The sequence below is a fragment of the Apium graveolens genome, chromosome 11 (genome assembly GCF_009905375.1).
Source record: "Apium graveolens cultivar Ventura chromosome 11, ASM990537v1, whole genome shotgun sequence".
In the NCBI taxonomy this organism is placed as follows: domain Eukaryota; kingdom Viridiplantae; phylum Streptophyta; class Magnoliopsida; order Apiales; family Apiaceae; genus Apium; species Apium graveolens.
The window spans coordinates 32929052-33001140 of NC_133657.1; the positions used below are offsets into that span (position 1 = coordinate 32929052).

At 35.8% G+C, this 72089-nt stretch overlaps 2 protein-coding genes across 2 annotated transcripts; one reads left to right on the forward strand and one right to left on the reverse strand.

The window, feature by feature from the left end:
- Window positions 1-10383: 10383 nt before the first annotated feature.
- On the forward strand, window positions 10384-19108 carry LOC141697553 (O-fucosyltransferase 16-like). The gene is made up of 10 exons (XM_074501976.1): window positions 10384-10658; window positions 10823-10873; window positions 11003-11084; window positions 11229-11305; window positions 13742-13830; window positions 13968-14151; window positions 15751-15932; window positions 16690-16792; window positions 17478-17809; window positions 17889-19108. The coding sequence occupies exons 1-10, from the start codon at window positions 10491-10493 to the stop codon at window positions 18334-18336; spliced, it is 1716 nt and encodes a 571-aa protein (XP_074358077.1). The 5' UTR covers window positions 10384-10490; the 3' UTR covers window positions 18337-19108.
- Window positions 19109-19616: 508 nt separating this feature from the next.
- LOC141697898 (uncharacterized) lies at window positions 19617-20147 on the reverse strand. Its single transcript, XM_074502454.1, has one exon. The coding sequence runs from the start codon at window positions 20045-20047 to the stop codon at window positions 19700-19702; it is 348 nt and encodes a 115-aa protein (XP_074358555.1). The 5' UTR covers window positions 20048-20147; the 3' UTR covers window positions 19617-19699.
- Window positions 20148-72089: the final 51942 nt, after the last annotated feature.

A 72089-nucleotide genomic window follows, 5' to 3' on the forward strand; every position in this document is an offset into this window, starting at 1 on the left:
TCAATTGGAGGTTCCTCATGTAGGAACAACTCCCCTTAAAACCCTAGCTGAAATTGCCTTGACAATTGAAGCTGGGAGTACAATTGCCAATAATCCTGTCATAGGGGAGGCAAGTATAGCACATTCAGGTGACAGTTTGGTGCAAGAAACGCAAGGGTTTGAGACTGGTGCGCATGACAATAACCCAGTAAAATCCCCTCCAATTCAATTGGAGGTTCCCACAACTAGTGTGGAACAACAACCGGTCATAAACACAGAGCAATCTGTGAGTAAAACTGTGACTTCAGTCACAGGTGGTTCTGATCCCTCACAACAACCTTCCACCTCACAACCTCAACACCTACATCTCCTTTCACAATGGCTACAGGAATCAGAATCTCGACCTACATCAGTAGATAATCTCCTAGTTGAGCAGCTTTCTGGGTTAGCTAACATCACACAACACCTTCTCACTTCAAACATGAGTAATCAAGAATATCAAGCTATCATGCTTACATACAATGAAGAAGTTGAGAAACAAAAATAGAAAATTGTCAATGATGCAGAACAAGATGGTAATGTGGATGCATGGCTATCTCAGGACTTTGTGTCAGAAATGAATCAAGTCTTGGCCAGGTTTAGGGAAGTATACATCATTATTTTGGGAAGCAATGCCAAGGCCTTGACTCCAGAAGATGTATATGATGCAGTCACAGAAGTATACAAAGCTCAACTCAAAGTTTTTCACCTTTTTAGTAAAGCTCTTGAAATCAAGATGACTGGTCAAGAGGATAAAATAAGGAAGCTGGTGCAGGATAAAATGGATGAGATTATACCATCTCAAGTAAAGATCACCTCCAAGTTCAAGCATTTTGCTGATCAAATGTCCAGGATGGATATTGATACCATTGAAAAGGAAGTCAAAGATCTCAAACAATCCTTCATCTCTCTTCATACAGTGCTCCAACAACAAATCACTTATTCAAATGACACAAAGGTCAAACTGGAGCAACTTCATCAAAGCAGATATGAGCCTTCATTTTTACTCATGGATGACATCAAACAGGCTGAAGAAGCAACCTTTGGCTCCTCAACATCTACTAGCTCTTATCAGCCTGGGTCCACTTCTACAAATATGCAAATTCAGTCTCTTCAAAACCAAGTCTTAGAATTATAGACTTCTAATGCCACTCTCACTACACAAGTCCAAGTCTTGACTTCTCTAGTCAAGAGTCAACAAACTGACATCCAGACCCTGGTGGACTCTCATAAGCACCTTCAAATACAGAATTTTGTTGCTTTGGGGGCCATCATGGGGAAGCTCAATATTTCACTGCCTGCCTTACCTGAACAAATTAGACCAGAAATTCCAACTCCCCTGCTCGTACCTGTTTCCAAGACTAAGGGGGAGATTGAGGCTAGGATTGTAAAATCTAGGGATGCTAAGACACAATCTAAAGATCCTGTTCAGGTGGGACAAAGCTCAGGTGCTCAAGTTGATGTTGGGAAAGAAAGATTACTAAGGGTTGTAGAAGGACCCAATAAAGATCAGGAATTCAATGACCTTCTTGCAGCACTGAGGGTATCTCTACAACACAACTATATGACTTGCAAGAAATCTTTGGGCAAGAACATCAATTTTATAAGAGCACTGGTGGTGAAACTTGATAATATCCTAGAAAAAAGAATTGTCATGAACATCAATGATGGTGGTATGGACAGATGTATTCAGGTGACTCTTCCATATCTTCAAACCTTAAGAGCATGTGAATTGGATGTAATGATTGACATAGTGAATCCAGTCATTCAAGAAGACACTCAACTACTCCAAGAGCTCAAAAAGGCACAGATAGCAGCTTTCCCAGAAGCCTATCTACATCCACACAAAGGAGTAATTTATGTATGTCCAACAAAAAATTAAGCAAGACATCTCATTGTTCCTAAAAATTGTGTTAAATCAAACATGAGGTTGATCATGACATTGCAATCTGACTTGAAGCATAAAAAGAACAAGAAGCCTGAGGATGTTCAAATGATAAAAATCTTGGACAAGTATCTCTTGAATCCTGACACCATGTTGCCAAATACTCAGTACAATCTAAGGAAAGATGAGGATGATGATGAGTAGAAGGATAACAAGAAAAATCCTTCTGGATCAAATCCAAGTCAAGCTTCTAAAGCAACTGGCAGTAAGGATGAGCAGAAGAAGGGTGAAGACAAAAAGGATGAGGAGAAGAAGTGAGAGGAGGAGTAAAAAGAATCATGATGGCTCAGAACCACACTAAACCCTAAAAATCCAAACATAATTAGCTCAACCTTTAGCTCAACCTTCAAAATAAACTATCTCAATCATCAAACCATCTCAAACCTCAGAGCCTAAATTTCTATACAAACAAACAGCTAACTCTTTCCTGAAAATTTCAATCACCACTAGCCAAACAAGTCTCAAGAAAATCACAACCTTACCTTTAGCCAAGCCTTCACTAAAAGTCAATCTCAAATCTGTTGGGAGGAAGCCTAAGAAAGCCAAGCCTACAGATAAAGGAGAAGTCACGGAAAGGGCCATCTGGAACTGTTTCAAGCAATCTGACTTTCTACCTTTGAATTGGTGCATCTCAGATGAAGATTATTTTCAACAACTTGCTGAGGAAATAGTCAGAGTTTGGGTTGTATCCCTAAGGGAAGTTAGAATTTTCTATGATGATGGATCCTTCACCTTCCTTGACTGCACTTTAATAGATTCACTCTCTCCCACGGAAATCAAGAGAGTGATAAGCCTGCTAAAGGATAAGGATTCTACTACAAAAGCATGAATATCAATTCTGGCCGAATGGTTGATTGTGAGAGAAGAAAGAAAAAAAAGGAATGAAGCTGAATATGAGGAAAGAAAGAGAAAGTATGATGAGGAAATTGAAATGTTCATGAAAAGGTCAGAAGAACTGAAAGAAAAGGGAAGGAGCAGAATATCTAAAGATGGGAAGTTTCTTAACATCAAAGCTGGCTAATTTGCAAGATTTAGAATTGATTTACTAGACAGTGATTATCCAAAGGAAGACATGATTAAACCAATAGAAGCTCTAAGTGGGACACCTATTGTAGAAGAACTTGAAATTCTTGTTCTATTAAGGGATATCCTTAGAGAAGAAACAAAAGAAAAAATAGTCTTTACCTGATTCTTGTAACTACTTGAACCTTGTAAATCTTCTATTATATAAAAGTTGTAATTGTGTTAATTTTCATGTAATTACTTTGCTTTCCAGTTTAACTTGGGGTTAGTCTTATTAACAGGCATGAATTTGTGTTAAGCAATCTTCTCACAAATTGGGGGAGATTGTTGTGCAAGACATGCCTGTACCTTAACAAGACTAAGTCAAATTGATAACCCTAAGTAAGTTGTATTGTTATCTTAGTTTGCATTTGTACTTGTAACTTTTAAAGTCTGTAAAAATGTAAAAGAGCAGACTGGAGTCTTTTTATTTAAACAGTATCAAGCCTAAGGATTCTATCTGGAAGAAGATCAAGAAGATCATGCCTCAGAAGAATGAAGAAACTTGGAGTTGAATAAATCTGTTTGGATAAAATACTCTAAGTTAAGATCTCTACAAGTCACAAATTTAGTGTTATAGAGAAGTCACTCGAGAACTCCAAATGACTTATCGAGAAGTCAGGAAAGCTACTAGAGAACTCAGACAGATATCGACAAGCCAATTGAAGATATAAAGATTGGAGATATCGACAAGTCATTTCTTTACTAGAGAACTCAGAGTTATCGACAAGTCAACATTCATTAGAGAAATCTGAGTTATCGATAAGTCAAATTCCACTAGAGAACTTGGAGATATCGATAAGTCAAAATTCACTAGAGAACTCTAGGTTATCGACAAGTCAAAGTGAAGATATGAAGCTGAGAGATCTCGACAAGCCAAATTCTCTTATAGAGAACTCAGAGACCTCTATAAGTCAAAGTTACTATGGAGTATTAGAGATCTCGATAAGTCAATATACTTATCGAGATGTCAAGATCTCTATATGCCTAATTGGAGATCTCGAGGTAGTCTCAAAGTACAAATTGCAGACCAGTTTAATATCCAAGATCTACAATCAACAAACAATCCAATCAGCTGGATTGACAAGTCTACAAAAAGCAGCTTGAAGGATATGCAAGATCAATGGTGAAGATTAACTGACAAAGGAAGATCAAAGTAAACACAGGGTGCTAAGATATGCTAAGCCAGAAATAGAAGATACAATTTTCCTAAAATGGAAATGACAAGTGACAGTTTACTAAAGTTAATAGCATGTCTTATTGTACACTGTGTAAACCAGCAGTTAAATGAATTATAAAGTTAATACTGGTCCTTTGTTAGAAGTAACAATCTAGATAGAAAATCTTGTAATTCTCTCAAGAAGAAGCTAAACTCTTTACCAACAAAGAGCCTAGAAATTTTGTAGAAAAACATTCTTAATTTTAATATAAAATTAAGTGAGTTTTGAAAGATCTGTGTTCTTTATTATTGCATGTTTAATTTGTGTAGTAACACACTTCACTACAAGATTTGATTTACTTTATTCACAACCATAAAAAGTTCAAGAAAAGCATAAAAGCATAAAAACACATTCACCCCCCCCCCCTCTGTGTGTAATTCATTATCTAACAATTTTCAAAAGTGAACTTTATATTCGTATAAATGTTTTATTAAACCAAACCACTTGATCCTTTCAGAACCGTGATCTTGAACCCTTAAAACCCTAAACTAGAGATTCAACTTTATTACTCTTATGTTACTGCCAAGTTTGTTAGTTAATTATTATAATAATTACTTGCTGAGCTATTAGCTCACCTTGTTGTTTATCAAACACTGGAAGTTACGCAAAAAATATTGTGAGATTTAGGCACATCGATCTAAGTATGCCTTCCAGCTCAGGTAGATGACCATGATAGATGAGTGATTCCAGATACATATGGGTTGCCTGACAGTTCAAAGTCGGAATTGTAGTTTTATATTTGAAAAAGAGTTCGAATAATTTTATAGACTAGTTGTAGTTTGCTTCATACCTCATCCTATGTAGATTCTTGTAAAGTTTCGGGGCTAGTTGTAAGAACCCTGATTTTTGTAATATTTTAAAACTTCATTGAATAGTAATTGGAACTAATTATATAATACGTATGGAGTTCATCACAAATATGAACGGTGGAATTTTGGAAATCTGAGATCATATTCTTGTTTATCGCGGAAAATAAGTGAATGTAAAAGCCGTCGGAATTCGAAGATTCACGATTATACTACGTGTTTTCGTATCCGTAAGGAATGGTGTAGAACCGGGGATACTACGTGGAATAAACATTATATCAAGGTGTTTCTATGATCAAGAGAAAGGAATAGAATTGGTTAAAGGATTATAAGCAATAAAAGAATTCACTACGAAACGAAATGTTATGCGAGAAAACTATCAGAATAAAACGACAAGTGCATGAGTGTAAATTAAATAAAAAGTGAATGGAATCCATGCAAGGTGGCCATGCAAGATCCTACACCCAACTAGTAGTTAGAAGTGTAGCTAGTAGTTAGTAAATCAAACTAGAATAGTAGCATAAATAGTGTAGGGGAGACAAGAAGTACCATGCGCCATGCTTCTACTTTTCTACTCCACCCCACAAATAATCAAGCCAAACCACCACTTTTCTTTTGTCCAAATAATTATATATCAACCCATACTTCTATTTTACACCACATCACTCAAGTACCCAAGTCAAGAAAAGCTCCCACACTCTTCATTACCAGCAGTTCGGATTTTCATACCAAGGGGGAAAGAAAAATTTATAACTTGAGTTTTAGAGCTTCATAAATCATGAAATTTGGACCATAGCTTCCTCATTACATATAAAAGGTACGTGCAAATTTTTATGTCCATTAATTAAGGATTTCATAGGTAAATCATGGTCCAAAGTTGGGAATGTTTTTGTTGGTTAGAAACTAAGTTATGTTCTTAATGTTTTCTTGTTAGTTTAAGGCTTGTTAAGGATAGATCAAGCTTCTCCAAGGTTAATACACTCTTCCTAGGTGTTCTAAGGATCAAAGAAAGGTATAACTCTTCACCCTTAAAGATTTTATGGTTGAATTTAAGAATTTATGTTATATAGTTTCAAGATTCAACAGATTGTGAGTGCTTGAGGTTTATGTGTCTAAATCTTGTTAAGTTTTAAAGATTATGAGATGTGGTTCTTGGATGTTATACTAGATGATGTAGAGAATGAGTAGATGAGTGAATCTTGAGAAGTAAAAAGTGTTGTTTTGGTCATAAGTAGTGATTGTGTCAAGAACAAGTAGTAGAAATGGAATGTGGAGCCTATTGCACTTGGTCTGCCTTCTGCAGTGTATTCGGCCATGTAAATGTTTGAAACTTGTGAGTCCCTGGCCATGACTAGGTAGATCTTGATTTTTAGTTTCTGTACATGTGTGGATCGTTGCGAAGGGATTTACGGTTTAGGAGTTATGACTGTTTTAGTATAGAGCGTTCATACGAAAAGTCAACTGCACATAAGGCCACTTGTATGATGATTTTGAAAGGCTAAAAATGATTTCGGAATCTTGGGAAAAATCATGATAATTAAATAATGAAGCAAGGAAGACTGTCCAAAAAGAATTTTAAGAAAATATTAATTTTTCAATTTTATAAAAATGTTTTAGTGAAGCGAATCGATAATCGCGTACTAACTAAGATCGTTGGTTATTGATTTTAGATCGCCAACAAAAGCCCCGAGACCATACCACTCCTAGCACTCGAGGCAAGTTTACGAAACTCTATCACAAATTATCCATGCTATATATACTGTTGTGATATTGATGACATGATTTACAGTTCAAAAATATATGCTTGTCTGTGATATCAATACATTCAAATTACGCAATTGTTTACGAAAACAAACTTCGTTTTATACGAGTATGAGAAATTGAAACGAATTTTTTTTAATATAATACAAGATAGTGGGAGTCGGAGATATTTTTAAATCGATTTAATTCCAGAACGAGCCGGACACGAAAGATTTCTATTTCAATAAACAAAGTACTTTCGCGTAACATACATATTAAGCGAACGATTGAGATTTGATTTATAACTATAAGAGATAATCGAATATTCACTCAAGGGATATCCTATTTGATTATTTATTTATAAGTAATACCTAAAGAGTTACTAAAATATCCGAAAAATATTTAAAGAGATATTGAAAAGTTTTTAAATCAATTCACTCTATCTAAAACATATGTAACCATTCGAAGGATAATTATAAGATGTCAAATCCTGTCTTAAGTATTTAATTAAGATGTTTATCAATTCATTGAACCTTATTGAGAAACATTTAGTACTTAAGGTTTTATCAATTCATTGAACCCTTCTTAAAAATATTATGAGACCGTAAATATTTAATATTCCGTACTTCTAAAAATCATTTAAAAATAGATATAGTTCCCAAGTATACTTTCTAAATTATTTAAAATTCTCGGAAGAGATCAATCATCTAAAACCTATCAAAACCTTAGGGAACTTAGTCTAGAAGAATAAGGGTTTTGCTTCCTCGCTCAACGAAAAATAAGTGAACAATATATGTAAAACTCTACTACAGTTAAGGGTTTGAAAATGATTTTAAATTCAAAACTCCGACAACTCCCAAGGATCAATTGAATTAAAAGTGATCAATAAATCATCTTATTTAAAGGTCAACTCAGAACGATCTATTCCTTCGATATAGGATTTTATGTAAATGATATAATTGTTTTGGGACTGGAATGTGGCCTGCCCGGCACGGAGAGGTATCGGGTAGTGACCAAGCGCGGAGTGGCGCAGTATACAGTTATATGGTCTCTGTGGCTATTGACTTTCGGACTTGCACAAAAATGGGCAACCATCGTGTAATGTCTTGATAAGTCCAAAGGCGGCTAGGTTTGTATTTCTTATACTAGTAGAGAAAATTTCGTATTCGGCTGATCACCGGTACCTGGTTTATTCCAGTATAGTCCCTTTCCTCCACATTTGGATAAATTGTTGTGAAACCTACAGCAGAAGGCCGATAAGGCTGAGTTTTAAATAAGGATGTTGATGTATATATATCACATCCATATGAGAATCTTGGTTCAAGCATCATATTGAGATTTTGAGATGAAATGAGTACGAGTATAAGCTGATTAAACTGATAAATTTAAAGTTGAATTTTTCATAAAATTGACAAGCATATAAACTTTTAGAAACCTTGGATATACAATGCTTAATGGTTGTTTTTCCCTAAATGATCATATTTAAATAATGGATATCTATATCTTGTTGAGCGTTAGTGCTCACTCTTACTTTTATAAATATCATATCACAACAGATTACCAGGATGGCCCGAACCAGGATGACTGCCCGCAAGCAGGTAGGGGACGCACGTGAGTACCGTAGACTGTTCGTCCGCCAGCCACCTCAGGTAGACGAGTAGAGATAGTTTCCTTTTGAGTACTTGAACCAAGACTATTTGTGACCCGAGCCAGTCTCATGTAGAGCTGTTCTCGGCGTTCACCCTTTTGGGATAATTTCCTTCGGTCTATTATAACTTAAATACTTTAACGTTAATTTAGTAATGTTTCTGAGCATATAACCTGTGTGTGTGAGTTTGGTTAAAAGGTCGAGTAATGATGTGAAAAGATGATTAATTATTTATTAGACAATATTAAGTGATCGTAACAACCCGAATTCCCGACCTTGAACGAACAAAATCTATATCAGTTATATAATTTTGTTTTTCTTGTTTTTGCCAAAACTTATACTTTAAGGCTTAAGCCGATACGAAAAGAAGTGTGATATATCAATTTTAGAGTAATTTATCCAATATGATCTATAAATTATTTCCCTATTGTTTTGGAGTGGTGATTTTAAACACATATAATTATACAATATAAACCAGTTGTTAATTTAAGAAAGGGTCCCCTTCCCCAACCATGATTGATTAGGCTTCATTTCAGAATCAATCAATCCTTCCGCAATGATTTATTGCGAAAAGTTAAAATTGATAAATTTTACTTTTTGTCATTAACAATTTTATTCGATTAAAACTCAAAAATAAGTATAAACGAGACAATTTCAAGCGATTAACACGATAACATATACAAATTCTTGTTCTTTTTCTTTCGCGAGTAAATTTATATTATTTTCAATTTTTTATAATTAATTAAATTTGAAATCTCAAATTAATTGATAAAAAAGGAGATTTAAAAATATTTTTTATTTTTCCTTTTTGTATTACTTACTCTAAATTTCATATTTAAATTACTTCAAAAAATCATACAAAATCCTACCTTTTGCAATGAATTATTGCGGAAGTGTCCAATTTTTTTTTTAATATATTTTTTTTGTAGTAATTTTTTTTTAAATTTAACCATAAATTTGATAAGACTTGTTACTATTACTAGAATTTTTTTATATATATTTTTTTATTTTCTAAACATAAATATTATTTACTTTACCTTTTATTACGGTAAAATAAGTACACTATTAAAAAAAAATTATTTAACAAATGTAATTTTAATTTTAGAATACTTTGTTTATGATATAAAGTCCAGTTAGAAAAAAATTTTATACAATTCCATATTACAAATATTTTAACACTTGATACCCACAAATGATGTACTTTGGGTATACATTCTATCATTTTTATTTGAAATAGAAAATGTTGTACATTTAAATTTAAAACACAATAATATATTATCAAATATAATAGATAGACTGTTTCAGAAGTAAACTTATTATGTTCACATTTATATCTTTTTAAAAGTATTTATCAAATTTTTAGAAATAATTTTTTTAATAATAAAATTATTTTTTTTATTAAATAATACTCGTTTCAATAATATATTATTAGATAATTTGGAAAAACGTATACCCGAGGCGATTTTTAATTTATAAACTAATCATAAACTCATGGTGTCATGAGATCATGAATCAAAAACCTATCATATGTATGGATCAAAAATCGACCGAGTACGCGTTTTTTGAAATAATCTAAAAAGTCCAAGATATTTATATTATAATTTTATTATTTCATGACACATAATTTTACAAAATTTATAAAAAAATATTTTTTATTAAAATATTCAATATTAACAACATAACTAGAATATAATGTAACAATTTATTTATTTAATAAAAAAATTATATAGAAGACTTCCATAATAATTCATTATGAAAATAATGTGACTTCCACAATGAAATGATTTAGACAATGAATTATTGCCCACTCTCTTGGACGGCCCAAATTTATTAATTTCACAGCGTGGTTAACCCAACCGCTGGAACTTTTGTCTTTAAGAAATTAGTAAAAAATTGTTTGAAGTAATTTTGTCTAACCCGTAAAATGAAGGGGCCAAAACTAATATTACATCCCCGTATCCCTCTTTACTTATTCCCTCCCTTTTGTCTCGCTCAGAATATATTTTGTTATTTGGTACTCAGTGAGGTGAGGTGACTATCACCGCCTTATAATGGCTCATCACCGCCGGCGCTACCGTCATCACCGCCAGCATAACCGTTTTCGTTTTATTATACCAGCTATCTCTATAATTTGTGGCGTCATACTCCTGCTATTCACTTTCATATCTTTTCTCGCTCCTCCACTGGCTACTGATCATCTCCATCACCGCAATTTCTTGGTACTCTCTGATGCGGAGCATGTCGCAACAAATCTGATCTACATAGAAAATATATATCACTCTCTCTCTCTCTCTCTCTCTCTCTCTCTCTCTCTCTCTCTCTCTCTCTCGATACAAGTGTGTATTTGTTATTTGCTATTCTAATTTTGAATTTATTGACGCAGTTGCCAGACGGTGCTAGTGAAGATGATCAATTGCAAAGGCTTAGCATTCCGGTTAGGGCTGACGCTATTTTTGATTAATAATAATAATAAGTTTGAATATTTTTGGATTTGTAATGTTGTAAAATAATGTTTGATTGGATCTGAGTTTATTTAATTTAACTAGTTTCTGTTGAGGTGTAGAACAATGGCGATCGTGATATCTGGAACTCGAAGATGTCTAAATTCTTTTACGGATGCAGTAATGCCACCTATAAATTTGCAAGTGAGCTTTTACATTATTTTTTTGTAATCATATATACTTGATAATGTATTGCAGTACACTAGAAAGCACTCAGTTACATATTAACCTATTAACATTATGATAACTGTTTTCATTAATGGTTCACTTTTGCTTGTTCAATAACAGAAGCTAAAGAGGTTACACAGCCTAATCGGTACTTGTTAATCGTGACCAGTGGTGGTTTAAACCAACAAAGAACTGGGGTAAACTTTCTTTCCATTCAAATTTACGCAATTTAATGGGAAAAAAAATCAAAGGCCATATCACTCCTGTTCCTGTTTTTTTAATTGATTTGCGTGGTATGAGATTATTATAGCTGTCCTTTAAACAAACTGAAATCGAGGCCCTGCTCTCCCCTTGATTTTATATTGTTCCAGTCTGTGGCCATATTAAGGAGGAAATTTATCCTTTTTTTAACTATCAATAAATGCCAGTTGTATCTACAGCTGGTGCCTGGTGATTATAATTGTTTTACTACTTCTAAGAAAACTAGTTGATATTATTCTAATATGCTGATACAGGTTACTATATTAAATAGCTTACTTATTATTAGGGTATTTTGTTACTATAGATGTTTTGCCCCTAAAATTTATGACAGTAGCATTATTATGTGTACTTAACCTATTAAAGGATGCAAGCAGGGTAGATTGGATACATCCCCTAAAGTTACAAATTTGCTATTAAGGCAGAACTTTCCAGCTAACAACACTGTTATTAAACTTACTGGCAGACTCGACCGAACTAGAAAAAACTCACACCAACTAGAAAAAGCCCATCCCTCCACTATATAAACTTCATCACAGGTGGAGGAAAGTGTACTAGCAGTTGCAAACTTGTCTCTCAACGAACCAGAGATTGAGCCTGTTCTTTTTAAACAAGAGGAACATAATATTGACCGAGTATATATTATTTTTCCACTTCTTTTAAAGAATTCAAATTCATTACTTATTATCAATCAACTTATATTTTATGAATGAAAATGTGAATTGCTTCACATATACCAATCTTATCATGAATATAGATCTATATAAATATTTATTTTTATTATTTTATTTGTCAAGTCCTTTATCCAAGACTCTTCGATGATTGGTGAATCCCCGTGTCGCCGTATCCGAGTCCGTGCTTCCTAGTGTAGTATAATACTTCTATCCAAGGCGTCATTTGAAGAAACAAATTTAGCTAAAATTTCTGTACTAAAATTCAATCTATGTATACTACTCCCTCCATCCCAAATTAGTGGTCATGCTTGACTTTTACGCGTATTTTAAGGTGCCTTGACCGCATATCTCCGTTAATTATTTTTAAATTTTTTTTTGGAATAAAAATTTAAATCTTAAACCTTTATTCACAAAAATAAAATTTGAAAAATAATTAACGGAGATATGCGGTCAAGACACCTTAAATTACGTGCAAAAGTCAAGCATGACCACTAATTTTGGATGGAGGGAGTACAAAAGAAAGCCTTTCTTACTGAACACTCTAAAGTCGGTTCCTTTGAAAGTCAAAACAAAGCTTCCGAACTTCTCACTTCGGTAACTATTATTAAAGTCAATCTAATCATATAATTACACATTGACTATTTCATCATGAGGTGAGGTAGCTGCTTTTTCTGATGTGATTCTGTAAAAAAATTTAGGATCTGGGGCGCAAAGTTCAAGTATGGTAGACTTGGATGTATAATCCATGTAAAGACACAAGTTCATACTCCAACAAGCTGATGATATGTAGCTAGTTATTATAAAAATTTTAGGAGGGAATTTGTGATCACGTGGGTTCGTAGTAGGTTGGGCCTATTTTGTGGTTTAATTAGTTGACAATCTTAAATTGCATGGTATCGCTCATGTTTGTGATTTTAAGATCTAACATTAGGTTCCTGGTTCCCTTGACTTTGAATTCTGTTAAGAGTTAATACCATTAAGAGTCAAGACCTAGTCGGTGCTCATATCGCTGATGTATTCATTGGTAAATTTGTCGCTTTTGAGTTTGCCATATATGCATCATTTTAATTGTTCATGACTCATAGTTCCTATATTACTCATAGTTGAAGGTAAATGAAGAACCGCTGTGTGTAAAATTTCAACTGAGCAAGCAGAGTAAAATTTACTCAATTTGGTTCTTAATCATCTTGATTGTTGTTGTTTTTTTCCTCTTGGAATGCTTGTAGCTAGGTAATTGTTTAGTCTGCCCAAAGAAATGAAAAACTATGAACTATGAACTTCGAACCTGTTATTGAGATTAATTTATATCAACGTAGATGAGGTAGAAGATAATGAATGAAGCTTGATCCATAGCTAAAGACAGATCAGTGATGTTTGCATTTTTTTTCCATTATCTGGCCTTAAATGTTTTAAATGCCACAACAAATGATGAAGGATGTATTGCTCTTTATATATGTCTTTGACTTTACTAGGACAAAGTTAGATGTCAGGTCATTTTAGTAGTCCTGTGGTGAGCTAATATGAATTGTGTATTCGAAGGATAATGTACAACTTTTGTGCCTTGACCTGAGCTTGCACATAGTAAATATTTGTGTTGTGTACTTTTTCTGTTATTTGCTTGTTTCAACTATATATGTTATTCAAGAGTTAGTTTTTGGTGCTAAGATATTTAAGTTCTATTTGTTTTTTTCATTTTCCCAGATTACAGATGCTGTTGTTGCTGCTCGCATATTGAATGCTACCCTTGTTGTTCCAAAGCTGGATCAAAATTCATTTTGGAAGGATTCTAGGTCAGTTGTAAAAATTTCTCACTTGCTATGCTACATCTCTTTATATATCCCAATGCAGCTAATAAAGATGATCTTGTTTTTATACAATTTACTCTGGCGATGTTAGACAACAACAAACTTTTTTCTATTCTGTGCAGTAACTTCTCACAGATATTTGATGTTGATTGGTTCATATCTCATCTAGCTAAAGATGTAAAAATCATAAAAGAACTACCACTAAAGGGAGGGAAGCCATGGATACCATACACTATGCGTGTTCCAAGAAAGTGTAGTGACAAATGCTATGTAAATCGTGTTTTACCCAATCTTCTGAAAAAGCACGTAAGTTATCTATCTGGTTCCTTGGATATATCCTTCAGTATTAATTAATAATTCATAGACTTAACACATGTTTAGCATTTATTATGTATATGCTAGAACACATAGTTGCATTATCATTTTCTGTTGTTGGCAAGGTTTACTTTTACTTGCCATGATCTTAGATACCTATTCGTCAGATATTTGTATTAGAAAGAATCCGCTATGTCATTTGTTTCAGTCCATGTGTATATATCAATTAACATATTTTGTGTGATGTATGTATCACCAAAGCACATGTTAGCTTTACTAAAGCATGCACATGAAGTGTATAATTATTGATGAAGCAGTTACTCTCAAACACTACTTTACTATGGTGTTGGAAAATTATATTCTTTATTTAATTTTTCATGTTACATAATGTTATAATGATATATCCAAATTCATTATTTATCCTCTCCCTTGTCTTCTCTTCTATCCCATCACATATTTTTCTTCAATAGCCACATGTGCGTTCAACTTCCTTCGGTTCTATCAGTTGTTTCCATAAGATTGTGAGTGCACAGAGCTCTTGTAGTTCTACTTACAAGCCTTTAACCTAAGTAATGCAAGGATAATTTCATTACTAATAATATAAGTAGTATGTATAAAGTTGTAATTTTAAATCATTATTTGTGTACTGGTAACTGCCAAGTATCTGTCTACAACAACAGTTACTTGGGATGAGCTTGCGAATTTGGGTTGAAGATGATGTTATGCGGCGTTCAGAACCGCGTAAAGGCATAGATTCGAGTCTCAATACCAGTCTTGTTAAAGGCGCGATTAATGGCTCTTCGCGCTTACGCGCAAGATGTGCGATTCGAAATTAAACGATTTATTGCGATTCTGAAATCGTCCAAAAGACGCTCAAAAGGCGCTACAAAATGCAAAAAGGCGCTGATAACATAAAAGACGATAATACCCTTAAAAAGGGTAAAGTGAGAGAACCCTAAAGTGTTTCACAACACCCAGCCTCATCTCAAGCCCATACATCACAGCCTCCATCTAAACTTAAGTCTTCTTCTCTATTCTCAGTATATACATACAGATATATACATATATCTATAGATTTCTCTTCTTAAGTTTCTTTCTCTCTTAATCTCTCTTCATGTCTTTCTCGATAATGACTCGCACTCCTGATATCGGGATGGAAGTATGGAATTCCAGTAGAGAACTCAAGTGCCAGAAATTTGAGGGGCCAGAAATTGAGTTTGATGACATCGAAGCTTTTGAACTAGAAGCGATAGGCGAGCAGCCCGGTTGTTTACTTGCTTACTCGTTAGAGTAAGGGTTAAGATCAGTCTATTGCTACAAATTGTGACCCCGATCTTGCTGATATTTCGATTCCAGTTGATCTCTCATAAGTCTTAATACATGTATCTATCTACCTCTCTCAATATATAGGGGCAGGTTTCACTTAGAGTACTTTAATTTAAGAACCTTAGAACTACTTTGTATATCTTATGCCGACCATATTACTTTAAAATATGTTTTTTTGGGGAATATTACGTAAATGTCTGTAACTGTGCGTTAAGCGGAATGAATTTAATTCCTTTTCCTACTTAAAAATTCGTGTTTTAACAGGCTGTTCAACTCACCAAGTATGACTACAGACTCTCAAATAGGTTGGAGTCAGATTTACAGAAGCTCAGATGTAGAGTGAATTACCATGCCTTAAAGTTTACGGATCCTATAAATAAAATGGGTGAAAATTTGGTATTCCGAATGAGGTCTTTGGGAAAGCAGTATATTGCCCTGCACCTGAGGTAGTTTTAGTCTATCTTTCCCTATTAATATTCTGTATATAGATTGGACCAATAATATTCATGCTCCTTTGTTCCCCTTGTCGGTCTCACTTATTGTTGCTCGAGTTATAATAAAATAATTCAGAATGTAATTAATGAGATAACACTGTATACTTTGTGTAATAATGTCTTCATTGTTTGTTTATTAACTACTGGGGGTATAAGGTAGTCTCACTATTCGACTGACACTCGATTGAAGGCGAACCTGGTATGCTAGGTGTGAATGAATTAATAAAAACACGAATTTCCTTTGTAAATTTGATTTTGGAAAACAGTAATGGTTTATAAAAGCGTTCATCTGCATGGACAAGGTAAATGTTCTAATAAACTAGAACACTACAATACATGGTTAGACAAGGGGAGGTATCATTTATCTCGCTATACTTGTTGCTTAACTATACATACTCTTTCATTCTTTTTCCTGTTTCCTTACAAATTTCTATTAGGAATTTGCACAGATGATTTACCTGCATGTTTTGCTTTTTCATTGGGTTCTAATCGTGCAACAGTCTGTTATTGTTATACAATTAACTGATGAACTATTATTCATATGTAAATATATTTTTTTTCTGTTATTTGCTCTTTTCCCTGTGTGAAGTTGATGGTAGCATTATGATTCACTTGATTTACCCGCACTGCCAGTTTATTGATACTTTTTACTCCAATTATAATTATAATGTGGAGATTTCCTTATGCAACAGTTTGCTTTATGTGTCAGGTTTGAACCTGATATGCTTGCATTCTCAGGATGCTACTATGGTGGAGGAGAGAGGGAGAGAAATGAACTGGGTAAATTACGAAGAAGGTGGAAAACATTGCATGTATGGTAACCCTGTTTTACATAAATGATTAAATTTGGATTTCGGCATGTAAGAATTTTCTTTTCTGGACTTTCAAATCAGCCGTAATTGTAGAGTATACATATTAGCCATGTTCCATAAAGAACACTCTTAAATAGAACTAGGGAGAACAAACATAGAATCTAGAATAAGATCACATTTAGATCTAAATTAATGAGGATTTTTTCATTTAACAATTAGGCACATAACAGATTTTAGCAAAAAATTAACAAAAAATAGGTTTAAACGTAACAGGTATATTACATGTAGAATCTCATTGTGACAAAAACATATATCAGGTTCTATGCTAGAATCCTATAACATTTGAATTTTTTTAAATTTATATGAGATTTCACATCAGATTTTATATGTTAAGCTTGATTATTTTTGTCATTCTAATCCTCACCATCCGTTGTTTAGTAAAGAAAGGATGATGATGGTGCTCTTTTGTGTTCCTTGTATAAGGGCATTTTCTCGGAATGCAACTCTATAAATATATGCTGAAATGTAAAAAAAATTAATGGAAAGCTATTGTCACTTTCAATCAAGAAACATTTTCCTGCCATAAGAAAGACAATTTATGGATCTTCTTTTCGAACCTGTTCTGAGTAGACCAAAGTATGGGTTCATGAGTGTGGGATAAGAATCTCTTATTTGTTTTTTACAGAATAGCAACCCAGATAAAGTAAGAAGGCAGGGGAGATGCCCACTTACTCCTGAAGAAGTAGGTCTGATGTTGAGAGCACTGGGATATGGTAAAGATGTTCATATATATGTGGCTTCAGGTGAAGTATATCGAGGAGAAGAAACATTGGCTCCCTTGAAGGCACTTTTTCCAAATTTTTATTCAAAAGACACAATTGCTAGCAAGGAAGAGATGGAACCATTTTCTGGATTTTCCTCTCGCATGGCTGCACTGGATTACATAGTATGTGACAGAAGCAATGTATTTGTTACCAACAATAATGGAAATATGGCAAAAATTTTAGCTGGAAGGAGGTGCGCTGTAAAGGCAAAAATAATACTATTTTATACCATTGAATGTGTGTTATGTTGATGTTATTTTCGGTGATTGTAGGCGATATTTTGGGCATAAACCTACTATTCGTCCAAATGGCAAAAAACTCTACAGGTTGTTTTTGAACCGTGAGAACATATCTTGGAATGAATTTGCCACTGGAATTCGCAAGCATCAAAAAGGATTTATGGGGGAACCTAAGGAAGTTAGGGCAGGCAGGGGTGAGTTTCATGAAAACCCTTCTGCCTGCATATGTGAAGATTCGAAGGCCAAAGCAGTGGCGGAGTCAAATCCGCGAAAATTTGGCATGGGAAAGAGCACAGCAAAGACAGATATGACTGCCACGGTTGATGACCAAAGTAATGAAAATGAGCCAGAACTCTCTGATGAGGAAGAGGAAGACGATACGAGTGGCTCTCAAGATAATAGTAAGTTCAATGGAACAAGTACTGATTTTGAATCTTCTACATTTGAAGAACCAGAGTTGGAGGAGTTGCTTTCAGATTAATCGCTGAAACCTTTTCTCTAAAAAATTTAACCGTTGCAATGCTACGGTAATTATTTATATTATTTTTTCTGGTACGACTGCTTTGTCCTGCTGTATGAGAGCATGTGAACATGACAAAGTTGTTGAGGATTATCAAGCACTGGTTTACTCGATGAAAATACATTGTGATCTGTGAAGCTATTCCTTCCAATTTCACAGCATGAAGATTCTGATTCATTCCCAGACATTTTGTCTGTGCTGGGACTTGCAGTTTGAGGTGCACTGTAGACAAACTGTACAGAAGTGTGTAAAAGAAATTCACAGAAAGGTAATAGGGGATGAAATACATTAGTGGGTCCTCGAAGATAATATGGGAAATGGTTTTCTGAGGTTGCAGACAGTAAGAAGGAAGCTGCTAACTAAATTGCTAGTGATTGGTTTCGAATCATAACTTTAATGTTTCTTTCCGGTCCTTTCTGTTTTGGTTGGGTGCTGAAAGCTTCTACAGGTAGGCTGTCTTGTCAAGTTGAAGAAAATCACGCAACTCTCAGTTACATCAATCTGATAAGACTACATCTCTGTCCAGCAAAATCAAATTTACAGTAGCTTTTTGGCAAAATCAAATTTACAGTAGGTTTTTGTATTTTTTTTTCTTGTCACATTTTATCGTAAGATTGATGCTGATCATTGTATGTTGAACATGGTAACTGTATACTATTTGTAACCTGTAGAACCTAAAAGCAGGTGGCCTGCTAGTGGTTTGGGGGATATAGGGACAGACTGTTTTTTGCTATTTGCTCATGCATATTTTACACTATTCTTGTTTTTAGTTCGTAGATGATGAATGAATTATTGTGAAGTTACGATAGCTGAACTACTGCCGCAGCTCGCAATTAACATTTAGAAGTGAGGAGATATTTTAGCAAGTCCAACTAGGTGACTGAAACAAATGGGAATATTTGCTCGACTCTAATGTAACTTTGAACCTGAGTTGTCATCGACGACAGACGAGGGACAAGATAATGATTAAACTTTTGTATAGCTTAAGACGTTCACTGTTATTTGAAGGGCACGGATACCCGCTTTTATCGTATTGAATTCATAAACACTACGTGTATCCATAAATCTGTTTGCATTAAGCGAGATGTTGATCGGTAATTATTTTTTAATATAGAACAGTGAATGATCATATGTAATAATATCAAATAGAAGTGTTTGTTTTACGTGAATGAATATGCTACTAATTTGTAAAAGAAATAAGCTGCAAGTATTCACAAAAAAAAAAAAAAAGAAGAGAGAAATTAATAAGCTTAAGGAACAAAAAGCTCTTCTCCACCAATACGTTGAAGTGGTTATTACTGATTGATAATCTAATGATAAAAAGTTACTGTATGTAAGATTGTCCCGTAATATCGACATCTCGATCTCCTGTGGACGGGGGAGGCTTATGCTTAGGCTCCACAACTGGGCCGACCGGCCCATCTGCACTCTGGGTGTCGCTGGCCAGCTTCCTTTCAGGCTGCTCAATTTCTTCTTCTTCTTCTTCTTCATCGTCGTGTCCGTACATTCCACCACCATAAGCTTCCTTAGTTAGAGGCTTCATGTCGGAAATCAAAAGACTAGTATTACCATGCCTTTCTTCTTCTTCTTCTTCCTCTTCCTGTTTGTGTCCCTTTAATTTCTCATCTTCCTCCTCTAATTCTTTGGGCACTACTGCTTTCTCAGCTGACATTTTTAATAGCTTAGCTTCGTGTTCCTTAATTCTTCATGTGATACTCCTATTTCTCCACAAGTGAGTACCTACAAATTCATGATTGACATTACTGCCTTCCTTTTACTATTATTATCACTTATGCCACAGCTGGTGCATTCTCCAGCATGCGACATCTGTACTTTTGACATAAACGTGGCACTCAAATACTGCTTCCACGTACAATTGAATGAACATTTAAACTAGCATTATTATATCCTTATTATAATGTCTCTATACTATATTTATACTATTAAAAACGAAATCATAAAAATTTGTTCGTTGATTCAATTATTAGAAATTAATATGAACACACAAGCAATTATATAAGGAAACAAATCATGAATATATAACAAGATATTATTAATTATTGAATTGATAAAAGAAAAGAGAATCACTTAATTTTCACAAAAATTTTAACAAATTTTGATAGAACATTGAAGCAGCTAAGTCGTTTAACCCTCGAAAAAATTAAACTATTTTTGAATAGATTATCGTCCGACTTATGATGTGTTGGTTTGCAGCAATCGCTTTCAGAATAAAATAATATATAGTACTTCGTCCACAGATACATAATATTCAACATCGACATGTACCTCAGTTCGCTCGAAAAATATATGCAAGAACTGAGTATGTATGCAGGAGAAAAGAGAGAGAATTAGCAGATAGGATTTTTTTTTGACAAATGCAGAAAACTTTCATTACCTTCAATATAATACAGTCGAGACAAACCCCCAACTGTCGATACAACCAGGTGGTAAAACAAATATCATACTAAAAACAATTAGATGATTTGTTTCCTGATCGTTTAACACATAAAATTTAAAAATTCTTGAAATTAAAAACGAAATCAAAGACATCCCGAGGAATCCAAATTATACCAACATCTCTGAAAATAGCAACATCGCAATTGACCATATCCGACACGTGCCAAGCCGTGCCGAATGAGCAGAATTAGGCAAGTTTGTTTTTGTTAAAAAGATGTCCTCAGTGTTGTGACTTATATGTCAAACTGTCAAACTAATTATTACATAATTGTGCAAATTCAAATGAATTTGGAAAACAAAAATTATGACTGTGATTTTCAAAATTATGTTAAAATATTTTTTCGAATTTGAAAAACTAATAATTTTGATAAAAGATTAAAAATTACTTTTAAAATAAAGGGTATATCATTAAATGAATCTAATTTGTAAATTTTAAATAAATAATTGAAATAGTTACACGATTTCTATTTTAAAAGTTAATTTAAAATTATTTATAAGCTACAATTACATGTTTTTAATTCATAAAAAATAGTTAACCTATAACCAGATAATCAAAGAAGCTCTGATTTCTGTGTAAAGGAGCAGGGTGAACTTGTTCGTAAACCAAAAACAAAGTATTATATTTTATATTAATATATTATTTTAATAAACAAAAAAGTTAGGTAGTTGTACAAACTAAAATGAATGAAGATAATATAAGACAATTTTTTTTATGTAATAGAATGTGATAGGCGGTTCATGCTGTTCAAACGGGCCGGTCCGTGCATGTGACGAGTTGGCGTGCCGGTTACGGCCCGGTTCCGGTTCATAAAAACTGGATTCGTGCTCGGCTCGTTTTACTATACGGTTTGTGCCAAATTTTGAACCAACACGTCACGAGCTGATTTATACATATTTTTGGCGAGCCGGTTCACGATCGTGCCGAGTCAAACCGCCCGTTTGGCCACCTCTAGCTGTGATATAATTGTTTTTAATAAGAGAGAGGTAAAAGTGTTAGTCCCTTAACAATGCAACAAGAATTACAGAAGGGGGGTTGAATGGAATTCTTCAAACTTTTTCACAAATAAATTGTTCTAACTTAAATATATATATCAGTGTGAATTGATTTGCAGAGTGCAGAATAATAGCTTGAAATGAATCAAAACACAAGTAATTAAAAATACAAGTCTTTAAAAACTTTTGGTGGATTTGAATGTATCCACCAGAGATATATAATATATCAAGAGAACTCTATGTAGCAATGAGGTCACAGCTGCTTACAAATTATCAACAACTAAGATTGTAGAGAAATGCTAAGAATACAGCTTATAAAAAGTTTCTCTCTTGGTTGCTTAGTTAGTTGTTCTATTTGCTACTTCTTGGTTTACATATCACCAAGATTACAAAGCAATAAGACAAGATAATAAAACAAAACTATCAAGTCTAATATTATGCTACTTCATTACTCTATTCCAGCATCTTTGAATATCTTCATAATAACATGGAAATAGCAATGCTTCTTTGTTCTCTAAAACCCAGTTGAATAGGCTACCACATTCCATTTGCATACACTCAACGCATGTGACTGTGTTGTCACTGTCGACAGATGTTTGAATTCTTTATCCGTCGGGTTCATGATCATCCGTCTAGTTCATGATCATCCGTCGGGTTGTCTTGTTGATCATCCGTCGAATGGCATTGTTGTTTATCCGTCGCGTAGCAATCTGGCACTTTACTTTATTTCATTTATGCAGAATTACAAGACACCATCTATGTACAATTAATCAACCTATTCTGCATATCTAGTTAAAGTCAACATGACTTGAGTACTACTACATAGTCTAAACAATGTGTATGCAGAAATGTGCTACAGACTTATTGTTACATAAGCTGCTCACTCGATGGATAATAAATCATCATCCGTCGGGACTATATTGAGTTATCCGCCGGGACTATAATCCTTATCCGTCGAGTGCTACATTTTTCACCAAGTAAAATCTACCAAGGTGTTTTGTTAATGAAATCATCAAGTACACAACATATACACAACAAAAAGTAATTTTGGAAATTGGATAAAACGAATCAGATATCGGATAATGTTGTGTAAGTGGCTAATTCGGTTGCACACCCTATCTTCACCGATTAGTCGAGCATAGTTAATTAGAGACCTAGCTAGTCTCTGTGGATCCGATTAATTTGTGTGAAAACCCGATCAGCTTTCCTAGACAATTTATGTGATAGCCCAACCAACTATCCTAGATAACTTGTGTGGAGGCCTGATCAACCGTCCCTAGATAACATCCAATATATATCTGATTATGGTTTGTGGTTCCAGTATCGGAACAAATGGTTTTAGGGTCCCCGTAACGGGATATATGGTTTTGTGGTTCCTGTAATGGAACAGTGGTTTTGGAAATGAAAATATTATGCTAAAATTGGACTCTGGTATTTATACACAGCATACGACCGATGATATTGTTTTACAGAGCATGCTAGTATTGATATCCAGTTTTACTTGTTTTTTTAACAAGTTATGAATTCTGTTCCTATAACTGTTTTATTATAAATCGTTTTACTTGTTATTCATATCGTGGTACTGCTGAGCAATTGATTGCTCACCCTTGCAGACTGTTTTGTATATATTCATTGCAGATGTTAAGGAGACCCTTTTTCATCATAATCAAGACAGAGTTCCAGTTCCTCCTGTGCCAAGCTCCTCTGAGGTAGTTGTGTCAGATCAAAGATGGTCTGTTGAGTTGCTGTATTAAGATATTATTGTCAGCATTGTTGTAATAAGTTGGTTTTATAATAATTATAACCTAAGTCATACTTAAACATGTAAAAGATCTTGGTAAAGGGGTCGTATTTATGTTTTAACATTGAAGTGGACTATGTTATGTTTGATATTGTTGCTGTTGATGACCTCAACTCCTGACCCCGGGGTTGAGGTCGTCACAGTTGGTATTAGAGCTACAGGTTTGAGTCCCTGATTTAGCTTAGGAGTAGAGTCAAAAGAGTGTAGAAAGGTTATATAAAGGTGTGAGTCAGCAACTCAATCAGAGGAGCGAGTCTTAGAGTTCAGTCGAGGGTTTCGAACGCATAACCCTAACGCCTATTGAGGATTGGATGGAACTGCCCTAGCTTTTAGTATGTCTACCTCGTGTATATGTATTATTGGTAATGTCTGATAGATATTCTTAGTTCTCCCTCTCGAGAAAGCGAGTCTGATCGTGGAAGCTCAGTTTCTGAGCGAACCCTTGATATGTCGGCTGAAGAGGCACCAATATTATTCCTAATTATCGCATCTTCCATGTTAAGTAATGTTGCTGGACCGAGTGTGTGACCTCGGTGAGTTTAGATAATATGTGATGACAGTAGTCGGAGGCTGCTATGACAGCCAAGTTTTATAGTGTATGGGGATCAATACTGTTGTTTATATCTTGAACCCTTACATGCCTTTCTTGAAATGCATTGTGTTTCCAGAGTAATTGTTTACCATTTAGTAAGTTGCTTGTTTTTCCCGTAAGAAAGTCAAAGATCGAATTAAGCAACTTAAGGTTCTGTTGATTTCATCATAAATCAGATTTCCCTTCCTATTTGTGAATTTTTTATCTAAATATTGTTTCTTTCCTCGGTAATTCTATCAGTTGATTGGGGTAGACAATGCATATGATCTGACTATTTGTTTGTGTGACAAAGGGTCTGGCGGGACGCCACCGAATTATGTGTTGTAAACTGTACGATACTAAGACTGGCCATCTTATGTACTTGTATAGTTGCTCTCAGTCATATCTATACCTTCTTCACTTTTCTTCCCTTTATAATTGATTCCTTGATTTCGAGATTCCATTAGATATTTCATGGCAATGAATTCGTTAGTAACCTTTGTAGTTAGACAGTCCTAGTTATTGAAAGTAAGCAAAAGCTGACTATCAGGAGGAATAGACAATTTATGTTTGGTTGCTACTTTAGAAATAAAGATAGCATAGATGATTCAAGATCCAATGGCGAAGAGTACAGCTTTAGAAAAACTAACTCAGTGGTGGACAAGTCACTTGCAGGTGATAGGAAATCACCTTTAGAAGAATGGTTGGTTGAAACTCGGACGGGCGGGCTCAGCAGAGCCCATAATTCTTTAAGTTTGACTCGGTTTACTAGATGCTCTTGGTAGTTGGTGGCTGAGATAGCCAGCCCCGTTGTAGGGTATATCGGATTAGTTAGTGTTCCACTTAAGTAGTTGTGGGACGTTAATTAGTTGATGTTATATTGAGAAGCTATACTATATTTTTTAGTATCTTTATAATCCAGTTTTCCTGCACTGTTATTGATTCTGCTACTGTCATTGTTGCTATTGTTTTAATTGTTGTTAATCTAGATATCTTTTATAAATGGATCCTGATGATAAGGACATGGGTATTTTGGATCGGGCAGCATTTTCCTGATATAGGTGCACCGTTTAAATGGTGATATTTTTTTATATCCTTGTTATGTTTTTGAATAAATCCACTTCCATATTTCAGGAAAATGCTGCCCAAGAAAACTACCCAGTCCAAAGAAAATAGTAGTAGTTTTGCTGAGGGTCCATCTATAAACAAAATTCTAGATTTATTGCGCCAGCAGCAAAAACAACAGCAGCGGTTAATCTAACAGATTCAGCAGCAACAACATCAGCAAAGAGAGCCAAACCAAACTACTAGTTTTAAGTCCTTTCAGTCTGTTAAGCCCCCGGAGTTTACGGGCAAAGTGGATCCTGTTATTGCCAGTGATTGGCTTAAGGAAATGGAAAAGGCATTTACCCTCACTCAAGTAAGTGACATTCTTAAGACAGATTATGGAATTATTTTCTTAAGGGTGAGGCAAATTATTGGTGAGAATCCACTCATGCGTTGGAAAGAGAAGGTTCGGTTTCTTGAACTAGATTTACAGAATTGTTCTTGGAGAAGTATTTTCCAGATTGTTTACAGAATCAGTCGGAAGTCGAGTTTCTAGAATTGAAACAAGGTGAAAGAAGTGTGTTGGAGTATGATGTCAAGTTTACGGAATTGGCCCGATTAGTTCCTGAATATGCAAGTACAGAGACCCAAAAGGCAAGAAGGTTTCAACAAGAATTGATGCCCGAATTTCGCAGTAGAGTTATGGCGTTGCAACTCAAGACATATCCTTCCATAGTTCAAGCTGCCCTAGTAATTGAAAATGATCTGAAATTGGGCGTCAAGGAAAAGGGTGATAAGAAGAGGAAGTCTAAGGGTGTTATTGACAAAGCGGATCAAGGAGAATCTAGCTAGAAGTTTCAGAAACGGTTTGGCCGAAACAGGAATAAAAGATTCAGGAGACAGAGTTTCTCCCAAGCTAGGCCTAGTGCTACTTCAGTTGTTTCCACTCTAGCCCGGTCAGTCAATTTGGCAGTGGATTGTAAGTCATGTGGCAGGAGACACAGTGGTTCGTGCAAAAAGGATGTTCAATGTTTCAAATGTGGTCATAAGGGTCATATTATGACGAGCTGTGGAACAGCTACTCAAGGTACTACATCCCAAGGACCAACATCCAACATAGTTAGGGCCATAACCTTCAAAACGACCAAGAGATCCAGCGCCTAGGACTCGAACGTAGTCGCATGTACGTTTTCTCTCAACTCCGTACCTGTTAAAGTTTTAATTGATTCAGGAGAGAATAAGTTTTCTATATTAAAGGAATGTGTGAATAAAATGGATTTGATGTTAGAAGACTTGGTCGAGCCTTTAATCATAGAAGTGGGAAATCCAGATAGAATTTTAATGAGTCAACTATGTCTTAACTGTCAATTAGAAATCCACGGGCATTCTTTTAAGGATGATCTAGTACCCTTCAAGCTAGGAGAGTTCGATGTGATTCTAAGAATTTCTCTCCATATTGAAGGTAAAGAAATTGTTTAAACAAGGATGTGAGGCTCACGTAGCCCACATAGTAGATACTGAGAAAGAGGCACCTAATCTGGATGAGATTCCAATAGCCAAGGAATTTCTGGACATCTTTTTAGACGAGTTACCAGGATTTCCAGCAGATCATGAGATTGATTCTTCTTCTGACTCAGTACCTGGAGCCGAACCAGTGTCAAAGACTTCATATTGTATGGGCCAATGGGGATTGGAGGAATTAGTTAAGCAACGGCAGGAGCTATTGGATATGGGGGATAATCAGACCAAATGTACCTCGTAAAGTGCACCAGTGTTGTTTATGTAGAGGAGGGATAAAAGTATGAGACTTATGTATCGATTATCGGAGATTTAATAAGTTGACAATTAATAATAAGCAACCCCTACCTAGAATTGATTACTTATGTGACACAATGAAATGAGCGTATTGTTCCTCTAAGGTTGACTAAAGATCAAGCCTGAGGTCGTACCAAAGACTGAGTTAGAACAAGATATGGACATTGCGAGATTCTGGTGATGTTATGTGGATTAGCAAATGCACCAGTCACCTATAAGGATTTAATGAACATAATGTATAAGGAGTACTTGAATAAGTATAATTGTATTTATTGATAACATCCTCGTCCATTCAAGGACTAAGGAAAACCCAGTCGAACACCTGAAGATTTCTCTATGAAGGGTTGAAAAGCAGCAACTGTATTCTAAGTTTTCAAAGTATGAATTCTGGTCAAAATTGATTAAGGACTGCGATTGTTCTATTAATTACCACCCATGCAAGGTCCACTTAGTGACAGATGCCTTGAGTAGAAAAGAAAGATTGAATATCATTAGGATTGTTGAAGAATCAGCAAGGAAATGGGAGAAGTTATAAATTTATGTTCGAGTGCCTGAAGGTAATAAGGAGCTATTGTATGGGAACACTCCTCAGTCAGAATTGATAAAAGGAATTGAGAAGTACTAAGAGGAGGTCATGAACCAAGAATTAGACGGTTTGACTGAAGAAAAATTGTACATAAAGGGATAACAAAGGTATGTTTAGGTTTTCTCGAGAATATATTCCAAATATAATCGAGCTGAAGAATGAAATTTTGCGAGAATCCTATAATTCCAAGTTTTCTATCCACCCAGTAAACACTAAGATGTACCAGAATTGAAGCAGAACTTTCGGTAACCAAGAATGTTTGGAACTAAGTTGAAAATGAGTACTGCCTATCATCCTTAGACGAATGGTCAAAGTGAGAAGATGATTCAGACGATATAAGATATGTTGAGAGTATGTGCTTTGAATTGTAAAGGAAACTGAAACGATCATTTGCCATTGATTGAGTTTCTTATAATCATTGTTACCATGCCATTATAGGAATGCCATCTTGCGAAGCCTTGTATGGACGTAAGCATAGAACCCCTCTTTATTGATATGAAGTGGGAGAAAAGAAGTTATATAGTCCTGAATTAGTTCAGCAAACCTAGGACTAGGTGATATTGATCCAGATAAGGTTAATAGCAGCTTGTGATAAACAAAGAAAGAGCACAAACTTGTATTGAGTAGATATGGATAGAGAAATAAGGATGTTGATATTGTTGGAAATGTCACCTCGAAAAGAATTGGACAGGTTCAAACATGAAGGCAAATTGAGTCCTAGATATATCGGACTGTTTGAAGTATTGAGAAAAAAATATATCCTTGATTTGAACCAAGACAATGTGTATGAATCAATCTAGATTCTAGATCGTAAAGCGAGACCTTAGGAATAAGTCTATTCCTATAGTGAGTATGCTTTGGAAGAATCCTCGAGTAGAAGGGTCTACTTGGGAGTTAGAGTCAGATATGATTGACAAATGTCCTCACTTGTTTAATTAGTTATGATTCTGAGGGCAGAATCTTTTTAAGGGGGAATGATATAACGACTCGTATTTTCATATTATTTTAAGTGTAATTATAGAATTATTAAATAAATAAAAATGCGTATTGGCTTTGTCAGCTGTGTGTTGCTTTATTATTAATTATGTGAGGTTATTGGTGTACGAGAATTATTCGTATAATTAATTATTGAGCCGAGTTGGTTTGTTTTTACTTTTAAAAGTGATTTTATTGAAGATTTATTTTCATAAATATTTGAATTGTCTCTAAAATTATTTATATGGTTTTATAATTTCAATATTATTTTTCAGAATTATGAAATTTAGAAATCAATATTTCATCAATTATTTGGCTCTAAATGATTTTCTGATTACATATAAGTGTAAATTTAGTATCAAATTCTAGAATACTTTAAAAATTACGAAATTCATATTTTATTAAGTTTGGAATATTTTGAGAATTTTAAAATTATTTCGGAAGTTTATTGGATTAAATTCACCCGCACGTTTATTCGTTAATTCGTTAAATGCGGGTATGTGGTTATTTTAAGAAATACATATTAAATTCTGAATTTTTTTTTTTTAACTTTTTAATATTCTGGAAATTTTGGTGTGTATTTTTTAATATTTTAATGTATTCTCACACGCAGCTGATTCGTTAAATTGAAGGAAAACGAATCAGAAACCGGGAAATGAATCCAGGACATGTGTTTCGCAATGACAATATAATTTGATACGTGTTTTCTTTGTGGACACATGGCTGCATTTCTAAGTATAATTAGTTCTAATTTTTAATTTTCCCTTAATCTAATCCCTCGCAGTTCATCTCTCTCCCTCTAGTCTCTCTTTCGATCGTTCTCTCCATCACTCTCTTCCTTTTTCTCTCAAGCGATCTCTCCCGTTTTTCTCTCCTCCCTTCCCATTCTGTTCCCCTGGTTCTCCGTTTGTTGTTCCTGTACTTTCTGTAGATCACTGGCGTGTGTGTATGGTTATTCCGTGTATGTATATATTCTTATATGTATATGTATACATGTGATTGGTTGGTACGAGTCTGTTTTGTTTTCCCTGTTCCGTGCATGTCGCCGTTTTTGCCTTGCCGTGTATTCCCCTGGTTCTTTCCCTCTCCGGACGCGCGTGTATGTGTGGCCACGGGGTTCGTGTATTTCTGATTTTTTTCAGTTAATTCTTGATGGAAACTATTCGATATTTGTGAAATTAAAAATTTATTTATCGAGGAAATTCGCGTAGGATGCCCGATATAAACGGGAACCCGCGAATTTTACCGTCGTCGATGATGAGCCACGTCGAGTGGACGGTGATGATTTTAACCTGAGTCCTAAAATTTTAAAATAATTAATTAATTTTTAAAAAAAAGTCGTGTCATTAATTGGATTGCGTTTGTAATTGCTAGGTTGCGTAATGATTTAATCGGTGATTGCGAGATTGGTTTGGATTGTATTATTGGATTATGACGTTGATTATGTTTCAACGTGTACGCCGATAAACAGAGGAGATGCTGCCCGATTTTTGGAAATTAAATTTGGGAATACGGGAACATATCCAGTGATTATCGGGATTACTAGTTGAACGTATACAACTATATTATTATAAATATTTCTCGAAAATTACTTGCGTGTTATGACAAAATATTTTGTAAAATATCTGACAACCGTATTTTACGGAACAGCGGGTATAGGTATTTATTGAAAAAGATTATCGAACCGAGTATTGAGTACGCGAATCCTGATTGCTATGTGTATTTCAATAATATGTATAATTACGAGTCGGGTTTTGATATCGTTTGGGTAGAATTGGTAGCGAGGATACGTCAAGCATAACTGTTCGTGTAACATAGAGTATTTTGACTCCTATAGGTTTTAGTCAGAAAACCGAGAGTTGATGTCGGACTAAAGATAATCTAGTGATCAGTCGGCAAGCTTAGCAAGGTTCCAATCAAAGGACCTGAGTATTGAAGTCGGATTCAGGATAGTCTAATAATTGGACAATAAAGCCGAGTGTCCAAATCGGTTCAAGGTTAATCAGGGTTAGTTGTAAAGCTCTACAAGGTAAGTACCCCTGAATATACTCTTATGGTTCAGTGTATATGAATAAACTGTTATTTTATTTTCGTACAGGAACATAAACATTTTAAGTTATGTATCCCCTGTATTTGAAAAATGTTGTTTAAAATATGTTTTGGGGAAAACTAACTTCTGAAAGTACCTATCTCTAAAATGTGATCGAAATGAAAAAGAGGTTTTGAATAGTGTGCTGTGACAAAATTGTTTTTAACAAGAGATAGGTAAAAGTGATTTTGGAAACTGAAAAAAATGAATCAGATATTGGATAATGTTGCGTAAGTGGCTAATTCGGTTGCGCACCCTATCTTCACCCATTAGTCCATCTTAGTTAATCAGAGACCTAGCTAGTCTCTACGGATCCGGTTAATTAATTTGTGTGAATGCCCGATCAGTTTTCCTAGACAATTTGTGTGATAGCCCGACCAACTTGAAAGGAATATGTCCTAAGTCCAATCATGTATTAGGATTTAGGAATAACTTTTATGTAATCTGTTTTGATTTCATTGATATTAATAAAAGACTTGTTTTGTTTTTATTACAGGCTCTATCTATTTAAGTGTTTAAATAAGATATACCATAGTTTAGAGTAAAGCTTTTTATGGATTATGATGAGATCATAATAGTGACACCTAAAAGATGATAACTCTAAACTTAAATAGTTCCTGGTCGTAGAATTACTAACTGGTAATTAATAATCCGCAGAGATCGATACATACTATGCTTGCTTCATTATGAAGGATGTCTGTTCTCATAGACATTTGTGTGGTGACACTATAGCTAGTATGTAGGTGCTTATTATGGAATAAGTTCACTGAACATGACTCGCACAGCTGAACAACTGATGGAGTTCACTCACGTGTCAGCAGTTGTTCACATAGTGATAGTTGTACAAGTATCCTTAGACTTGAGCTCATCATAGTCATCTTGTGTACACTGAACTATGCTTTGGTTTAGTTCTTAGTCTCCAGGGACAATTATCAGGGTTCTTCTGGGTATAGGAATTTGTACACGAAGATAGTGTATGATCAATAAAGGATCTACCCCTTCCAGTGAAGGAAGCGAATGTTCAAGGCTGATCCACTTATGCTAGTTCAGGAATCTCTGGCCAGAGTAAATGAAATTAGAAAGGAGTTTCTAATTTGCATAGAACTACGCATAGTAAATGGTAAGCAAGTGATTGAATTAGATAGGCTTGACACGAGATCCATGCCTTGTATTTAATCGGGACATTGTAGGGTAGAAGGAGTTTATTGTACGGTAACTATTCACTGAATAGGTTCTTGCTATTCTAAGCAGTGAATTCATATTATCCGGATAGTCACAATATGCTGAGAAGTATCCCTCACGATGTAGAATAAATGTGATTAATTAATTAATCATATTTAATAAATTAGAGAATTTATATAAATAATGATAAAATAGTTTTATTATTATTTATTTCTACTACCGGCTTAATATTGAACCTACAGGGTCACACCATAAAAAGAGAATGATTTAATGGTGGAGGAATTAATTAATAATGGCTAATAATTATTTATTTGTGAAATAAATAATTAATTGGCAAATTTAATAATTGATTAAATGAGATTTAATTGATTATAAATTAATTAAGAAAAGTTCTTAATATTATTAATTAAGGATTTAATTTTTGGAAATTAAATCAAGAGAGAGAATTATTTCTAAAGTGTTTAGAAAAAGGATTAATAATTAAAAAGTGTTTTAATTATTAATGAGAATAATAAATGGGATAATAATAATAATATTTATGGGAAAATTTCAGCTGAAAATTTTGCCTATAAATACACTATTATAGACCCTATTTTTATTCGAACCCAAGAACCTAAAAACCCAAAAAAAGTTTGGAAAAACCCAATTCTCTCCACCTCCTTCCTCCTCCTTAACATCGTTTTCTTGGTGAATACCGGTGGAGTGCTTCACACTTGAGGAGCAACTTCTAAGGATCTCTGATCGTTGTCTCCGAATTATTTTAAAGGTTAGATTCGATCCCCTATGTTTTTACCACGATTTATATGCTATTATTTGGATTTTATATGTGTAAAAAGTGTTTTTCCATGCCCGCTGCGATTAAAATCCAACATTGGTATCAGAGCATAGGTTGTATGCATATAGATCTGTGGTAAAAATTTCAGAATTTTATGTGCTTGTATGAATTAATTATGATTTTTACAAGTTATATCATGGATTAATTTTGTCTGATGAGAAATCGTTTCTCAGAATAATTTTGAATGTTGATCTGGGTTCTACAAGTGTTGTAGATCGTCTGGGTATTTTTTTCATAATTTTATGATGTATAGATTTTTTATTATGAATTTTTGAAGTTCTTGTAATTAAAATTCGTAATTAAATAATCACATATGTATATATATAAATTGTAAGTATATATATAAGTGCTTCTGTTGGCTGTCTGTTTGCTGCTGTACGGGGAAGAAGAAGACACAGAACAGGTACGGCTGTCAGAACTGTCACGCACGGAATTCCATGACGGTTGCTGCAGAAAAACAAAAAAATAATAAAAAAATAGGGGTGTCACGCATTCCGGGAATGCGTTACACACCGGTGGCGCAATCACGGAATGCGTTACACCTTTTAATTGGTTAAAAGGGTTGTAACGCATCACCGGAATGCGTTACAGGGCTTGTAACGCGTTCCTGTAATGCGTTACAGCCCGACTGTTTACATTAAAATTGATTTTCTGGGAATTTCGTAACTCCGTTTTAGGCGTGCAATATACCGTTGGATTCGTTTTTCCGAGACGGATCTAATGGAGTGATCAATTTTAGTTTATATAAAAGTTTTGAACTGTTTATATTTCCATGAAGTGTTTTAAAGCTGTTTTTGACTGTTTTAATTGCTTTTAAATGCTTCATGTGATACATAGAGATGTATAATGCTTAGACTAATGTGCTAGATGATGTAACATGCCTACCTTGATGTTTATTCATGTTTATATATGTGATATATGCTTATTTTATCATGTGATGATAGATTTAGGTGAACTTGAATGAACATAAGGCGTTTGTTAGACAACCTAGTATAGTGAAATTGTTTCATAACCTTAATAACAATATTATGAATACAATCATGAGATTCTTGTGTTTATGAAACACATAATTGAATATGAATTTTCGATATGAGAGAAAGGATGATTCTGTCAACAACAGATTTCTATCTGTAAGAAAGGGTTATTAAGTGACGCCTCTTGACAATGCTCCACCCGATCTGGGAATCATCTGATTATTGATTATTGATTTGAAATATTTAATTTAAAAGGAAAAATCTCTTTATAATATGATTATTATTGTAACGTAATATAATCCCTCTAAAATTAAATAATATCAAGTAGTAATTGGCCAATGATACAACGGGCTTGTGTCGGTCATAGCCTTCCAACATGATAGAAGGTAGTTCTTATTTTTGAATCATTGTCGGTTCGTGCTACAGCCGAGGGCTTTGATTTCGAAATAAGAAATACTTGTCTATTACATAGAGATGTGTACATTGAATAAGAATCTAAAGGTCGGTACGTGCTACAGCCGTGGGCCTTTGGGGACTGATTCAACTGTACGGAATGTTGGGTTAGACTTGACTTAGAATATTGAGTTTGTCGTGCTACAGCCGAGACTCAATTATTCAAGAGGCTAAAGTTTGATTAGGGAATAATATAAGATGTAATTGACAAGAGTTGTCTGCCTATTGAACATTACATGGCGGTTCGTGCTACAGCCGGGGTTGTGTAATGGAATGTAGGATCCCTATTCCCACTAGCATTATGAATGCTTAATTTTTCATGTAGGGGGTTGAATAAATTAGGTAAACTAGTGGGAGCCACTTATGAATAAAGACCCGATTCATATAGTGTTTTAAAATGAAATCGAATATTTGCTAAGTGTTGTTATGTGTTTATCATTTACAGATTTACTTTGTACGTTATGTCTTCTGCACTATCACTCAGGAGCATACTAGATGCTCACAAATTGACTCGTCCTAATTATGCTGACTGGCTTCGAAACTTGAGAATTGTTCTCAGGATTGAGAAGCTGGAATACGTGATTGACTCACCTACGCCTACTGAACCTGTAAGTGATGCACATAATGATGAACATGTTGTGTATCGTAAGTGGATAGATGATGCAAATGTTGCTCAATGCATCATGCTAGCTTCCATGAACATTGAGCTACGGAAGCAACATGAGCATATGGATGCTCCCACTATCCTCATACATCAACAAGAGTTGTATGATATGGCAGGGAGGACAACTCGATATGAGATATTGAAGGAGTTGTTCGGTTGTAGGATGTCTGAGGGATCATCTGTGAATGACCATGTACTTAAGATGATCAATTTGATTGAACGTCTTGGACAACTTAGTTTTGCCATGGATGAGGAGCTGAGCCAAGACTTGGTCTTGCAATCGCTTCCGAGTTCGTTCTCGCAGTTTGTTGTGAACTTTTACATGAATAAGTTGGATGTCAGCCTGCCTGAACTCCACAACATGTTGAAAACTGCGGAATTGAATTTTCCCCTAAGAAGAGTTCTGTTCTTCTAATTGGTGAAGGTTCCAATCCTAAGAAAAGGAAGAGGAACTCTTCCAAGAAGAAGAAAGTAGGTGAAGAAAAGCCGGTTCCACCAAAAGCTGAAGACCCCAAGAGCAAAGTTGTTTGCTTTCACTGTAACAAGGTGGGGGCACTGGAAGAGGAACAGCAAGGTTTACCTTGCAGAATTGAAGAAGAAGAAGGGTAGTGAGACTACCGCTTCTGATTCAGGTATGTTCATTATAGAAGTGAATATGTCATTAAATCAAATTTCTACTTGGATATTAGATACCGCCTGTGGTTCTCAAATCTGCAATTTGTTGCAGGGACCAAGGAGAAGTAGGACTCTTGAGGAAGAGGAGGTGATTCTACTGATGGGAAATGGACCAAGAGTTGCTGCTGAAGATGTAGAATCATTTCATTTACATAGGCCTATGGGCAAGACTATTGTTTGAAATAATTGTTATTTTGTTCCCTCGACGGTGAGGAATATTATTTCCATGTTAGACTTGACTGGATTTTCATTTATTATTGAGAATAATGAATGTTCTATTCTTAGAGATAATATTCTTTATGGACGTGGTACTTTAAATAATGGTCTGTATGTATGTGACATAATTTACTTCAGATTGAACAAACTAATAAAAGAAAAGGGATGATGAAAATCTCACTTCATTGTGGCACTGCAGTCTCCATTTAGTAGACATGGAGAGAGGACTGCAAATTTGCTAGGAATGGTACACACAAATGTATGTGGACCAATGTCTACGCAAGCCATGGGTGGATTTTCATACTTCATTACTTTCATGGATAATAGATCTGGATTCGGATATGTGTTTGATGAAACACAAGTCTGAAGCCTTTGAAAAGTTCAAAGAGTATAAGTATGAAGTGGAGAAACAACCAAACATAGTATTATAACTCTTCGATCAGATCGAGGTGGTGAATACTTTAATGGAGTGTTTCTAGATTATCTCAAAGTAAATGGTATAGTCTCCCAGTGGACTCCTCCAGATTGGTATCTGAAAGGAGAAATCGAACTTTGTTAGACATAGTTCGGTCCATGATGAGCTATGCAAATCTTCCAGTATTCCTATGGGGTTATGCATTAGAAACCTCAGCATATTTACTGAATAAGGTGCCTTCCAAAATCTGTTCCTCAAACTTCGTATGAGATATGGAAAGAAAGGAAACCGAGTCTTAAACACGTTAAGATTTGGGGATGTCCAGCTTATGTCAAGTAAGTTGACCCAGATAAGCTGGAATATCGATCCGTAAAATGTAGTTTTGTGGGATATCCTAAAGAGACTTTAGGGTATTACTTTTACACCGATCATCGGGTGTTTGTCTCCAGATATGCTACCTTTTTGGAAAAGGAGTTTATCCTTGAAGGAAACAGTGGGAGCAAAATTGAACTTGATGAAGTTCAAGAAGCACAAACTACTACGGATCCCATTCATAGATCAGGGAGAGTGTCTCGCCAACCTGAGAGGTATTATGGCCTTGTCATTGAGAATGACAATGAGTTGTTGATCATTGATGATGACGACCCTGTGACCTGTAATGAGGCTATGAGTAGTGTTGACTCAGAGAAATGGCAAAGTGCCATAAAATCTGGAATGGAATCTATGTATACGGTATACGTAAGAATGATTAGAGCAGATGGCCAGGTGGAGACCTTTAAGGCCAGGCTTTTGGGAAAAGAATTCAAACAAAGGCAATGGATTGACTTTGATGAAACCTTTTACCTGTAGCCCTGTTATAATCAGTTCGGATTTTGCTTGCGATTGCTGCTTACTACGACTATGAGATCTGGCATATAGCCAGATGGTTTTCTTTCCAAGGGAAATGAAAGCCTAGTGTGTAAGCTACTGCGAACCATATGTGGTTTCAAGCAAGCTTCTCGAAAGATGGAACATTCATTTTGATGAGACAATCAAAGATTTTGATTTTATCAAAAACGTAGATGAACCATGCGTCTACAAAAGGGTTAGTGGGAGCGTGGTAACATTTCTTGTATTGTATTGAATTAGAGTTGACACACATAACAACATAGCAGACCCACTCACAAAGCTACTTTTTGAAAGTCACTTTGATCGCATAAAGATGAGATGGGTATTAGATACCAGAGTGATTGGCTTTAGTACAAGTGGGAGATTGAAAGGAATATGTCCTAAGTCCAATCATGTATTAGGATTTAGGAATAACTTTTATGTAATCTGTTTTGATTTCATTGATATTAATAAAAGACTTGTTTTGTTTTTATTACGGGCTCTATCTATTTAAGTGTTTAAATAAGATATACCATAGTTTAGAGTAAAGCTTTTTATGGATTATGATGAGATCATAATAGTGACACCTAAAAGATGATAACTCTAAACTTAAATAGTTCCTGGTCGTAGGATTACTAACTGGTAATTAATAATCCGCAGAGATCGGTACATACTATGCTTGCTTCATTATGAAGGATGTCTGTTCTCATAGACATTTGTGTGGTGACACTATAGCTAGTAAGTAGGTGCTTATTATCGAATAAGTTCACTGAACATGACTCGCACAGCTGAACAACTGATGGAGTTCACTCACGTGTCAGCAGTTGTTCACATAGTGATAGTTGTACAAGTATCCTTAGACTTGAGGTCATCATAGTCATCTTGTGTACACTGAACTATGCTTTGGTTTAGTTCTTAGTCTCCAGGGACAATTATTAGGGCTCTTCTGGGTATAGGAATTTGTACACGAAGATAGTGTATGCTCAATAAAGGATCTACCCCTTCCAGTGAAGGAAGCGAATGTTCAAGGCTGATCCACTTATGCTAGTTCAGGAATCTCTGGCCAGAGTAAATGAAATTAGAAAGGAGTTTCTAATTTGCATAGAACTACGCATAGTAAATGGTAAGCAAATGATTGAATCAGATAGGCTTGACACGAAATCCATGCCTTGTATTTAATCGGGACATTGTAGGGTAGAAGGAGTTTATTATACGGTAACTATTCACTGAATAGGTTCTTGGTATTCTAAGCAGTGAATTCATATTATCCGGATAGTCGCGATATGCTGAGAAGTATCCCTCACGATGTAGAATAAATGTGATTAATTAATTAATCATATTTAATAAATTAGAGAATTTATATAAATAATGATAAAATAGTTTTATTATTATTTATTTCTACTACCGGCTTAATATTGAACCTACAGGGTCACACCATAAAAAGAGAATGATTTAATGGTGGAGGAATTAATTAATAATGGCTAATAATTATTTATTTGTGAAATAAATAATTAATTGGCAAATTTAATAATTGATTAAATGAGATTTAATTGATTATAAATTAATTAAGAAAAGTTCTTAATATTATTAATTAAGGATTTAATTTTTGGAAATTAAATCAAGAGAGAGAATTATTTCTAAAGTGTTTAGAAAAAGGATTAATAATTAAAAAGTGTTTTAATTATTAATGAGAATAATAAATGGGACAATAATAATAATATTTATGGGAAAATTTCAGCTGAAAATTTTGCCTATAAATACACTATTATAGACTCTATTTTTATTCGAACCCAAGAACCCAAAAACCCAAAAAAAGTTTGGAAAAACCCAATTCTCTCCACCTCCTTCCTCCTCCTTAACATCGTTTTCTTGGTGGATACCGGTGGAGTGCTTCACACTTGAGGAGCAACTGCTAAGGATCTCTGATCTTTGTCTCCGAATTATTTTAAAGGTTAGATTCGATCCCCTATGTTTTTACCACGATTTATATGCTATTATTTGGATTTTATATGTGTAAAAAGTGTTTTGCCAAGCCCGCTGCGATTAAAATCCAACACAACTATCCTAGATAACTTGTGTGAAGGCCTGATCAGCCGTCCCTAGATAACATTCAATATATATCTGATTATGGTTTGTGGTTCCAGTAACAGAATAAATGGTTTTGTGGTCCCCGTAACGGGACATATGGTTTTGTGGCTCCTGTAATGGAACAATGGTTTTGGAAATGAAAATAACATGCTAAAATTGGACTATGGTATTTATACACAACACACAACCGTTGATATTATTTTATAGAGCATGCTAGTATTGATCTCCAGTTATACATGTTTTACTTGTTTTTTTAACAAGTTATGAATTCTGTTCCTATAACTATTTTATTATAAATCGTTTTACTTGTTATTAATATAGTGGTACTGTTTAGCAATTGATTGCTCACCCTTGCAGAATGTTTTGTATACATTCATTGCAGATGTTAAGAAGACCCCTTTTCGTCATAATCAAGGCAGAGTTCCATTTCCTCCTGTGCCAGGCTCCTATGAGGTAGTTGTGTCAGACCAAAGATGGTCTGTTGAGTTGCTGTATTAAGATAGTATTGTCAGGGTTGTTGTAATAAGTTTATTTTGTAATAATAATAACCTAAGTCATACTTAAACATGGAAAAGATATTGGTAAAGGGGTCGTGTTTATATTTTTACATTGAAGTGGACTATGTTATGTTTGATATTATTATTGTTGATGACGTCAACTCCTGACCCCGGAGTTGAGGCCGTCACACTAACTCTAACCTTATTGCGATTAGACATTCTAAATTTTTAGATAGTGAATCTAGTTCAAATATTGAATGTAGTATAAGATTATTTTAAAAATAATAAGCTATCTTTATATATTGTAAGTTAGGTGTGAAAAATATCTATAATTTGCATATAAAGGCCTAAAAGTTTGTCAATTTTTTCTCCGGCATCAATTAACAATAATAGAAGTGGAGAGATGTCAAATTTATAATAATATAAATGATTGAAATATCTTACACACACTTATACTAATATGTAAATATAAATAATCATATAATATTTTTGGGCCCCTGATCCCCGTGGACCTAGTGTGATCGCACACCTTGTACTTGTTCAGGGCCGCCTATGGGATAAACCCAAAAAATTTATTTCAAACTACTAACTTTACATTAATTTAAATATGGAATACACCAAAAAATTGACTTATCTCCAAACATGAAGAATTAAGTCCTCATTACAAGGAAAAACCTCCAAAAATTAGTTTATGATAATTCCATCAGGAACACATTTAAAATGTGTCTTGAACTTACTGTTAGGAATCAAGCCTAAATCCTGATGATAAATACATCACATTGCATAATTATGTTAAGGCAATTTGTAACCTTTAATGGCTAACCATCCTAAGGGATAGTTATTGAAGGAGTAGTCCATCACCTGATGGGCTTGTTGTAACATATCTATGAGAATGTTAGGAGCAATTCATGATATCAAACAGATTCTATCATAAGTTCACTTCAGAACTTATATATCAAAAGATGTTGATGACATCAACGGATGATGAGATATCAACAGATGAAAGGATATCAATGAATGATGATTTCGACGGGTCATGATGTTAACGGATAATGAAATCAGTAGTTGTCACATCAGTTGATCTCCAAGGAGGAAAAGGAAACATGAACTCAAGGTGGTGAAGGACTTTATCTTAGAAGCAATTGTATAGGTTTCCTTGTTGTTAATAGAATATGATTCCTTATACATTGGTAGTTGCGCTCTATATAAAGCACAATTTAGGTTTATGCTATAAGCATTGTGATATTGTTATATCTTTCGCATAACTTAGCAGCTCTCAAGGATAATTGTTCATGTGTTCGAGAGAGTACGTTTGTAATAAGTTTTTATCAGTTAATTTAAAACTATTGATTCTATTGAAGCTTTATCGAATAGATTGTATTAACTGTATTCACCCCCTCTATAGTTGATTAAGGGCCTAACAATTGGTATCAGAGCTTGCTGTTAACGTATAAACAGTTTAAGATCTGAAAATCAATCTACAATGTTAGACAAAGAAGAAGAGACACAGAATCCGAAACCACAACCCCCATCCACATCACAGATAAGCATCAACATGAGTAGGTATGAAGCAATCAAAGTGCCTATCCTGAAGATACATGAATATCCAATCTGGAAAGTCAGGATGGCCGTGTGCTTGGAAGCAACGGATCCTGAATATCTAAACATGATTTATGATGGTCCTCATAAACCAATGAAGGTAGTTGTTTCTGTTGCAGAAGAACCAGAGAAGATGGTTGATAAAGACAGGAAGGACTATACTCCTGAAGATATCTCGTCTATCATGAAGGATTCTAAGGTTAGACATATCACGCACAACAGTCTTGATAATGTTATGTCCAATAGAGTCATTGGATGTAAAACAACAAAAGAGATATGTGATGCTTTAGAAGTAAAGTGTCAAGGTACAACTACTATCAAGAAGAATAGGAGGACAACACTACTCAAGAATATGAGCACTTTGACTCAAACGACAATGAGTCCCTAACTGAGATCTATGACAGATTTCAGAAGTTGCTGAATGACTTATCCCTTGTCAACAAAGAATATGATTTGGAGGACTCAAACTTGAAGTTCCTACTTACTCTCCCTGAAAAGTGGGACTTTAAAGTTACATCAATCAGGGATAACTACAAACTTGATATCACACCTCTAGATGAGATCTATGGAGTTCTGAAAACTCATGAACTAGAGATGGAGCAAAGGAGCAAGAGGAAAGGATCAAAATCTAGACTAGTTGCACTCAAGGTTGAAGAGAAGTCAAAGGAGAAATCTAGAAGGAAAAGCTACTCCAAAGGGAAAGCCATTATTGCAAAGTCAGACACTGAATCATCAAATTCTGATGATGAATTAAGTCCTGATACTGAATCAGATACTGACAATGATCACAATAACAATGAAGATATGGATCAAATGGCCACGCTACTGGTTAAAAGTTTCAAGAAAATGGTCTACATATACTTCAAGAAAGGGAGAAGATTTTCCAGAAAAGGTTCCAGTTCCTCAAACTCTAATAAGAGGAACACATAAGAAATACTTATTGGAAGGAATCAAGATCTGGAAAACTTGACAAGTCAAAAGAGAGGTGTTATAACTGTGATGGACTTGGACACTTTGCAGCTGACTGCAGAAAACCTAGAACTGAGAAGAAACAAGCCTTAATCTCAAAAAAGAGAAACTATAATGATTCGTCAAACTCAGATGCTGGGATCAATTATGCTTTCATGGCAAATGCTAATGCCGAGGCTGACAATGCTGAATTAAAGGTACCTCAGACTACTCTTGCATTTGATACTGATGAGATCTATGAATTGAGATTATTTCTTAAGTCTCTGCATGTTAGTTTTAGGGATCAAACCTTAGAGAATAATAGAATCAAGAGTGAGAACTCTGTGTTAAAGAAAAGGAACGATCACCTAGAAATTGAGTTGCTTTCCATGCTAGAAATTCAAAAAGAAAGAGATAATGTTGTTTTTGTTAAAGAAAAATTGTTAGAAAAACATGCTTCTTTAGAAAAAGAGCTAGCTAAAGAAAGAGAAGTCATTAAACTTTAGACTAACTTAGGAAAGTCAACTCAGGAAATCTTAGAGAATGGATGTTGGGGATCAGGATTAGGATATTCAGCTAGATCTAATTTTGATAAGAAAAGTGGAGAAGGAACTGAGAAAACAGGACCAATAAAAACTGATAGTCAGATCAAATTGAACAAGGTTCAATTAAAGACCATTAAGTTTAATCCAAATGCTAATAATGTTAAATCAATCCATGAGGAAGGTACTATCTCAGCAACTATATCTTACTTAATTACTGAAGAGAGTGAACAAGTTCACACAAATTCAGTAAATATTGGTTCAATGACTCAGAAACAGCTTAAGCAAAAGCTGAAGGACTTACACATAAAAGACAAGAGGAAAAGGTCTAGGAAAAATAGGAATGGCAAGGTAGGTGTTAATAAAAATGGAAATTATGTGACTCCTCCTAATGCACCTAGAAAGACCTGTTCAAACAGTGGTAGCACTAATCATCTTGCCAATTCTTGCAGGAAGAATAAACAGATAAAAGTTGTTCCTTCCAAATCAGAGTTTAGGAATAGAACAGTTAGATATAAACCACAAAACCTTGTTTTCATTGTGGCAGTGTTTGGCACTCTATATATACATGTAAAGAATATCATAGTTTGTATTATGATTTTTATAAACTGAAACCCTCTTTAGCTAAAGCAAAATCTGTTTATACATGGATAAATACTGATAGTAAGAATGTTAACATAAATTCTAATCTGAAGTCTTCTGCTGCATATGTTAACAAACATAAAAAGGCCAAAGGATCCAAGCAAGTCTGGGTCCTTAAAAACAGTAACTGATTCAAATTACTGATTGGAGGGTGAAAGGAGGAATGCTCTATTCTTAGACAGTGGATGCTCATGACATATGACTGGTTATAAATCCCTGCTATCAGAATTTGAGGAGAAGGCTGGACCAAATATTTCTTATGGAGATGGCAACTTAGGAAAAATCTTGGGATATGGAAAAATTAAAATTGGAAATATCATCATTGAAAATGTAGCTCTGGTTGCAGGACTCAAGCATAATCTGATCAGTGTGAGTCAAATCTGTGACAGAGGTTACCATGTCAATTTTTATGAGGAGCATTGTAATATTGTCAGTAAGTCTGATGGCAAGATCACATTGACTGGTGTCAGACATGGTAGTTTATATGAAGTCAAGGTCTCCATAAGAATTGATTATTCAAAAGTTTGTCTACTGAGTTGAGCATCTGTGGAAGATAGCTAGAACTGGCATAAAAGACTTTCTCACCTTAACTTCAACAATATCAATGAACTTGTGAGAAAAGGTCTTGTAAGAGGATTGCCCAATCCAGTGTTTACTCCTGATGGCTTATGTGATTCATGCCAGAAAGCAAAACAAAGGAAGACATCTTTCAAGAGTAAAACTGAATCCTCCATTCTTGAACCATGTCAACTACTTTATGTTGATCTCTTTGGTCCAGTGAATGTTATGTCAATTTCCAAGAAGAGGTATGCACTCGTAATTGTTGATGAATATACAAGATACACATGGGTGTATTTTCTGCACACCAAGGATGAATCTTCATCCATTCTTCTTTATCATGTAAGGGAGCTGGAAAAAGGATCAACATACAAAGTGAAGGTCATCATAAGTGATAATGGAACTGAATTCAAGAGTAGCTCTATGAAAGAGTTCTGCAATTTTAAGGGGATAAAACAAGAGTTTTCTGATCCTGGAACTCCACAAAAAAATGGAGTTGTTGAAAGAAAAAATAGAACTTTGATAAAAGCTGCAAGAACCATGCTAGAGGAAGCAAGATTTCTGACCTACTTCTGGGTTGAGGCTGTGCAAAGTGCTTGCTTTACACAAAATGCAATATTGATCAACAAGCATGGAAAAACACCATTTGAGATGGTGAAAGGAAAGAAGCCAAATTTGAAATACTTTCATATATTTGGTTATAAGTGTATTTTGTTCTCAAAACTCATCCGAAGCAGTTTACCAAGTTTGACTTAAAAGCTGATGAAGGAATTTTTGTGGGATATCCATTGTCTACAAAAGCCTTCAGAGTTTACAATCTGAGAACAAGAACAGTTGTGGAAGGTATACATGTATCTTTTGATGACAAGAAGATAACAGGTCTAGAAGATGTAGATGACCATGACAACTTGTTAGATGTATTTGATAATGTCATGGCTAATATGTTTTATGTTTAGCTTTCAGATCTTACTTGAACAGGATAAAATCAGTACTTAACTGTTGATCAGTACTTATACTGGAAGTCAGGACTTAAGGATATCAGTACGTATGTTATCAGGAGATAATCATCAGAAGATAGATATCAGAACTTAAGTGCTGAAGGACAATCAGATAAGGACAGTAGCTGATTAAAGGAAAGAAGATCAAGATAAACATAAGAAGAGATATGCATGAAGAAGGAATTCCGTAAAGAATGGAATACTTAGAAGAAAAGATATCTGATTGATATATTTTAGGAAGCAGAATTATATTCCATATCAATTAGCGATTATCTTGTAACTGTGTAGTATATAAACACAGACATAGGGTTTACACTATAAGTGTTATCATTATTAGAGAAGATTATTCATTGTAACCCTAGCAGCTCTCGTGATATTTGTTCATCACTGAGAGGTAACAGTTCCATACTGTAACAGAGTTTATTGTTTCAATAAAGTTTGTTTTCTGTTACTTAAGTTCTTAAAGTTCGATTTGAGTGTAATATACACTGTATTCACCCCCTCTACAGTGTGTGTGTGACCTAACAATTGGTATCAGAGCCTATCTGTTAACATACATACAGTTAAAGATCCAAACACAATCATGTCGGACACAGAAACTCCAACTAAGCCTAACAAAACTGAGGAATCACCAAAGACACAAATTCAGAGTCGGTATGAGACCATCAGAGTTCCCATACTGAGACCATCTGAATATCCCATATGAAAGGTAAGGATGACCATGTTCCTGGAAGCAACAGATCCAGAATACCTTGATAGAATCAAGGAAGGCCCTCACAAACCAACCAAGCTTGCTGTTGCAGTTGCAGGTGAAGCAGCAAAGACCGTACCAAAAGAGAAGAGTGATTATACTGCTGAAGATATAGCATCAATTGCTAAGGATGCTAAGGTACGACACTTACTGCATAGCGCCATTGATAATGTAATGTCAAACAGGGTAATCAACTGCAAGACTGCTAAGGAGATATGGGATGCTCTGGAAATAAGGTGTCAGGGAACTGACACAATTAAGAAGAACAGGAAGACAATACTCACTCAAGAGTATGAACACTTTGACTCAAAGACTAATGAGTCATTGAATGATTTATATGATAGATTTGTCAAACTTTTGAATGATTTGTCATTGGTTGATAAAGAGTATTATCTTGAAGATTCAAACCTTAAGTTCCTGTTAACTCTTCCTGAATGCTGGGATTTGAAGGCAACGACAATAAGAGACAACTACAATCTTGATGAAACAACTCTTGACGAAATCTATGGAATGCTCAAGACTCATGAGCTGGAGATGGAACAAAGAAGCAAGAGGAAAGGAGGAAAGTCAAGGACAGTTGCTCTTAAGGCTGAAGAAGAATTCCCCAAAGCAGCTTCCTCAAAGAAAGATAAGGGTAAAGCTCTTTTCATAAAGTCTGATACTGAGTCATCAAGTTCTGAGAGTGATGATGACTCAGATTCTGAAAGCTTGCCTGAGACTGATGCTGATGAGGAGATGATGAAGCTGTGTGCTCTTATGGTGAAAGGAATCACAAAGATTGCATACAGGAAGTTCAGGAAGGGAAAGAAGTTTTCCAGGAAAGGCATAAGTTCTGATAAAAAGAATTTCAAAAGATCTGAAGGCAGAGGAGGAAAGTCTGACAGAGGAGATTACACCAATGTTAAATGCTATAACTGTGGTGAGAAAGGCCACATATCTCCTGACTGCAAGAAGGTAAAGGGTGACAAAGGCAAGGCTCTTGTCACAAAGCAGAAAAGCTGGACAGACACCTCAGACTCTGAAAGTGAGGAAAACTATGCATTGATGGCAAATGCTGATAAAGAAAGTGCTAAGAGCAGTTCTGAAGCTGCTGAAACAAAGGTACCTCAGACTACTTATGCTTTTCATACTGATGATATTAATGAGTTGAGAAGATATCTTAAAACCATGTTTGTTAGTTATAGAGATCAAACTTTAACATGTGAAAGATTAACTTCTGAAAATCTTGCATTTAAGAAAAGAAATGATTTCTTAGAAAAAGAGTTAGTCATGTTCCATCAAACTCAGAAGGATAGAGATGATGCTTTTTATGTTAGGAATGAAGTGCTAAAATTAAATGAATCTCTAAAAACTGAGTTAGAAAAGGAAAGAGAGATTATCAGGACTTGGACTAACTCTGGCAAAACAACTCAAAATTTGCTAAGTAGTGGAAACTGGAAAGAGGGCTTAGGTTATGGAGAAGATAAGAAAGATAAAGGAACTGAAGAAATTAAGTCTGTTGATAAGCAAAAGCCAAAGTTAAAACCTGTTAAGTTTGTAACTGTAAAGTCTGAAAATGAAAAATCAGAAGTTACAAAGGAATCAACTTCTGACAAACTAAAACAGGAAAAAACAGCTGAAGTGAACATAGGCTTAATGACAAAGAAGCAGCTTAAGCATAAGCTGAAAGATGTCAAGAATGCAAACAAGGTAAAATCACCTAGGAAAAATAGGAGTGGAAAGGAAGGTGTGAATAAAAGCAATGATTATAAACCTGTTCCTGATGCTCCTAGGAAAACATGTCATAACTGTGGAAGTTCTAACCATCTGGCTTCTTTTTGCAGGAAGAATAAGAATATTAACTCCTTACCTTCAAAATCAGGAGTTAAGAGTCAGTCTGTTAGATACAAACCACAAAATCCTTGTTTTCATTGTGGTAGTTTATGGCATTCCATTTATACTTGTAAGGAATATCATAGTTTGTACTATGATTATTATCAAATAAAACCTTCTTTGAAGAAAGTTTCCATTGTTCCTTCTGGTGTAAATTCTGATTCAAAGTCTGATAGTGTAAGTTCTGATAAGAAAAATGTTAACATAAACTCTGATGCTAAATCCGCTGCAAATGTTAACAAACTTAATAAGGCCAAAGGATCCAAGCAAGTCTGGGTCCTTAAAATTAATAATTAGTGGTCTTTGTGATTGCAGGGCAACAGGAAAAATATTCTAGTTCTGGACAGTGGATGTTCAGGACATATGACTGGAAATAAGGCCCTGCTATCAGACTTTGTGGAGAAAGCTGAACCAAGTGTTTCTTATGGAGATGACAACATTGGAAAAACATTGGGATATGGCAATATCAATCTTGGAAATGTCATAATTAAACAAGTAGGTCTAGTCTCAGGACTTAAACACAACCTACTGAGTATAAGTCAAATCTGTGACAGAGGTTATCATGTTGATTTCTTTGAAGAACACTTTGAAATTGTGAGTAAATCTAAAGGCAAAGTTGTTCTGAAAGGATACAGGCATGGTAACATTTATGAAGCTAAGCTTTCAACATGTACTGATGGTTCTGCAATCTGTCTGATGAGTAGAGCATCAATTGAAGAAAGCTGGAACTGGCATAAAAAACTCTCTCATTTAAATTTCAACAATATAAATGAACTGGTCAAGAAAGATCTTGTGAGAGGATTGCCAAACACAGTATTTGCTCCTGATGGTCTTTGTGATTCATGTCAGAAAGCCAAACAAAGAAAATCTTCATTCAAGAGCAAGACTGAATCATCAATTCTTGAGCCTTATCATCTAATACATGTTGATCTATTTGTTCCAGTAAATGTCATGTCTATTGCAAAGAAGAAGTATGCGTTGGTCATAGTGGATGAGTTCACCAGATACACATGGGTGTATTTCTTACATACAAAAAGTGAAACTGCATCAACCTTGATTGATCATATCAAACATCTGGATAAAATGGTCAAAGACTCTGTGAAAGTTTTAAGGAGTGATAATGGCACTGAGTTCAAGAATTTGATAATGGAAGAGTTCTGCAAAAGCCATGGAATAAAGCAGGAATTTTCTGCTCCTGGAACTCCACAGCAAAATGGAGTTGTTGAAAGGAAGAATAGAACTCTCATTGAAGTTGCACGTACAATGCTTGAAGAAGCAAAGCTTCCAACCTATTTCTAGGCTGAAGCTGTGCAGACTTCTTGTTTTACTCAAAATGCAACACTCATTAACAAGCATGGAAAAACACCATATGAGATGGTGAAGAAAAAGAAGCCAAATCTGAAATATTTTCATGTATTTGGATGCAAGTGTTTTGTTCTCAAGACTCATCCTGAACAGCTATCAAAGTTTGATCTTAAAGCTGATGAAGGAATCTTTGTTGGATATCCACTTTCCACAAAAGCCTTCAGAGTCTATAATTTGAGAACAAAAGTGGTCATGAAATCTATCAATGTCTCTTTTGATGACAAAAAGATTACTGGTCTTGAAGATTTCATTGACCATGATCAGCTGAGATTTGAAAATAAAGACTCAAATTCTGATACAGAAAATCCTGATAGTCTAAGTCCTGATACTGTAAACTCTGATGGATTAAACTCTAATGTTATTGAAATTGTGGAGACTACGTCAAAGGAAGATGCACCTATGCAGGGGGAGCATACTCAAGATCCTACCACATCTCAAGAAACATCAGAACATGCATCTGGCTCTTCAAGTTCTGATTCGTCAAATTCTGATAAGCCAAGTTCTGATAGTGCTGAAAATCTAAATACTGAAGAATCCAACTCATAGAGCATAATTTCAGGGGGAGCATCAGAAAATGAAAATGAAAATAGCATGGATTATGGGGGAGCATCCAGTTCTAGAGAAAACCTTCCATCTGCAAGGAAGTGGACAAAATCACATACACCTGATTTGATAATTGGAAATCCTGATGCAGGTGTCAGAACTAGAATAGGTACTTCAAATGAATGTCTTTACAATTCTTTTCTCTCTCAGAATGAGCCAAAGAAAGTGGAAGAAGCTCTTCAAGATGCTGATTAGGTGCAAGCAATGCAGGAAGAGTTGAATGAATTTGAAAGAAACAAAGTCTGGACCCTAGTGCCAAGACCAAAGAATAGATCTGTTGTTGGTACAAAGTGGGTATTCAGAAACAAAACTGATAGTGATGGCATAATTACAAGGAATAAGGCAAGGCTGGTTGCAAAAGGATATTCTCAACAGGAGGGAATTGATTATGATGAAACATTTGCACCAGTTGCTAGGTTAGAAGCCATAAGGATATTCTTGGCTTATGCTGCTCACAAAAAGTTTACTGTCTTTCAAATGGATATGAAAAGTGCTTTTCTCAATGGAGAATTGGAGGAGGAGGTATATGTTGAACAACCTCCAGGTTTTGTAGATACCAAACATCCAGATTATGTCTACAGGCTTGATAAAGCACTTTATGGACTTAAGCAAGCTCCTAGAGCATGGTATGAGACTTTAGCTCAGTTTCTTCTGGAAAGTGGATTCAACAGAGGGACAATAGATAAAACACTGTTCTACCTCAACCATGGAAAGGACTTACTTCTGGTCCAGATTTATGTTGATGATATCATTTTTGGATCTACAAATGACAAACTTTGCAAAAAGTTTGCCAAACTAATGTAGTCAAGTTATCAGATGAGTATGATGGGGGAACTTAGCTATTTTCTGGGCCTTCAAGTCAAGCAGAATGAGGAAGGCACTTTTATTTGTCAAACCAAGTACACCAGAAACTTGCTGAAGAAATTTGGAATGCAAGATTGTTCAAGTGCATCCACTCCAATGGCCACTGCGACAAAACTGGATAAGGATACCGGTAAATCAGTAGATATTACTGACTACAGAGGTATGATTGGCTCTCTACTCTATCTAACTGCTAGTAGACCTGATATCATGTATGCTACCTGTCTTTGTGCAAGATTTCAAGCAGATCCAAGAGAACCTCACTTAACAGCTGTAAAAAGAATATTTAAGTATCTTAAAGGAACAGCTGCTCTGGGATTATGGTATCCTAGAGAATTAGATTTTAAACTAATAGGTTACTCAGATGCAGATTTTGCAGGTTGTAAAATTGACAGGAAAAGCACAAGTGGAAGCTGCCAATTTCTTGGAGGCAGATTGGTTTCTTGGTATAGCAAGAAACAAAAGTCAATTTCCACATCAACTGCAGAAGCAGAGTATATTGCTGCAGGAAGCTGTTGTGCACAGATTCTTTGGATGAAGAATCAGTTACTGGATTATGGGTTAACATATTTCAAAATCCCTATTTACTATGATAATCAAAGTGCTATTGCTATGACAGGTAATCCAGTTCAACACTCAATGACAAAGCACATCAGCATCAGGTACCACTTCATCAGGGAGCATGTGGATGAAGGTACAGTGGAATTGTATTTTGTTCCCACAGATCAACAACTAGCAGATATCTTCACAAAACCACTGTGTGAAGCTACTTTTACAAGATTGGTAAATGAACTTGGAATGGTTTCGGGTTCTTTCTCTAAATCTGCTTAGTCTTGTTCTGTGTTATCAGACTTTATGCTCAGTATTTATAGAATTAATCTCATTGTGTATTCTGTGGCTTAATTGATAAATGTCTTTAAGTACTGACTGTTGTCTGATATATGTTTCTAAACTCTGATAAGTGATATGTCTGTTCAAGTACCTATTCTATCCTATGAGGATAACTGTGCTAGATACTGACCTAGTAGTCTTCAATAAACAAATGATTCCATGTAAGAAGTAATTATTTCAGTGGAAACCCTATGACACTAGCAAATTCTGATAATTGAGCTTAGTTAAGTTTACTTTGTATATCTTATTACTAAGTCACAAATTAGAATAATGCTACTCATCTGTTAAGTTCTGATACTAGTAAAACTGCTGAATGTACTAAGTGCTGATAAACCTCACTTATCAAAAGAAAAAGCAAAAAGATCAAAGAATAAAATCCGGTACTCCTTTGAGATCTAGAGTACAAATATGGAAGGGACGACCCAATTGCATTGCTGGTATTAAGTAGATATGCATTAGAAAAGAAAAATATTTTCTTGGTGACTTTTCACACTCTATGATTACTGGAGAAATACTCTGATAATAACATAAATTCTGATAAACAGTCATGACTCACTTACACTGAGAAGCCACTGTAAAATAGAATTTCAAAAGATGCATAAAATTAGCACAAAATAGTTGAGGTGGACTCAAGCATAAACTCATTCATCAGTAGGTTTCAGGACAATGACATCTCTTTAGCAAAATTTTAGTTATGCCTTATTTCTAAGATGTACTGAAGTGAATCAGACTTTACTCTTTGTCTGTTATTTAGCTTAATGCACACACTAATCACTCCATCTGAATGATGAAAATTTATGTGGTGGTCTATGTTATTTTAGATAAACAGTCATTGTGTCATTACTGCACAAATTCTGAGGACAAGTTCTAGTTACATGTTCTGATGATTAAGTTCTGACATCTATAACTCAGAACTTGTATGAGGAGTTACTAAGATGGGCATTTTTTTTCGAGTTAAGAAATTATGTTCTGATGACTGTTAAGTTCTGGTATAGGTCTAAGTTCTGATTTCTCAGTCTAATCCTTTACTTGGCTTATCTGTGAATAAAATTTGATAACAGTCTCAGTTCGAACTAGAATATGTTGAAGTGGAAGATTAATAGTCACTATGATTATGATTAATGGTATTCGTACTTGAACAGTCCACTGTTTCTTGTTTCTTGTGCGTTTTAAACCATGATTCCTCTTTCCAATGAATGTTATTCTTTTTCAAAGTCTAGGGAGACGAGGTAGAATTAATTCTATCTGTCAGCATTCAATTTTTTTTGCGTCTCCTGGCATTCTCTTGCCTATATAAGCAGCCACTTCACATCAGTCTTTCCATCAAATTCTTCTCACACACTTATCTTCATAATTCTTCTTTCAAAAACACAATGGTCAGATACAACATGTTTTTGAACTACCAAAACTTCAATATGGAGCTAAGCTGTGCCGAGTGGCAGCAGGAATGGCATGTCACAGCCATTCCTGAGGAGATATGGGACTCTGTCCCACAGGAGGTACTGACACACCTTCTGTTCTTCTATATGGACTACCATCGCCATCTGGAGCGATTGGAGGAGGAAAGGCTGGAAGCTCTCCGCCAGCAAGAGCGAATCATCAGACTCGCCATTCTGTTTGTCGAGAGTAGGAAGAAGAAGATGACTTAATCTCGTCTTCTTCCTGTTTTTCTTCATCATCAGCTTTGTCAGGCTTCTTAGCTAGGACTAAGGCTGTTGATGTTAGGTTTAGAAGCTTAGGGAAAATCTTGTATAAGTATTGATGTAATTTCCATTTCATAAATGTATTGTCTTGATATATTAATGAAAGTTATTTTTACTTCAAGATTTTGTCTCTGAGTTATTTAATCTTGTGTTGATAAATCCTGATTGATATTCTGATGACCATATAAATTTTGTTTTATATTAAGTTCTGATTCATCTTCAGCACTTACTTATCTAATTTATCTTGGTCATTTTCATGTGATGTATTTTCAGAATATCAATGATGCAGTGAAAAATAATTCAATCAGTGATAACGGTTTAAATTTTGAATTAAAACTGTTTCTCTTGATAAATGGAACGGTTTTTCCTTGAAACTAGGCAAATGGGTAAGTAATGATTCCTGTTTTCTCGAGCCCAGTAACTGTCCGTTATTACTGCATGTCTGACAGGTGTCCAACGGTAACATTTTTGTTCAGAGTATAAGTACAACAGAGAGAAGATTTCTTTAATCTTTTATTTTCTTCATATTTTATCTTTCTCCTTACTTTTACTCTCTTTCTCTTTATTTCTCACGTTGGTTTTTCATACAGACATTATCTCAAACACCTAACAGGCATACTTGAATCTCATTTTTTTTTCACATGGCACCAAAGGATTTAATCATTGATGGAGCTAAGTTTGTCCAACAACTATGCTGCAGTTCTTGATCACACTGAAGCTCCATCTGAATTGTACTTTGTGCAAGATCTTCTTGCACATAGTGAGGTTGGGTATGCATTAACACAGCCTGAATTCTTTTCAAGCCAACAAGTTCTGAGGTTTTGGAGGACTGGACTTTTTGATGATGGTGGTCAACGTAGAACTCCCAGTATTATCTTCCAAGTGGGTGATTCATCCTTTGTAGTCACTCCTGGTACAGTACGCAGGGCTTTACATCTTCCAGAAGATTGTACTTTCTCAATTCCAGAGGACTCAGCCCTTCGGGAGTTAATGGCTGAATTGGGATATGAAAAGAGTCTGACGAAACTTGGACAGTTGAAACGGGCTAATATCAAAAGAGAATGGAGTTTCTTCTTTGATTGCATCACCAAAGCTTTTAGGAACAAATGTTCAAATTTTGATGCTATCCCAATTCTGAGTCAGCACATAGGGTATGCTATTATTCATCAAACTCATTTTGATTTTGCAACTGGAATAATTGGTTTTATTGGGGATAGGATGACAGAGGATTGAGATGTTATTTATTTTGCTAGATTCTGTCAACTTATTTACACTTATTGTACTGATGAACCTCATTTAGTCAGCACTCAAACCCCACCTTTTAAGGTTGCAAAATGATACTTTAATGACCTGGTAAATGCTGATACTAAGAAAAAAAGTGGTTAGACCATTACAGATTCCTAAGTCTGTAAAACAGATCCTGGTAAATGCTGATCCTGATACTTATAGATCTGTTTACTCTGATGTCCAACCAACTCCAAACACCCAAAATCCATCAACCTCAGTACCTACCTCTCATTCTACTCAACCTACCCTCAGAACATATCTCAAATCCTATCTCTCAACTTCACAGACTGCTCGACCTTCATCTTCAGCACCTACTGTGAAATCTTCATCTTCCAAGCCAAAGAGGACAAAGAATGTTCCTCAAACATCTCAAAAGAGAAGGAGGATTGTATTGAGCGATGAATCTGATTCTGAGGAACCGGTTCCTGCTAGAGAACCTGTTGAATCTGAAGCTGAGAAAGAGATTTCTCAGAAGGATTCTGAAATTGGGGGTTCTAGGCTTCTTAAGAGGCTTAGACGAATGACAGTTCCTGAAACTCCCAAGGAATCCAAATCAACAAGGAAGTACAAGAAACAGAGGGCACAAAGGCCAGTTTCAGATGATGAAGAGGAAGCGGCTAAGGAAGGGGATCAGGAATCTCTGATCTCACAAGACAAGGAATTTGCTCCAGTCACTTCTTCTCCATCAACTCCATCTCAGGAAGCTGTATCTGACAAGGCTAACTCGCCATCTGTGTCTCTTGTTGATCCAGGCATAAGTGCTGATATTGATGTTCAACACTTGGTTGTGTCTGAAGTATTTCTCTTAGAAGCTCCAACAGAAATAATCCTTCCACAACACCTGTTACTGATACTGTTCAAACTCCAGAGTTATCAACAACACCTTCTCTGCATCAAGATGCTGATGATCAGACTTTAGGTGAGCATCAGGATATGGCTGTTGATCAGAACTTAGTATCAGATCAGCAATTAGAGGATGCTGAAGCCTCCATTGCTACTCACACTGTTGTCTTATCAGACGATACTGATTCTTTAAGTTCTGATGCTGCAAATGCTGGAGATACTGGTGATGCTGCTCCAACTGTAGATGCTGATGCAGCAGGTCCTTCAGGACATACTCCTCAACAGACTCTTCCTAAGTCTGAACTGGTAAAGAAGTTTGTTACCGGGGCTGCACCAGTACCTTGGAGTGAAACTTGTAATAACCCCCAAAATTTTCAACTTTTTGTAACCCTTGTGAATAGTGTTTTTGCTGAATGAGAAAACTTTTCATGCCACACTATGTAGGGGTTCTATTATGGATATTCTGAGATTTTATTAGTACTCTATATGGTATATGAGTGTATGTAAAGATCGCCAGAATCCAATTCCGAACACTTTGGTTTTCCCAGAAATCCACTAGATACGGAGAGGATTGAGTATAAGGTAACAGGATAAAAAGGATTTAAATTAAAGGATTATAATAGAGGATCATAAAAAGGAATATAATGTATTGAGAAAGGTTAAGGGAACCTAAGTAATAAGATCCCGGGTATGATCCTTCAAACGATAAACGAGAACGAAAGTTAAGCGAACCGTATAACAGATCAGCGGTCATTAGGCAAACAATTAGGGAGTTAATCAAAGGGATTAGAGAGAGTGATGTCACCCAACCAATGAGAAGAGGACAAGGAGGGAAAGATGACATCACCACATGATATAGGCATGACATGGGAAGGAAGGAGATGTGGTGGCTTTTTAACCACACAAAATCAAGGGCAAATAGGTAATTGACTAAATCAAACACAAAAACAAATCAACCAAGCCAAGCAAATTCATTCTTCATCAAAAATCAAAAAGAAACCAAGGCATTGTTCTTGAAGAGCTCTCGGCTTTTTACTATTGCAAAAGGCAAGAAAATTCAAAATCAAAGATCCAAGCTTCCTAAATTGGTGAGTTAATTCCCTAATCATCTTCATGCTTAGTTAGGGCTATATCATGAGTTTAAGCCATTAATTTCTTCTCAATCTTCTTCATTTAATCAAAGAAGAAGACTATGAATAGTGTTTTCAAGTTTTTTAACTTGAAATTTTTCTTGTTTTCCTTGAAGATCCAAGCATTCCTAAGACTTCTCAAAGCTTCTTAAGGCTTCCTAGCTCCTCCCACCACTTCAAGGAAGGTATATCATCTCCAAACCCTAGATTCCTATGTATTATAAGATGATTTTTATTAGTAGGGTGATATTGTAGCTTGATGTTGTGATTTAGAGTTTGGGATTTGAAATGGTAGTGAAATGGAATGGTAGATGTTGTTGTTTTGATTAAAAGAACTTAAGTATGGTTAAAGTTAAGCTTAGGCATAAGTATGAATGTTAAAATTGAATTGTTTGGGGTTGTTATGATGTGATAAGGATGGATGTTGGTTGTATGTTGGATTTGAGGTTGAATTGGGTTGGTTTTGAATGGTTTTAAATTGGGAAATCGCGTAAATATAGCCGTCGTAACGTCCGATTTTCTTTAGACTGTTTTTGTGCATAACATTAGGACCCGAGAACCCCCTGCTAGATTATGACCATTGCCATTTTTAGATAGTTCGTGTTACGAGCTTCGTTTTGATATGTAGTTCGTTCGATTCCGATGCACGGTTTAGGAGAAACGACCGTTTCAAGTAACGGCATTTCGCGAACGAAACTTTTCCCCTCGCCTTACTTTGAAACAAAGGTTAAAGACCAAAAAGGGTTAATTAATACATGAAACATTTATGGTAAGTGTGTTAGGCAGTTGGTAAGACACTCGCAAAGGAATCGTCTTAAAACTCGTAAAGGTTAAATTATTAAAAATGGTGGAGCCGAGGGTACTCGAGTGACTTAAGCGAATCAGTAAGCGCAAAACAAGCGTTAGAGTCTAAGTTAGTTAAAGTATAGATTTACAAGTGACTTTGGTTTAATTCCAACTTACTTGTTGTTTATAGGTTACCAAACTTGTCCCGAGCCTTTTATCACCCCAAGTCGCTCAGGCAAGTTTTCTAACCGTTATAACTGTTGTTGTGATGTATATATGTATTTGCATTATCTTGCGATAGATGCATGTTGGTTAATTAGCAAATATTGCAATATATTGAAGCATGCTACTATGGTATATATATATGCATGCCTGTTTCGTATTCTTTCCATATATATCTGTTGATTCAGTTGATAATACCTATGCTAGAGGATAGCGGTAATTTGCATATACCCTTAGTATAGGGACCCAAAGGTGAAAATATTTTCTAAAACCGGGAGTCGAGGATCCCGAGTAGATTTTGTATATATGGATATAAATATATATATATATATACTTATATATATATATGGTCATAGTTTTCAAAACTATTAATCGAATAAGGTTTATTCGATAACTTTAACTTTATTTTATTATTGAATATTATTTCGAATATTATTCGAAGGCTTATGACTCCTTTATATTAAATGAATATTATTTTGAATATTTATTCGAGGGCTTATGACTCAGTTTATATTATTTAATGAATATTTTTTAATATTCATTTGAGGATCTATGACTCCGATTATTTGCTGAGATTTATTCTTTATTTTATTAAAGAATAAGGTGTCAATAATCAAACTTATTTTCGATTATTCAAATAAAGATAGTACTTTCATATAAGTATATCTTTGGTTATTTAATACTCGTTTCAAGTATAAGTTTTAATACTTCTACTTCAATTATTTTTATAAAGATTATTCTTTATGGGAATATTATTTAAATAATAATATTCAGACATTTTCTAAATATTCTGGGGACTGATTTACTTCATTAAATCAGCTTTACTCCAAACACTCTTTAAAGTGTTTTCGAGTCTTCAAAATGATTTTTAAAAGTTAGGGCGGATCCCAAAACTCATTTTTATATTTAAGATCTTCCTTTTTAAGGGGATTTAAATACTCGCTCAAAACCTGAGGGATCCGACTCTGTGGTGTATTTTATATTCGCAACACGGTTGCAGTTTTGGTAAATGAATTGATTACTTACCCAACATTCGGGAAGTAAGTCCATCTATTGAGTCGGCATAAGCAACATGGGCTCAGTGGGCGTCCATGATAGTGTAAGTGGCTCAGTGGGAGTCCATCAAATGCATAAGTGGCTGAGTGGCAGTACAGCATAAGGTCCTATTACGACCAGGGTGATGACCAGTGGGGAATTCGTCCATCTACTAGTAGAAAAGGTTACTTATGGGTATCTTTGCCTGATCAGCAAGATATATGGTTTATGCCAAATTCTTTTCCTTTCCAAATTTATTGGATATTGAAATTTTGTTCATACTTTACATGACAGAGGTTTTCAGGAAATTGTATAAAGAAGATGTATATGTGGATATATATATATATATATATCAGAACTTAATGAAGTATATCATAACTTCATTTCCTTTAATAATATTTCAAAGATTTAATCTATTCAAATCTTGTCTTGTAGTCTCATCTATCTGATGAACTGTTGAAAGCTCATTATACTTTGAACAGTGGTAGTTCAAGCAGCTTTTTAAATGATATAAGTATAGTGAAGTATTTGGTAACTTCATCCCTTGTTTTTACTTATATCTAGTAAGTAATTATCTTATGCATGATAAAAGATTCTAGTAAGTATCCATTTAGATACTTATATTATTGTTATCACTATATATTATCTTGCGAGCTGTAAGGCTCACTCTTGCTTTATTTCTTCATCACACAACAACAGTTAGGAAAGATGGCCAGACTCCAGCAGACCCAGCGCAAGCGCGTGGGAAGCGTCCCGCGTCTTCCCGATGATGTTGTAGCTGCTATAGCTGTAGAGGTAGATCTATTGTAGATCAGACCATCTACTTTTGAGAATCAATTATGTATAATTATAACTTGTGGCAGATAATGGCAATTAACTGTAAATTTATCAAGTAATCATTTTAGGTTGTAATAACTTTTAAATTGTGGATTCAAAGACTTGTACTTATTTCAATTTCATCTCTGAAACTATAACGGGTTGTGGTGTGTGTTAGTGTGGGGTCACAGCATAAGGTTATTATTATTAATTAAGTGAAGTGATATTATGGAAAGAAAGACCGTGACGACCCGGATCCCCGACCCCGGATCTGGGGGTGTTACAGAAATGGTATCAGAGCCAAGCGTTATAAACCTCAGAGATGATGCGAGGATATAATAACAAACTCACAAAGATAATAAGAACTCTTGCCAAGTTCATGGTCGGACTACTTAAAGTAGTGCTGACAGTTAAAACCCTTACGGGAACCCTTATAAGTATCATGATAGTAACTTAGCTCATTTAATGTGTAGGCGCCTGAGATAGAGGACCCTGAGATGTTCGAGCATGAACCTGATGAGGCACTGCTAGATGTTGAGGATCAGGAGGAGCCTGAGATGGAGGAGGATGAGGAGGACCCCTCAGAGGAGTCAGAGACGAAGGTCATTGCTATTTCAGATGAGGAGGACCTCTCAGAGGAGTCAGAGACAGAGGTTATTGCTATTCCAGATGAGGAGGACCCAGATGAGGTCCCAGTAGCTGAGGAGCGTGTTGGACCTATGGTAGTGCATGCTGGTACCCCATTACCCACACTTCCGGTGGTCAGAGCCCCTACCCCTCCACCACTATCCTGGATTCCCGATGATGACAGCTCAGAGACCCATACTTCCGAGCCTAGGCAGACCAAAGAGGCACCCTCAGCGGCTCCGGATTCACCACCTCTTGACCCTGCCCACAGGCAGTCTTCGTTAGCTCATGGATATGTTCAGGATGTTCTGAGGACCCGAGTGGCTGTTGCCGAGGGCCGACTGGATGAGGCCAGGAGGGAGTTGGATGCAGAGAGGGCGGGTAGGCATACCCGAGCTTATGAGACTAGGGCTTCTATACCCCGATCCTTGAGGAGGGAGCTTACGGGGATAGAGCTCACATCCCGAGCGAGGCTCAGATCGCTCCAGGGGGACAGGCATGGTAGGATCTCCAGGCGGCAGGCCGACTATATCTTCCGACGTGCGATGGAAAGGGTATGGGAGCTGACCCGCTCCGGTGTGTGATTCAGGATTGATGATGGAATAGTCTAGTTGTCTAGTTAGCCGAGGCCTTAGTAAGAGCCAATTTCCCGGGATAGTTGACTTGTATATAGCATCCCTTTTTCTGACTAGACAGATAGACTCTTGTGTATCACTTTTTGGACAGATGACTGTAGCACTGTTGTACTTTTGACCAGATCAAACTATGTATTTCTCGTATTATGTATATATTTGTTTCCTTTGGTTCAGTTCATTAGTGACGGGATCACTGTTTTTATCATTATTATTACTGCACTTCATATTAGAACTTTCTTAAAATAATAGAATTGCGATATACGTTCTCCCCATTATAAGAGCTGTGCAAGGCACAATGTTGTATATGATTGTGACCTAACGTTGAATTTTCCCAATAATTTTTTTTATTATCAGAATCATGCCGCCAAGAAAGATTGGAACTAGGGCGAACCCTGGATCTGAGGACCAGGGAAGCCATAAACAGGATGATAGGAACCAGGAACACAGTGAAGAGGAAGATGAGGATTATGTGGAACATGATGACTCCCTGTATGAAGAGGAAGAGGAAACATATGATGTTGAGGGATTTGAGATAGAGGCTGAAGAAGGAGAAACCGAGGTTGAGCAACCAGTACCAAACCCAGGCATGGATCCCATGGGCCAGTTCATGCAACTCCTAAGGCAGAATTTGGAACGTCAACCCAACCCACCCCCTCAAGGAAATAACAATACTGTGGCAAACTCTTTCAGGGCTTTTAAGTCCCTTAAGCCCCCTGAGTTCCACGGATCAGCCGACCCAGTTGAGGCAAGGGCATGGTTAAAGGAAATGGAGAAATCCTTTGAGATTTTGAGTACCGATGAGGCACAGAAGACTGTATTTGCTACCTACCTTCTGAAAGGAGAAGCTAACTACTGGTTGGAGGCCAAGAAAAACATGGAGACAGATGCTATTATAACCTGGGAGAGATTTAGTCAGTTGTTTCTGGGAAAGTATTTCCCGAGGTTTATGGAAAACCAGATGGAGCTCAAGTTCTTGGAGCTAAAGCAGAATAACTTGTCTGTAGCAGAGTACGAAGCGAAATTTACTGAGTTATCAAGGTTGTGCCGGAGTTTGTGAGCACCGAGGAAAAGAAAGCTAGGAGGTTTTAGCAGGGACTGAAACCGTGGATTCAGAATAGGGTGGCAATCCTTGAGCTTATGGACTATGCCACTCTGGTGCAAAAGGCAACGATTGTAGAAGTTGGAAGTGAACAGATACAGAAGGAAAGAGAGAAGAAAGGAATAAAGAGGAAAAGTATGAGCATGGGTGGAGGTTCCGCAGGAAGGAGCTTCCCAACTAGATTTAATCGAGGAGCAGTGTCCCTACCAGGAAGGAACACTGGGTTTAAGCGGCCAATGAGTGTGAGTGTGAGCCAGGGCGGCCAGAAATCAAGAATGTCCTATTCCAACCAGTCTCGACCCCCATTGCCAGCCTGTAACATATGTGGAAGGAATCACACTGGGGAGTGTAAAGGAAAGCCAGTAACCTGCTTTAAGTGCGGTCGGGAAGGCCACTATTCAACTAAGTGTCCATCATCAACCCCTGCCGTCATTCCAACCACCACTTGTCATCAGTGCGGACGCCCAGGTCATTGGAAGAGGGAATGCCCAATGAACAAACCAGCAGCTTCGGGAGCAAGCAGGGCTGCTTCTAATAAGCCACCTACTGCGAGGACTTTCAACATGACAGTCCAGGATGCTATGAAAGATTCAGATGTGATAGCAGGTACCCTTTCTCTAAATTCAGTCAATGCAAATGTTTTATTTGATTCAGGAGCAACTAAATCTTTTATATCAAAGGACTTTGCGCGTAAGTTAAGACTTAAGGCTGAACCCTTGATAGAACCCTTGCAAGTAGAAATAGCCAATCATGAAATTATTCCTGTTAACCAGATTCACCCCGCCTGTGAGATAGGCATAGGGGAGCAATCCTTTAGTGTTGATCTGATTCCTTTTAAATTAGGGGAGTTTGATGTAATTTTGGGAATGGACTGGCTATCTAGCAATGATGCTCAGATAGACTGTAAAGGGAAGAAAGTTAAGCTAAATGTCCCAGGGAAGAAAGAAGTTATATTTAGAGGAAAGAGGCAGACGCAGAAATTTTTGACTATGGCCCAGGCCAAAAGGATGTTACGAAAAGGAAATGAGGCCTACCTAGCCTATGTGGTGGACACGCAGAAGGAGGTGCCTAACTTACAAGATATTCCAGTAGTCAACGAATTTGAAGATGTATTCCCACAAGACCTTCCGGGATTACCACCCGATAGAGTGATTGAATTTGCTATTGAGTTGGCCCCAGGGACGGCGCCAGTTTCAAAAGCACCTTACCGGTTAGCCCCGTTAGAAATGAAGGAATTAGCTATCCAATTGCAGGAACTCTTGGATAAGGGTATGATAAGACCCAGTGTGTCTCCATGGGGAGCACCAGTTTTATTTGTTAAGAAGAAAGATGGGAGCATGAGGCTGTGCATAGACTATCGAGAGTTGAACAAGCTAACCATAAAGAACAGGTACCCATTACCTAGAATAGACGATCTGTTCGACCAGCTAAAGGATGCTGTTTATTTTTCCAAGATCGACCTGAGAACTGGATACCACCAATTAAAGATTAAACCCGAAGATATTTCCAAGACAGCGTTCCGTACCAGGTATGGGCATTATGAGTTCTTGGTAATGTCCTTTGGATTAACCAACGCCCCAGCGGCTTTCATGGATTTAATGAATAGAGTATTTAAGAAGTACTTGGACAAATGTGTGATAGTTTTTATCGATGATATTTTGATCTACTCAAGGACTGAGACAGAACATGCAGAGCATTTGAGGATAGCTCTAGGAATACTCAGAGAGGAACAGTTATATGCCAAATTCTCGAAGTGTGAATTCTGGCGGAATGAAGTATAGTTTTTAGGACATGTGATCAATAAAGAAGGAGTATTGGTCGACCCCTCCAAGATAGAGGCGGTCTCAAATTGGGAAAGGCCAACCACACCCACAGAGGTAAGGAGTTTCATAGGATTGGCCGGCTACTATCGTAGATTTGTACAGGACTTTGCGAAGATTGCAGCCCCTTTGACACGACTTACTCGTAAGACAGAGAAGTTTGAATGGACGGAGAAATGCGAGAACAGTTTTCAGGAATTAAAGAAAAGGTTGATAACAGCTCCGGTATTGGCATTGCCGGACGGAAAAGGAGATTTTGTGATATATAGTGACGCGTCGCACAAAGGATTAGGATGTGTGCTTATGCAGCACGGTAAGGTGATTGCGTATGTGTCGAGACAATTGAAGGAATACGAGGTTAGATATCCTACTCATGACCTTGAGCTCGCGGCAATAGTATTTGCCTTAAAAATTTGGAGGCACTACTTGTATGGAGAGAAGTGCGAGATTTTCACAGACCATAAGAGCCTCAAGTACATATTTATGCAGAAAGAGCTCAACATGCGCCAGAGGAGATGGTTAGAACTAATCAAGGACTATGATTGTGAGATTCTCTATCATCCAGGGAAAGCCAATGTGGTGGCTGATGCCCTTAGTAGAAAGGAAAGACTCAGAATGATAACGACTTCGGAAGAATTGATAAGGGATTTTGAGAGAATGGAAATAGAAGTAAAGGTAACCGGAACCGGAACTGAAAAGCTTTTTGAGATCTCAATGCAGCCAGAGTTATTGGAAAAGATCAGATTGTACCAGGAGAAAATAATGAATGAAGGCAGAGAGTCAATGACTGGAGAGGAGATCCATACTGAGAAAGATGATAAAGGGATAATGAGGTACTCCTACCGGATTTGGGTTCCGAATGTTCAAGAGCTTAAAGATGTGATATTGGATGAAAGCCATAGTTCAAGGTATTCCATTCACCCGGGAAGTACCAAGATGTATAGGGATTTGAAGGAATATTACTGGTGGCCCAACATGAAGAGGGACGTAGCAGAATGAGTAAGCAAATGTTTGACTTGCCAAAGGGTAAAGGCAGAGCACCAGAGACCCAGTGGACTCTTACGACCCCTGGAGATTCCCGAATAGAAATGGGAACAGATAGCGATGGATTTTGTTGTAGGCTTGCCAAGGACGAAAGCCAATCACGACGCCATTTGGGTAATTATAGACCGACTGACAAAGTCAGCTCATTTCATTCCTATTAATGAGAGATACACAGTCGATAGACTGGTGGACATTTACCTTAAGGAAATAGTAACGCGATATGGAGTCCCAGCGTCCATTGTCTCAGACCGAGACCCCAGGTTCAACTCCAGATTTTGGAGGAGCTTTCAGGAATGTGCGGGGACCAAGTTAAATATGAGTACCGCGTATCATCCCCAGACGGATGGGCAGAGTGAAAGGACCATCCAGACACTAGAGGATATGTTGAAAGTCTGTGCAATAGACTTTAAAGGGAGTTGGGATGATCACTTGCCGTTGATCGAGTTTTCTTATAACAATAGCTTTCATGCTAGCATTGGAATGCCGCCTTATGAGGCCCTGTATGGAAGAAGGTGTCAATCTCCCTTATACTGGGATGAAGTGGGGGAGCGGAAGATGCTCGGACCCGAAATGGTCCAAAGGACCAAAGATAGAGTGGATCTAATCAGAGGGCGACTTGTAGCAGCCCAAGACAGACAGAAGAAATATGCAGACCTAGCCCGAAAGGACAAGGAATATGAAGTAGGGGACTTAGTACTGCTAAAGGTATCCCCTTGGAAGGGATTAATGAGGTTCGGAAAGAAAGGAAAACTAAGTCCAAGATACATTGGACCTTTTGAGATATTAAGACGGATTGGAAAGTTAGCTTACGAGCTAGCCTTACCCCCTAATTTGCAACAAGTTCATAATGTGTTCCATGTGTCAATGCTAAGGAAGTATCATCGGGATGCCAGACACATAGTGGAGTACGAGCAGGTGGATATGCAGCCAGATCTAACTTACGTGGAGAAGCCAGTAAGGATTATAGATAAGAAGGAGCAGGTGCTTCGGAACAAAGTGATCAAGCTAGTCAGAGTACTATGGCAGAATCATAATGTGGAAGAATCAACTTGGGAACTAGAGAGCACAATGCTAGAAAAGTACCCCCATTTGTTTTCTGTTTGATTCCGGGACGGAATCCTTTTAAGGAGGGGAGACTGTAATAACCCCCGAAATTTTCAACTTTTTGTAACCCTTGTGAATAGTGTTTTTGCTAAATGAGAAAATTTTTCATGCCACACTATGTAGGGGTTCTATAATGGATATTCTGAGATTTTATTAGTACTCTATATGGTATATGAGTGTATGTAAAGATCGCCAGAATCCAATTCCGAACACTTTGGTTTTCCCGGAAATCCACTAGATACGGAGAGGATTGAGTATAAGGTAACAGGATAAAAAGGATTTAAATTAAAGGATTATAATAGAGGATCATAAAAAGGAATATAATGTATTGAGAAAGGTTAAGTGAACCTAAGTAATAAGATCCCGGGTATGATCCTTCAAACGATAAACGAGAACGAAAGTTAAGCGAACCGTATAACAGATCAGCGGTCATTAGGCAAACAATTAGGGAGTTAATCAAAGGGATTAGAGAGAGTGATGTCACCCAACCAATGAGAAGAGGACAAGGAGGGAAAGATGACATCACCACATGACATAGGCATGACATGGGAAGGAAGGAGATGTGGTGGCTTTTTAACCACACAAAATCAAGGGCAAATAGGTAATTGACTAAATCAAACACAAAAACAAATCAACCAAGCCAAGCAAATTCATTCTTCATCAAAAATCAAAAAGAAACCAAGGCATTGTTCTTGAAGAGCTCTCGGCTTTTTACTATTGCAAAAGGCAAGAAAATTCAAAATCAAAGATCCAAGCTTCCTAAATTGGTGAGTTTATTCCCTAATCATCTTCATGCTTAGTTAGGGCTATATCATGAGTTTAAGCCATTAATTCCTTCTCAATCTTCTTCATTTAATCAAAGAAGAAGACTATGAATAGTGTTTTCAAGTTTTTTAACTTGAAATTTTTCTTGTTTTCCTTGAAGATCCAAGCATTCCTAAGACTTCTCAAAGCTTCTTAAGGCTTCCTAGCTCCTCCCACCACTTCAAGGAAGGTATATCATCTCCAAACCCTAGATTCCTATGTATTATAAGATGATTTTTATTAGTAAGGTGATATTGTAGCTTGATGTTGTGATTTAGAGTTTGGGATTTGAAATGGTAGTGAAATGGAATGGTAGATGTTGTTGTTTTGATTAAAAGAACTTAAGTATGGTTAAAGTTAAGCTTAGGCATAAGTATGAATGTTAAAATTGAATTGGTTGGGGTTGTTATGATGTGATAAGGATGGATGTTGGTTGTATGTTGGATTTGAGGTTGAATTGGGTTGGTTTTGAATGGTTTTAAATTGGGAAATCGCGTAAACATAGTCGTCGTAACGTCCGATTTTCTTTAGACTGTTTTTGTATATAACATTAGGACCCGAGAACCCCCTGCTAGATTATGACCATTGCCATGTTTAGATAGTTCGTGTTACGAGCTTCGTTTTGATATGTAGTTCGTTCGATTCCGATGCACGGTTTAGGAGAAACGACCGTTTCAAGTAACGGCGTTTCGCGAACGAAACTTTTCCCCTCGCCTTACTTTGAAACAAAGGTTAAAGACCAAAAAGGGTTATTTGATGCATGAAACATTTATGGTAAGTGTGTTAGGCATTTGGTAAGACACTCGCGAAGGAATCGTCTTAAAACTCGTAAAGGTTAAATTATTAAAAATGGTGGAGCCGAGGGTACTCGAGTGACTTAAGCGAATCAGTAAGCGCAAAACAAGCGTTAGAGTCTAAGTTAGTTAAAGTATAGATTTACAAGTGACTTTGGTTTAATTCCAACTTACTTGTTGTTTATAGGTTACCAAACTCGTCCCGAGCCTTTTATCACCCCAAGTCGCTCAGGCAAGTTTTCTAACCGTTATAACTGTTGTTGTGATGTATATATGTATTTGCATTATCTTGCGATAGATGCATGTTGGTTAATTAGCAAATATTGCAATATATTGAAGCATGCTACTATGGTATATATATATGCATGCCTGTTTCCTATTCTTTCCATATATATCTGTTGATTCAGTTGATAATACCTATGCTAGAGGATAGCGGTAATTTGCATATACCCTTAGTATAGGGACGCAAAGGTGAAAATATTTTCTAAAACCGGGAGTCGAGGATCCCGAGTAGATTTTGTATATATGGATATAAATATATATATATATACTTATATATATATATGGTCATAGTTTTCAAAACTATTAATCGAATAAGGTTTATTCGATAACTTTAACTTTATTTTATTATTGAATATTATTTCGAATATTATTCGAAGGCTTATGACTCCTTTATATTAAATGAATATTATTTTGAATATTCATTCGAGGGCTTATGACTCAGTTTATATTATTTAATGAATATTTTTGAATATTCATTTGAGGATCTATGACTCCGATTATTTGCTGAGATTTATTCTTTATTTTATTAAAGAATAAGGTGTCAATGATCAAACTTATTTTCGATTATTCAAATAAAGATAGTACTTTCATATAAGTATATCTTTGGTTATTTAATACTCGTTTCAAGTATAAGTTTTAATACTTCTACTTCAATTATTTTTATAAAGATTATTCTTTATGGAAATATTATTTAAATAATAATATTCAGACATTTTCTAAATATTCTGGGGACTGATTTACTTTATTAAATCAGCTTTACTCCAAACACTCTTTAAAGTGTTTTCGAGTCTTCAAAATGATTTTTAAAAGTTAGGGCGGATCCCAAAACTCATTTTTATATTTAAGATCTTCCTTTTTAAGGGGATTTAAATACTCGCTCAAAACCTGAGGGATCCGACTCTGTGGTGTATTTTATATTCGCAACACGGTTGCAGTTTTGGTAAATGAATTGATTACTTACCCAACGTTCGGGAAGTAAGTCCATCTATTGAGTCGGCATAAGCAACTTGGGCTCAGTGGGCATCCATGATAGTGTAAGTGGCTCAGTGGGAGTCCATCAAATGCATAAGTGGCTGAGTGGCAGTCCAGCATAAGGTCCTATTACGACCAGGGTGATGACCAGTGGGGAATTCGTCCATCTACTAGTAGAAAAGGTTACTTATGGGTATCTTTGCCTGATCAGCAAGATATCTGGTTTATGCCAAATTCTTTTCCTTTCCAAATTTATTGGATATTGAAATTCTGTTCATACTTTACATGACAGAGGTTTTCAGGAAATTGTATAAAGAAGATGTATATGTGGATATATATATATATATCAGAACTTAATGAAGTATATCATAACTTCATTTCTTTTAATAATATTTCAAAGATTTAATCTATTCAAATCTTGTCTTGTAGTCTCATCTATCTGATGAACTGTTGAAAGCTCATTATACTTTGAACAGTGGTAGTTCAAGCAGCTTTTTAAATGATATAAGTATAGTGAAGTATTTGGTAACTTCATCCCTTGTTTTTACTTATATCTAGTAAGTAATTATCTTATGCATGATAAAAGATTCTAGTAAGTATCCATTTAGATACTTATATTATTGTTATCACTATATATTATCTTGCGAGCTGTAAGGCTCACTCTTGCTTTATTTCTTCATCACACAACAACAGTTAGGAAAGATGGCCAGACTCCAGCAGACCCAGCGCAAGCGCGTGGGAAGCGTCCCGCGTCTTCCCGATGATGTTGTAGCTACTATAGCTGCAGAGGTAGATCTATTGTAGATCAGACCATCTACTTTTGAGAATCAATTATGTATAATTATAACTTGTGGCAGATAATGGCAATTAACTGTAAATTTATCAAGTAATCGTTTTGGGTTGTAATAACTTTTAAATTGTGGATTCAAAGACTTGTACTTATTTCAATTTCATCTCTGAGACTATAACGGGTTGTGGTGTGTGTTAGTGTGGGGTCACAGCATAAGGTTATTATTATTAATTAAGTGAAGTGATATTGTGGAAAGAAAGACCGTGACGACCCGGATCCCCGACCCCGGATCTGGGGGTGTTACAAAACTCCTGCAGGTCAGGAGTGGACTAAGGAATGGAACTCAGTTTCATGTGTTCCAACTGCAATACATCTTGCTGAGCACTTGACTAAAGCTGATGAAATGTTAAATTCTGATGATTTAAAAACCCAGCTTAGAGTCACTGCATTGAGTATTAAACATCTACAAGGTCTTCATTCAACTACTCATGCAGAGCTACACAAGATTCAGGAGAACTTTATCAAACAAGAACAAGTTTGGAAAATTGATAAGAAAAAGTTCTTTCAACCTACCATTGACAGGATTGCTTATATTGAGAAAACTCAAGAGAAACAACAAGCTCAGATTAATGACATTCTGACAAATCAAGCTTCTCAGCAATCGCAACTTACTGAAATCCAATCCTCAGTGGAATTACTTATCTCTCTTTTACTACCTGCTGATGCCAAAAAGGGGGAGAAGGTAATTAAGTCCAAATGCAACACTAACAAGACACTGCAAGGAAAGGATGATGGAAATGATGATCAAGGATACTCTGGAATGGGTAGCGGTCATAGTCAAGGTAGAAGGTTTACATCAAGACAAGCTAGTCATAGGACAAGTTCTGATACTGGGAAAAGAATAAGTTCTGCTGCTGGTAAAAGGATAAGTTCTGATGAACTTCTAGATCTCGATGAGGAAATGTCAAGACAGTTATTTCTTCAAGAAAATCCAGGAATGGACATGGAAAGTTTAAAGGAAGAAGAAGCTAGACTTAAATCAGAGAAAGTCACATCTAAATCTGAAGCTTCTGGTAAAAATTCACTTCCAAAACTCAAAGGCATTGTGATCAAAGAAAGGACACATACTGAAGCAACGTTGGCTAGATCACAACCACAGATAGATCCAAGATCCAAGGGTAAAGAAAAGGTTGGTGAACCTATCAAGGTTTATGTACCTCCTGAGGATGAAGAAATTACTGATGAAAAGGATGATCTTGCTCTGACTTCAAGAAAAGTTCTTAAAACAACCTCTGACATGGCTCAAGTTGTTCAGAGTCAAGAAATTGTACGTTCTGATATTCAGAAAAATCAAGTAACCTCTGACAGAGCTCAAGTTAACTTGATATCAGAAAATAGATCAAAGACACTCCTACCAGGATTCACTAAAGCAAAATAAACTCAATCTTTGAAGACTACTGCAAGTGGTTTTGAAGCAAGAGTAGTTACTGGAAAGGAAGCTAGAGATAAAACTGGATTGGGAAGTGCTGATGAAAGAAGAGTACACAACACTACCAATGATCCAACTTCCTTGAGTGAACCAGGTATTGGAGCAACTCCTGAGAGATTGAATCAACTGGAATCTGTACAGATGGTTTACCATACCTACTTGAAAGAATACATCATGTTGTATTTCATGACAGATGGTAGGGTTTATCATATAAGACAAAATGCCATTCCATTGAAGTATTTTGAAGAATTGGAGCATGTACTTTTCTTACTTCAAGTGGATGACAGAATAACAGAGACTGCTGCAAACTACTTAAAAGAACAGATTTAGAGACAGAAAATGCTTTATTCTGTTAAGTCTGACAACATATATGTTCCAAAGTACAGAGATCACAATGGTGATATTGTTGATATGAAGCCTAATACTGCACAGATCAGAACATATCTTGGTATTAAGGGACTTGAATTCAATCTGGAGTCTGACAAAGCTTATGTCATAAGACTAGATCAGGAGTTGAGAAAAGCAAAGATCAATGATCTCAGAGCTGCAATCTTTCAAACTGGTGAAGATACTGCAGAGCTTAAAGATGTTAAAAGGAGAATGATTGATGAACTAAGATATGCTGAGAAATGTTTGTTGAAAAACTATCTCAGAACAACTCCTGACATCAGAGAGATCAGAAAATGATGAAGCCAAGTTGAAGATCTACAACTGCTTAAATACTGATATTTATACATACTGAAGTTGTTATCAGAAGTTGAAATTGGTAAAAGCTTTAAGGACTGTAAGTTGTAGTTATCTAGTCTAATTCTCATGCATTTGTACTTAATGTTTTTGACATCATCAAATATCTGTTAAACTTGTATATTATGTTAATTTACAAGTTGGGGGAGATTGTTAGATATATTTGATAATGTCATGGCTAATATGTTTTATGTTTAGCTTTCAGATCTTACTTGAACAGGATAAAATCAGTACTTAACTGTTGATCAGTACTTATATTGGAAGTCAGGACTTAAGGATATCAGTACGTATGTTATCAGGAGATAATCATCAGAAGATAGATATCAGAACTTAAGTGCTGAAGGACAATCAGATAAGGACAGTAGCTGATTAAAGGAAAGAAGATCAAGATAAACATAAGAAGAGATATGCATGAAGAAGGAATTCCGTAAAGAATAGAATACTTGGAAGAAAAGATATCTGATTGATATATTTTAGGAAGCAGAATTATATTCCATATCAATTAGCGATTATCTTGTAACTGTGTAGTATATAAACACAGACATAGGGTTTACACTATAAGTGTTATCATTATTAGAGAAGATTATTCATTGTAACCCTAGCAGCTCTCGTGATATTTGTTCATCACTGAGAGGTAACAGTTCCATACTGTAACAGAGTTTATTGTTTCAATAAAGTTTGTTTTCTGTTACTTAAGTTCTTAAAGTTCGATTTGAGTGTAATATACACTGTATTCACCCCCTCTACAGTGTGTGTGTGACCTAACATAAGTTAAGATTTGAAAATGAAGTATCTTATATTGAACTTATAAATCCTGACTCTGATATAGTAAATCCTGATATTACTCAAAGCTCTGAG

Bases quoted from the DNA above. Each gene is read 5' to 3' on its own strand.
- LOC141697898 (XM_074502454.1), bottom strand. From the start codon at position 20,047: ATGTCAGCTGAGAAAGCAGTAGTGCCCAAAGAATTAGAGGAGGAAGAT.
- LOC141697553 (XM_074501976.1), top strand. From the start codon at position 10,491: ATGGCTCATCACCGCCGGCGCTACCGTCATCACCGCCAGCATAACCGT. The intron at 14,152-15,750 runs GTAAGTTATCTA...GTGTTTTAACAG, and splicing joins CCAATCTTCTGAAAAAGCAC to GCTGTTCAACTCACCAAGTA. The intron at 16,793-17,477 runs GTATGGTAACCC...TGTTTTTTACAG, and splicing joins GAAGGTGGAAAACATTGCAT to AATAGCAACCCAGATAAAGT.